The sequence below is a fragment of the Oncorhynchus mykiss genome, chromosome 22 (assembly GCF_057628025.1).
Source record: "Oncorhynchus mykiss isolate SJ-2025 chromosome 22, ASM5762802v1, whole genome shotgun sequence".
Classification (NCBI taxonomy): Eukaryota; Metazoa; Chordata; class Actinopteri; order Salmoniformes; family Salmonidae; genus Oncorhynchus; species Oncorhynchus mykiss.
In genome coordinates, this window is record NC_143043.1 from 11,125,051 (window position 1) to 11,197,139 (window position 72,089).

At 43.0% G+C, this 72,089-nt stretch overlaps 3 protein-coding genes across 18 annotated transcripts in view; 2 read left to right on the top strand and 1 right to left on the bottom strand.

Moving 5' to 3' along the window:
- The first annotated feature begins 6,405 nt into the window (after positions 1-6,405).
- LOC110501337 (immunoglobulin-like domain-containing receptor 2) lies at positions 6,406-37,304 on the top strand. 12 transcript variants are annotated; one of them, XM_036958641.2, is made up of 10 exons: positions 6,527-6,961; positions 20,921-21,265; positions 22,817-22,936; positions 29,940-29,996; positions 32,585-32,731; positions 32,848-33,012; positions 33,427-33,540; positions 34,657-34,858; positions 35,079-35,805; positions 36,312-37,304. In XM_036958641.2, the coding sequence occupies exons 1-10, from the start codon at positions 6,919-6,921 to the stop codon at positions 36,345-36,347; spliced, it is 1,956 nt and encodes a 651-aa protein (XP_036814536.2). In that variant the 5' UTR covers positions 6,527-6,918; the 3' UTR covers positions 36,348-37,304. The 12 variants fall into 12 exon arrangements, with proteins under 12 accessions (XP_090071534.1, XP_036814536.2, XP_036814537.2 ...); XM_036958642.2 differs by having other exon boundaries at positions 20,921-21,250; XM_036958646.2 differs by lacking the exon at positions 33,427-33,540.
- Positions 37,305-42,816: 5,512 nt separating this feature from the next.
- Positions 42,817-59,956, top strand: me3 (malic enzyme 3, NADP(+)-dependent, mitochondrial). 2 transcript variants are annotated; one of them, XM_021578831.3, is made up of 15 exons: positions 42,817-43,184; positions 44,236-44,456; positions 49,681-49,811; positions 50,167-50,316; positions 50,446-50,521; positions 50,628-50,789; positions 52,467-52,570; positions 52,647-52,756; positions 53,038-53,135; positions 53,814-53,927; positions 54,226-54,331; positions 54,508-54,650; positions 54,852-55,025; positions 56,923-57,021; positions 57,176-59,956. In XM_021578831.3, exons 2-15 carry the CDS (start codon positions 44,241-44,243, stop codon positions 57,335-57,337), a joined length of 1,845 nt encoding a protein of 614 aa, XP_021434506.1. In that variant the 5' UTR covers positions 42,817-43,184; positions 44,236-44,240; the 3' UTR covers positions 57,338-59,956. The 2 variants fall into 2 exon arrangements, with proteins under 2 accessions (XP_021434506.1, XP_021434507.1); XM_021578832.3 differs by having other exon boundaries at positions 42,850-43,170.
- Positions 59,957-66,215: 6,259 nt separating this feature from the next.
- LOC110501339 (centrosomal protein of 97 kDa) overlaps positions 66,216-72,089 on the bottom strand; it is a 12,535-nt gene continuing 6,661 nt past the window's right edge. For all 4 annotated transcript variants that reach the window (XR_016490517.1, XR_016490518.1, XM_021578833.3 and 1 more), the window contains exons 10-11: positions 68,541-68,616; positions 66,216-68,457 (exon numbers count right to left, since the gene is read on the bottom strand). Coding sequence is in view for 2 of the 4 variants with exons in the window: in XM_021578833.3 (XP_021434508.3) it covers positions 67,939-68,457; positions 68,541-68,616 (595 nt within the window). In the remaining 2 variants the exon portion in view is untranslated. The remainder of the gene's footprint in view (positions 68,458-68,540; positions 68,617-72,089) is intronic.

Genomic DNA, 72,089 nt, shown 5'->3' on the forward strand with positions numbered 1-72,089 from the left:
GAGACCTGACCGTGTGTTGCAAGGACAACAATCTCTTCCTCAACGTGATCAAGACGAAGATGATTGTAGACTACAGGAAAAGGAGGACCCAGCACACCCCCATTCTCATCGACAGGACTGTAGTGGAGCAGAGCTTCAAGTTGCTTGGCGTCCACATCACCAACAAACTAACATGGTCCAAGCACACCAAGACAGTCATGAAGTGGGCACCACCAAACCTATTCCCCCTCAGGAGACTGAAAAGATTTGACACGGTTCCTCAGATCCTCAAAAGGTTTTACTGTTGCACCATCGAGAACATCCTGACAGGTTGCATCACTGCCTGGTTGCATCACTAATCATTTGTTTTTCTTATCTCATACTTTTTGGGGGGGTATTTTCTTATAACTGCATTGTTGGTTAAGGGCTTGTAAGTGGGCATTTCTGTAAGGCGTATGTGACAAATAACATTTGATTTGATTTGAATGATTGCAAAAAGACTGCTATTGTGAACCACTAATCTACATTTGGGTTGGGGAAGTCCTGTAGGTGGGGCATGGGACAGGAACTGTTTGTCTTCTCTCGGTCTTATCACTTCTTTCTGTCCATGTGTACCTGTTTTGTGTACCTTATTAAAAATAATACAAACATTTGATTTTTAAAAAAAGAAGAAAAAAAAGAGTATACTGAATACTCATGGGGCATGACAGTAAAGTTTGAGCTGGCAGAGTGGATCTGATTGGTTGCCATGCAGATGTAGAAACCAGAAGTCGCCATAGAGATATTGCAAAGAGAACTGCATGGAAACCTCTGAAAGAACAACAAGGAAATTAGGAAGTAAAAATTCAGAGAGGATAGCTGCACGTCAGTGGAGACTGCTGAGGGGAGGACAACTCATAATGGCTGGAATGGAGTAAATGGAATGGTGTCAAACATGTTTGATTTCATTCACTCCATTCCAGCCATTACACTCCATTCCAGCCATTACACTCCATTCCAGCCATTACACTCCATTCCAGCCATTATTATGAGCCATTCTCCTCTCAGCAGCCTCCACTGCTGCAAGTACACACTGATAAACAAATGGATGTTTTACATACAAAACTCTGCCATTATTCTATTGCTTGTTAAAAGTAAATCTGAACACACACAGTACATACTCTCAGTGGTCCTAGGTGGGATTGCTCTGGGGGTGTTGTTGGTCCAGTACTCTGCTTCACCATGCACTGTCCTACATTTACAGAGGGAGCCACTGGGAAGGGAAGGAAACGTCACATCATATAATGTCATTTGATAAGTAGTCCAGTAGAGGGCAGTGGAGTCCTATTGAATATCCTATTAGAACCATTTTGCTGAAGTAAACTTTGAGAACAGCTAAACCAGCGTTTCCCAAATTCGGTCCTGGGGACCCCAAGGAGTGCACATTTAGGTTTTTACGCAAGCACTACACAGCTGATTCAAGTAATCAAAGCTTGATGATTGTTTCATAATTTGAATCAGCTGTGTAGTCCATGGCAAAAATCCAAATGTGCACCGCTTGTGGTCCCCAGGACCGAGTTTGGGAAACTCTGACCTAACCAGTGGCAGGTATTTTACTCCTCCCTTTACATGACAAGACCGAATTGAAGTATCTATTCCATCTTTAAACAGATTTAACCTTTTCACCCAGACTTCATCTATCATACTATTTCCCTACATGGCTACTGTTCTCACCCAGGACCACCAGTTGGATATGGCGGACAGCTTCCCTTTGTCGTCTCCAGGGATCTGGACCCTGCACTGCCACAGCTGGTTCTCATGTATGGTCACCTGGCGCAGGGTGCTCTGCCCTCCAGGGACGTCATGGTTCAACTCTGCTCAGCCCTCATAGGAGGGCTTGATGTCCAGTTGACCGTTGTTAAAGTACAACGAGGCAATAATGATCTGCACGAACCAGGGAGACAAAATAATACACATTCTGCCTATACACACACTACAGTGCACACACTCAGTGGTGAAATAAGTACACTGCATCTAGTGCTCTTAGTAATTAAGCCTTAGCATTTCTCCAACTGGGAGAAAAAAAATCTATCTACGTAATTAAGAGAAATTATCTTCACTTGATCCAACTGTACTCCTTCTATTGATCTTAATTTCCATTTTGACATTAAGCAAATGGTGCAATCCCTTCTCTCGTCTTCTGACTGACCTTTGGATCAACATCAGAGTAATCAGCCTCCGTGGACCATGAGGTGATGACCAATTGAGTTGTCTGGCAGGTATGAAACTATATGTCAGGGTGACATCATTGCCAGTGGTGTATAGTACTTAAGTAAAACTACTTTGAAGTACTACTTAAGTAGTCTTTTGGGGTATCTGTACTTTACAATTTATATTTCTGACAACTTTTACTCCACTACATTCCTCAAGAAAGTATGTACTTTTTACTCCATTACATTTTCCCATGATTCCCGAGTGTTGGAGTGTGCCCGTCTGTCCGTATATATTTTTTTAATAAGAAAATTGTGCCTTCTGGTTTGCTTAATGCAAGGATTTTGATGTACAACATATACTTTTACTCAAGTATGACAATTGATTATTTTTTCTACCAATGCACTTAAGTTCCTTTTAAACCAGATACTTTTAGACTTTTACTCAGTTTTACTTGAGTCATTTTCTATTAAGGTATCTTTACTTTTACTCAATTTTGACAATTAAGTACTTTCTCCACCACTGATCATCGCCTCACACAGCTTCGTATTTACACCCAACAAAAATATAAACACAACATGTAAAGTGTTGGTCCCATGTTTCATGAGCTGAAATAAAAGATCCCAGACATTTTTCATACACACAAAAAGCTTATTTCTCTATTTCTGTTTACATCCCTGTCCCATGGTGCCGGTGGGGATATGGCATGGGCAGGCATAAGCTGCGCACAACGAACACAATTGCATTTTATCAATGGCAATTTGATTGCACAGAGATACCGTGACGAGATCCTGAGGCCCATTGTCGTGCCATTCATCTGCCGCCATCACCTCATGTTTCATGATAATGCACAGCCCCATGTCGCAAGGATCTGTACACAATTCCTGGAAGCTGAAAATGTCCCAGTTCTTCCATGGCCTGCATACTTACCAGCCATGTCACCCATTGATCATGTTTGGAAATCTCTGGATTGACGTGTATGACAGTGTGTTCTAGTTCCTGCCAATATCCAGCCACTTCGCACAGCCATGGAAGAGTAGTGGGACAACATTCCACAGACGAAAATCAACAGCCGGATCAACTTTATGCGAAGGATAGAGGATGAGAATGTGTCGCGCTGCATGAGGCAAATGGTGGTCACACCAGGTACTGACAGGTTTTCTAAATCACCTACATTTTTTTTTTAGGTATCTGTGACCAATAGATGCATGTCTGTATTCCCAGTCATGTGAAATCCAGAGATTAGGGCCTAGTGAATTTCTCTCAGTTGACTGATATCCTTATATTAACTGTAACCACTTTGAAATTGTTGCGTTTATATTTTTGTTCAGGTTGTGGAATTGTCACCTGTAGGTCCCAAGCAGATGATAATGCTGTTTGTAGCGATGAGACAAAAACTACTAACAATTGTCTACTACGAAATTGTGGAGAAAAGGGAGTAAAATATATATATATTTTTTAAACTGACTATCCTACAGATCCTCGACTTCGGCAATGTCATTTACAAAATAGCCTCCAACACTCTACTCAACATATTGGATGCAGTCTATCACAGTGCCATCCGTTTTGTCACCAAAGCCCCATATACTACCCACCACTGCAACCTGTATTCTCTCGTTGGCTGGCCCTCGCTTCATACTCGTCGCCAAATCCACTGGCTCCAGGTCATCTACAAGTCTCTGCTAGGTGAAGCCACATCTTCTCAGCACCCACCCGTAGCACGTGCTCCAGCCGGTGTATCCCACTGGTCACCCCGGAAGCCAATTCTTCCTTTGGCCGCCTCTCCTTCCAGTTCTCTGGAACAAACTGCAAAAATCTCTGAAGCTGGAGACTCTTACCTCCCTCACTAGCTTTAAGCACCAGCTCTCAGAGCAGCTCACAGATCACTGCACCTGTACATAGCCCACCTATAATTTAGCCCAAACAACTACCTCTTTCCCTACTGTATTTATTTTATTTTGCTCCTTTGCACCCCATTATTTTTATTTCTACTTTGCACATTCTTCCACTGCAAATCCACCATTCCAGTGTTTTACTTGCTATATTGTATTTACTGTACATAGCTCATCTGTAAATAGCCCATCCAATCTACCTCATCTCCATACGGTATTTATTGATTTATTTATCTTGCTCCTTTGCACCCCGGTATCGCAACTTGCACATTCAACCATTCCAGTGTTTAATCAAATCAAATCAAATCAAATTTTATTTGTCACATACACATGGTTAGCAGATGTTAATGCGAGTGTAGCGAAATGCTTGTGCTTCTAGTTCCGACAATGCAGTAATAACCAACAAGTAATCTAACTAACAATTCCAAAACTACTGTCTTGTACACAGTGTAAGGGGATAAAGAATATGTACATAAGGATATATGAATGAGTGATGGTACAGAGCAGCATAGGCAAGATACAGTAGATGGTATCGAGTACAGTATATACATATGAGATGAGTATGTAAACAAAGTGGCATAGTTAAAGTGGCTAGTGATACATGTATTACATAAGGATACAGTCGATGATATAGAGTACAGTATATACGTATGCATATGAGATGAATAATGTAGGGTAAGTAACATTATATAAGGTAGCATTGTTTAAAGTGGCTAGTGATATATTTACATCATTTCCCATCAATTCCCATTATTAAAGTGGCTGGAGTTGAGTCAGTGTCAGTGTGTTGGCAGCAGCCACTCAATGTTAGTGGTGGCTGTTTAACAGTCTGATGGCCTTGAGATAGAAGCTGTTTTTCAGTCTCTCGGTCCCAGCTTTGATGCACCTGTACTGACCTCGCCTTCTGGATGATAGCGGGGTGAACAGGCAGTGGCTCGGGTGGTTGATGTCCTTGATGATCTTTATGGCCTTCCTGTGACATCGGGTGGTGTAGGTGTCCTGGAGGGCAGGTAGTTTGCCCCTGGTGATGCGTTGTGCAGACCTCACCACCCTCTGGAGAGCCTTACGGTTGAGGGCGGAGCAGTTGCCGTACCAGGCGGTGATACAGCCCGCCAGGATGCTCTCGATTGTGCATCTGTAGAAGTTTGTGAGTGCTTTTGGTGACAAGCCGAATTTCTTCAGCCTCCTGAGGTTGAAGAGGCGCTGCTGCGCCTTCTTCACAATGCTGTCTGTGTGAGTGGACCAATTCAGTTTGTCTGTGATGTGTATGCCGAGGAACTTAAAACTTGCTACCCTCTCCACTACTGTTCCATCGATGTGGATAGGGGGGTGTTCCCTCTGCTGTTTCCTGAAGTCCACAATCATCTCCTTAGTTTTGTTGACGTTGAGTGTGAGGTTATTTTCCTGACACCACACTCCGAGGGCCCTCACCTCCTCCCTGTAGGCTGTCTCGTCGTTGTTGGTAATCAAGCCTACCACTGTTGTGTCGTCCGCAAACTTGATGATTGAGTTGGAGGCGTGCGTGGCCACGCAGTCGTGGGTGAACAGGGAGTACAGGAGAAGGCTAAGAACGCACCCTTGTGGGGCCCCAGTGTTGAGGATCAGCGGGGAGGAGATGTTGTTGCCTACCCTCACCACCTGGGGGCGGCCCGTCAGGAAGTCCAGTACCCAGTTGCACAGGGCGGGGTCGAGACCCAGGGTCTCGAGCTTGATGACGAGCTTGGAGGGTACTATGGTGTTGAATGCCGAGCTGTAGTCAATGAACAGCATTCTCACATAGGTATTCCTCTTGTCCAGATGGGTTAGGGCGGTGTGCACTGTGGTTGAGATGGCATCATCTGTGGACCTATTTGGGCGGTAAGCAAATTGGAGTGGGTCTAGGGTGTCAGGTAGGGTGGAGGTGATATGGTCCTTGACTAGTCTCTCAAAGCACTTCATGATGACGGAAGTGAGTGCTACGGGGCGGTAGTCGTTTAGCTCAGTTACCTTAGCTTTCTTGGGAACAGGAACAATGGTGGCCCTCTTGAAGCATGTGGTAACAGCAGACTGGTATAGGGATTGATTGAGTATGTCCGTAAACACACCGGCCAGCTGGTCTGCGCATGCTCTGAGGGCGCGGCTGGGGATGCCGTCTGGGCCTGCAGCCTTGCGAGGGTTAACACGTTTAAATGTCTTACTCACCTCGGCTGCAGTGAAGGAGAGACCGCATGTTTTCGTTGCAGGCCGTGTCAGTGGCACTGTATTGTCCTCAAAGCGGGCAAAAAAGTTATTTGCTATATTTGCTATATTGTAAATAATTTGCCACCATAGCCTATTTATTGCCTTACCTCTCTTATCCTACCTCATTTGCACATGCTGTATATAGATTTTGCTACAAACTGCTTTGCTTTATCTTGGCCAGGTGGCAGTTGCAAATGAGAACTTGTTCTCAACTAGCTTACCTGGTTAAATAAAGGTGAAATGAGGCATTTATACTTTATATTCTTTAAGAATCAAATATCAGGATCACACCGGAGTTAGTATGACCTGATTTTATATAAAAATAAAATATTTTCAATGGTCGTTTTTGGAGACCAGTTTAGATGTAATGTTTTTAATCACAAATCTATTTAAACACGTGCTTGTACGATTTTTCTAGGTAAAAGGTTGGTAAAACATTTAAAAACATTTATTTGTTGGAGTGCAGTTGGAACTCACCCGCTGGTGAAGTGGTACACTCCCCCTGGTCTCGGATTGACACTTCGGCTCTCCCGGTTTATTCTTGTGCGCACTCAACGGACCAAAGAATGAGGCGAACAATGGGCAGGACGAACATTTGGATTAATTATATCTGAATGCGAAACTTTTTTTTCGAAAAATGAGCTGGCTGTTAGGTCGATGGATTATTTTTTGCATAACAGGTAAATGTTTTTTTCTTTATTCACTCAGCATGTTGTTTTGTCATCTGATTGCGAAAGCCGTGGATGCAGCCAGCAACAGTTTGACCCCTTCACTTTATTCCAGCAGCTAACGGGTCTACTTTTACAGTAAGCTACGACGTCAAAAGTCAACATGACTTTTGGATTCCCTTCATTTTTATAAACATACTTTTGTTTGCCCTCTTGTTGTGTTGGGGGATTAGTCTGATTTGCTTTATTTTTGAACCTGTGCAGTGATAGGCTTTAGGTAGTCTACTCTTGTTTTTCCTCTATTGTTTTTTGTCCTAAATTACAGGAGGAATGTGTGGAATGAGGACGCTAGTGAAAACACGTTTATTCTTAATATATTTTGTAATTGTGGGTTGGTTTGTATGCTAGGGCTTATCTGTAAACAATACTCTAGTCTCAGTAAGAGTTCCCCGTCAAAATAAAGGTGAAATAGAAAATAGAAGGTCCCGTTATGCCTGCACGCCAATGACTCACATACACATTTAATAGGCAGAGATATGCTGGTCCTCTATTATAACGTGTCAGTTGTTTGCAAGGAAAGGACCTGATGTGGTCAGGAAGTATGGTGGGACTCAGAACTTTGACCAAGAAGAGCCTAGTAGACTGGTTAAACTATAACCAGTTTGTGGTGTCTACTCTTCAAGAAAAGAGAACATTATTTGATTGTGTAAAAAAAAAACACTATTTGATGGTGTATGGTACAGTGGCTTACGAAAGTATTCACCCCCTTGGCATTTTTCCTATTTTGTTGCCTTACCACCTGGAATAAAAAAATATTTTGGGGGGGGTTTGTATCATTTGATTTACACAACATGCCTACCACTGAAGATACAAAATATTTTTTTGTGAAACAAACAAGAAATAAGACCAAAAAACAGAACTTGAGCGTGCATAACTATTCCCCCCCCCCCCAAAGTCAATACTTTGTAGAGCCACCGTTTGCAGCAATTACAGCTTGTACAGCTTAAACTGGTCCTATGAACATATACTCCAATCTCCACTGTGGAGCTTTGCAGCTCCTTCAGGGTTATCTTTGGTCTCTTTGTTGCCTCTGATTAATTTCCTCCTTGGTGGGCAGCCCTCTCTTGGCAGGTTTGTTGTGGTGCCATATTATTAAAATATTTTAATAATGGATTTAATGGTGCTCCGTGGGATGTTCAAAGTTTCAGATATTTTTTTATAACCCAACCCTGATCTGTACTTCTCCACAACTTTGTCCGTGACCTGTTTGGATAGCTCCTTGGTCTTCATGGTGCCGCTTGCTTGTTAGTGCCCCTTGCTTAGTGGTGTTGCATACTCTGGGAACTTTCAGAACAGGTGTATATATATACACACTGAGATCATGTGACACTTAAATAAAGTCCACCTGTGTGCAATCTAACTAATTATGTGACTTCGGAAGGTAATTGGTTGCACCAGATCTTATTTAGGGACTTCATAGCAAAGCGGGTGAATACATATGCATGCACCACTTTTCAGTTAATTTTTTTGAATTAGTCCAAAATAGTCAAGTGAAAAAAAAAAAAACTTATTTTTTTCATTTCACTTCACCAATATGGACTATTTTGTGTATGTCCATTACATGAAATCCAAATAAAAATCAATTAAAAAATTACAGGTTATAATGCAAAAAAATTGGAAAAACGCCAAGGGAGATGAATACCTTTGCAAGACACTAAATACACTGAACAAAAATGCAACATGAAACAAATTCAAAGATTTTACTAAATTACCATTCATAAGGAAATTAGTTCATTTATATACATTCACTAGGCCCTAATCTATGGATAACAGATATGCATCTGTTGGTCACAGATACCTTCCAAAAAAAAGTAGGAAGTGGATCAAAATAGTAGTCAGTATCTGGTGTGACCACCATTTACCTCATGCAGTGCGGCATCTCCTTCACATAGAGTTGATCAGGCTGTTGGTTGTGGCCTGTGGAAGGTTGTCCCACTCCTCTTCAATAGCTGTGTGAAGTTGCTGGATATTGGCGGAAACTGAAACACGCTGTCGTACACGTCGATCCAGAGCATCCCAAACATGCTCAATGGGTTACATGTCTGATGAGTATGCAGGTCATGGATGAACTGGGATTGTTTCAGCTTCCAGGAATTGTGAACAGATCTTTGCGAAATGGAGCTGTGCATTATCATGCTGAAACATGGCGTGATGGCGGCGGATGAATGGCACAACAATGGGCCTCACTATCTTGTCAAGGTATTGCTGCATTCAAAATGCCATTGATAAAATGCAATTGTGTTTGTTGTCCGTAGCTTATGCCTGCCCAAACTATAACCCCACCGTCACCTCTGTTCTCAACATTGACATCAGCAAAGCGTTTGCCCACGTGACGCCATACACACTGTCTGCCATCTGCCCGGTACAGTTGAAACCGGGATTCATCCGTTTAGATCACACTTCTCCAGCGTGCCAGTGGCCATCGAAGGTGAGCATTTGCCCACTGAAGTTGGTTACGACGGCAAACTGCAGTCAGGTCAAGACCCTGGTGAGGATGACGAGCACGCAGATGAGCTTCCATGAGACAATTTATGCATAAACTGTCAGAAACAATCTGGTTGTGCAAACCCACAGTTTCAACAGCTGTCCGGGTGGCTGGTCACAGACAGTCACACAGGTGAAGAAGCCAGATGTGGAGGTCCTGGGCTGGTGTGGTCTGCGTATTGTGAGGCCGGTAGGACAAACTGGCCAAGTTGTCGAAAACAACATTGGAGGTAGCTTATGGTAGGGAAATGAACATTAAATTCTCTGGCAATAGCTCTGGTGGACAATCCCTCAAGTCAGCATGGCAAATGCACAAGCTCTCAACTTGAGACATCTGTGTCATTGTGTTGTGTGACAAAACTGCATATTTTAGAGTTGACTTTTATTGTCCCAAGCACAAGGTCCACCTGTGTAATGATCATGCTGTTTAATTAGCTTTCTGATATGCTACACCTGTCAGGTGAATGGATTATCTTGGCAAAGGTGAAAAGATCACTAACGGGGATATAAACAAAATTGTGCACAACAGTTTAGATAAATACGTTTTTTTTGCTTATGGAACATTTTATTTCTGCTCGTGAAACATGGGACCAACACTTTGCATGTTGCATTTATATTTTTGTTCAGTATAGTTAAGTGTTTCTGGTCATTTGTTGTGAATATGGATTAGGAAATGTATGTTTTGAGTTGAATCAGGATCATACAGTACGTTCAGTAAGTATTCAGACTCCTTGACTTTCTCCACATTGTTAAGTTACAGCCTTGTTCTAAAATTGATTCAAATGTTGTTTTTTTCGGTAATCAATCTACACACAATACCTCATAATGAAAAAGCAAAAACAGGTTGGTATTTTTTTGCAAATAAAAAAAAAAAAATGAAATAACACATAGGTATTCAGTACCTTTATTCACATACTTTGTTGAGTAAAGTTAAAAGTGGTTAGAGCGTTGGGCCAGTAACTGAAAGGTTGCTAGATCGAATCCCCAAGCTTACAAGATAAATATCTGTCGTTCTGCCCCTGAACAAGGAAGTTAACCGACTGTTCCTAGGCCATCATTGTAAATAGAAGTTAACTTACTTGCCTAGTTTAAAAAAACATACATACATATATATATATATATATATATATATACATACAGTGGGGAGAACAAGTATTTGATACACTGCCTATTTTGCAGGTTTCCCTACTTACAAAGCATGTAGAGGTCTGTACTTTTTTTCATAGGTACACTTCAACTGTGAGAGACAGAATCTAAAACAAAAATCCAGAAAATCACATTGTATGATTTTTACGTAATTAATTTGCATTTTATTGCGTAACATAAGTATTTGATACATCAGAAAAGCAGAGCTTAATATTTGGTACAGAAACCTTTGTTTGCAATTACAGAGATCATACGTTTCCTGTAGTTCTTGACCAGGTTTGCACACACTGCAGCAGGGATTTTGGCCCACTCCTCCTTCTCCAGATCCTTCAGGTTTCGGGGCTGTCGCTGGGCAATACAGACTTTCAGATCCTTCCAAAGATTTTCTATTGGGTTCAGGTCTGGAGACTGGCTAGGCCACTCCAGGACCTTGAGATGCTTCTTACGGAGCCACTCCTTAGTTGCCCTAGCTGTGTGTTTCGGGTCGTTGTCATGCTGGAAGACCCAGCCACGACCCATCTCCAATGCTCTTACTGAGGGAAGGAGGTTGTTGGCCAAGATCTCGCAATACATGGCCCCATCCATCCTCCCCTCAATACGGTGCAGTTGTCCTGTCCCCTTTGCAGAAAAGCTTCCCCAAATAATGATGTTTCCACCTCCATGCTTCACAGTTGGGATTGTGTTTTTGGGGTTGTACTATCCGTCTTCTTCCTCCAAACACGGCGAGTGGAGTTTAGACCAAAAAGCTCTATTTTTGTCTCATCAGACCACATTACCTTCTCCCATTCCTTCCTCTGGATCATCCAGATGGTCATTGGCAAACTTCAGACGGGCCTGGACATGCGCTGGCTTGAGCAGGGGGACCTTGCGTGCGCTGCAGGATTTTAATCCATGACGGCGTAGTGTGTTACTAATGGTTTTCTTTGAGACTGTGGTCCCAGCTCTCTTCAGGTCATTGACCAGGTCCTGCCGTGTAGTTCTGGGCTGATCCCTCACCTTCCTCATGATCATTGATGCCCCACGAGGTGAGATCTTGCATGGAGCCCCAGACCGAGGGTGATTGACCGTCATCTTGAACTTCTTCCATTTTCTAATAATTGCTCCAACAGTTGTTGCCTTCTCACCAAGCTGCTTGCCTGTTGTCCTGTAGCCCATCCCAGCCTTGTGCAGGTCTACAATTTTATCGCTGATGTCCTTACACAGCTCTCTGGTCTTGGCCATTGTGGAGAGGTTGGAGTCTGTTTGATTGAGTGTGTGGACAGGTGTCTTATACAGGTAACAAGTTCAAACAGGTGCAGTTAATACAGGTAATGAGTGGAGAACAGGAGGGCTTCTTAAAGATAAACTAACAGGTCTGTGAGCGCCGGAATTCTTACTGGTTGGTAGGTGATCAAATACATATGTCATGCAATAAAATGCAAATTAATTACTTAAAAACCATACAATGTGATTTTCTCTCACAGTTGAAGTGTACCTATGTTAGAAAATACAGACCTCTACATGCTTTGTAAGTAGGAAACACTGCCGATTTTGCAGGTTATCAAATACTTGTTCTCCCCACTGTATATATAAAAAAAATACCTTTGGCAGCAATTACAGCCTCGAGATTCTTCACCGTAGGGATGGTGCCAGGTTTTCTCCAGACGTGATGCTTGGCATTCAGGCCAAAGAGCTCAAACTTGGTTTCATCAGACCAGATCATCTTGTTTCTCATGGTCTGAGAGTCCTTTAGGTGCCTTTTGTCAAACTCAAAGTGGGCTGTCATGTGCCTTTTACTGAAGAGAGGCTTCTGTCTGGCCACTCTACCATAAAGGCCTGATTGGTGGAGTGCTGTAGGGATGGTTGTCCTTCTGGAAGGTTCTCCCATCTCCACAGAGGTACTCTGAAGCTCTTTCAGAGTGACCATTGTGTTCTTGGTCACCTCCCTGACCAAGGTCCTTCTCCCCCAATTGCTCAGTTTGGCCAGGCGGCCAACACTAGGAAGAGTCTTGGTGGTTCCAAACTTCTAACATTTAAGAGTGATGGAGTGCGTTCTTGGTCACTTCAAAGCTGCAGAAATTTGTTGATACCCTTCCCCAGATCTATGCCTTGACACAATCCTGTCTCAGCGCTCTACAGACAATTCCTTCTACCTCATGGCTTGATTTTTGCTCTGACATGCACTGTCAAATGTGGGACCTTATATAGACAGGTGTGTGCCCTTCCAAATCATATCCAATCAAATGAATTTACCACAGGTGGACTCCAATCAAGTTGTAGGAACATCAAGGGTGATCAATGGAAACCGGATGCACCTGAGCTCAATTTCAAATCTCATAGCAAAGGGTCTGATTACTTATGTAAACAAGGTGTTTCTGTTTTTAATCTTTAATACATCTGCACAAATTTCTGTAAACCTGTTTTAGCGTTTGTCATTATGGGGTATTGTGATGTCATTATGGGGTATTGTGATGTCATTATGGGGTATTGTGATGTCATTATGGGGTAATGTGATGTCATTATGGGGTATTGTGTGTAGATTGAGGGACATTTTTTATTTAATCCATTTTTGAATAAGGCTGTAAGGTCACAAAATGTGGGGCCTGAATACTTTCTGAATGCCCTGTAGGTATAAATGTCTTTTTTTTTTATGTCACACTTGTGGGTATTTTTAGAGGTTTATAAATATGTGTTTTGGAGTGCCTGGTTACATGCACTGACAGTTTTGTGTTGTTCTCTGTTAGAGAGATGCTGAGACAGGCTGACACCTTGGATCAAAGGTCCCAGAATATTTTTTGATGTGTGAATCATGAGGTTACCAAGGTGTCCCACCCTGTCTGTTCTTTCTGTCCCTCTTTCTTTCTCCTCCTCGCTAGAATATAATAAACTCTTCTTCAAATCTCTAACCGCTAATTGGCTGTTCACTGGGCCTGATGAGATAATCTCATTGGTTGGAGTCCTCACATCCCCCTCCTCCATGCTGTTGTCCACATACAGGGCCTTCTTAAATTAATAATACCCCTTGACTTATTCCACATTATGTTGTATTACAGCCTGAATTTTTGCAAATGTATTGAAAATTAAAAACTGAAATATCTCATTTACATTCAGTACCAGTCAAAATTTTGGACACAGCTACTCATTCAAGTTTTTAAAAACTATTTTCTACATTGTAGAATAATAGTGAAAACATCACAACTATGAACTAACACATATGGAATCATGTAGTAAAAAAGTGTTAAACAAAAATATATTTTAGATTTAAGATTCTTCACCCTTTGCCGTGATAACAGCTTTGCACACTCTAGTTATTCTCTCAACCAGCTTCATGGGGTAGTCACTTGGAATGCTTTTCCAACAGTCTTGGAGTTCCCAAATATGCTGAGCACTTGTTGGCTGCTTATTCTTCACTCTGCGGTCTAACTCACCCTAAACCATCTCAATTGGGTTGAGGTCAGGTGATTGTGGAGGCCAGGTCATTTGATGCAGCACTCCATCACTCTCCTTCTTGGTCAAATTACACAGCCTTACACAGCCTGGAGGTGTGTTGGGTCATTGTGCTGTTGAAAAACAAATGATAGTCCCAATAAGCGCAAACCACATTGTTACGTTCCCCAGTTTCTGTGTTGTAGTTTGTGTAATTGAGTGTGTTTCAGGAGATGGCTTCCTGAAATCCCCCAGCAGCTGATTGGTCGACTCCACGATTAATTGGAGAGCTGACCCTGCCCCCTCATCAAGAGGGCTATTGGCTATTGGCCGTTCTTTTGCACCAGGCGTGTGTAACAACATGCTGGTTAAGTGTGCCTTGAATTGTAAATAAATTACAGACTGTCACCAGCAAAGCACCCCCACACCATCACACCTCCATGCTTCACGATGGGAACCACACATTTGGAGATCATCCGTTCACCTACTCTGCATCTCACAAAGACACGGCGGTTGGAACCAAAAATCTCAAATTTGGACTCATCAGACCAAAGGACAGATTTCCACCAGTCTAATGTCCATTGCTCGTGTTTCTTGGCCCAAGCAAGTCTCTTCTTCTTATTGGTGTCCTTTAATAGTGGTTTCTTTGCAGCAATTCGACCATGAAGGCCTGATTCACACAGTCTTCTCTGAACAATTGATGTTGAGATATGTCTGTTACTTGAACTCTGTGAAGCATTTATTTGGGCTGTAATTTCTGAGGCTGATAACTCTAATGAACTTATCCTCTGCAGCAGAGGTAACTCTGGGTCTTCCATTCATATGGCGGTCCTCATGAGAGCCATTTTCATCATAGCGCTTGAGGGTTTTTGCGACTGCACTTGAAGAAACTTTCAAAGTTCTTAAAATGTTCCACATTGACTGACCTTCATGTCTTAAAGTATTGATGGACTGTCATTTCCCTTTGCTTATTTTAGCTGTTCTTGCCATAATATAGACTTGGTCTTTTATCAAATAGTGCTATCTTCTGTATACCACCCCTACCTTGACACAATGCAACTTATTGGCTCAAATGCATTAAGAAGGAAAGACATTCCACAAATTAAGTTTTAACAAGGCCCACCTGTTAATTGAAATGCTTTCTACATTATTCCATATGTGTTATTTCATAGTTTTGATAGTTATTGTACAATGTAGAAAATAGTAAAAAAACTAAGAAAAAACCTTGAATGAGTAGGTTTGTCCAATCTTTTGACAGGTACTGTAAGTATTCACACCCCTTTGCTTTGACACTCCATATTGAGCTCAGGTGCATCCAATTTCTACAACTTGATTGGAGTCCTGTTCCAAGGAACCGTCCATAGATCTCCAAGATAGAATTGTGATGAGGCATATATCTGTGGAAGGGTATAAAACTACTTCTAGTGTGTTGAAAGTTTCCAAGAGCACAGTTTCTATCATTGGGAAATGGAAAAAATATGGAACTACCCAGACTCTGCCTAGAGCTGAACGTTCGACCAAACTGAGCAACCGGGCAAGAAGAACCTTGGTCAGGTCGGTGACCAGAACCCAATGACCACTCTGACAGAACTACAGAGTTCCTTGGCTGAGATAGGAGAACATGCCAGAAGGACAACAGTCTCTACAGCACTTCACCAATCTGGGCTTTATGGGAGAGTGGCAAGACTGAAGCCCTTCCTGAGAAAAAGGCACATGATAGCACTCCTAGAGTTTGCAAAAAGGCACATGAAAGACAGATTATTAGGCAAAAGAATCTGTGGTCTGATGAGACAAAAATGTAACTCTTTGGCCTGAATGCAAAGCGCTATGTCTGGAGAAACCAGACACAGCTCCTCATCCGCCTAACAACATCCCTACTGTGAAGCATGGTGACGTCAGCTTCCTGCTATGGGGGTGCTTTTCAGCAGCAGGGACGGGGAAACTGGTAAGGATAGAAGGAAACAATAAATGGAGCCAAATACAGGCAAATCCTTGATGAGAACCTGTTTAGAGTACAAATGAGCTTTGAGGGGGGTGAAGATGTACATTCCAACAGGACAATGACCCCAAGCATACAGCCAGGCTTCAGAAAAAGAGTGTGAAAGTCCTTGAGTGGCACAGCCAAAGCCTAGACTTGAATCCCATTGAAAATCTGTGGAAAGACTTGAAGATTGCTGTTCACCGTCGCTCCCAATCTAACTTAACAAGGAAGAATGGGAGAGAATCCCCAAATCCAGATGTGCAAAGCTGATACAGTAATACCCAAGATGACTCAAAGCTGTAATCACAGCCAAAGGTGCTTCTACAATGTATTGACTCATTTGTGAATACTTATGTAAATGAGATATTTCTGTCTTTCATTTTCAATACATTTGCAAAAAATTCTAGTAACATCCTTTCACTTTGTTATTATAGGGTATTGTGTGTAGATTAGACAGGTGAGAAAAAAATATTGAATTCATTTTGAATTCCGGCTGTAACACAACAACATTTGAAATAAGTCAAGGGGTATGAATACTCACTGAAGGCACTGTAGGATTATACTAATTCCAAACAATGCGCTGGGCCATGAACAAAAGGACTAAGGGTGGGACACATTTACCCCACGGGAGGAATTTAGGAAAACGGCCCCTCTCTCTCCTCCATCTTTCTTTTTCTCCCAACCCTCTCATATTTAAAATGTAAAAAAAATATACAGTGCCTTGCGAAAGTATTCGGCCCCCTTGAACTTTGCTACCTTTTGCCACATTTCAGGCTTCAAACATAAAGATATAAAACTGTATTTTTTTGTGAATAATCAACAACAAGTGGGACACAATCATGAAGTGGAACGACATTTATTGGATATTTCAAACTTTTTTAACAAATCAAAAACTGAAAAATTGGGCGTGCAAAATGATTCAGCCCCTTTACTTTCAGTGCAGCAAACTCTCTCCAGAAGTTCAGTGAGGATCTCTGAATGATCCAATGTTGACCTAAATGACTAATGATGATAAATACAATCCACCTGTGTGTAATCAAGTCTCCGTATAAATGCACCTGCACTGTGATAGTCTCAGAGGTCCGTTAAAAGCGCAGAGAGCATCATGAAGAACAAGGAACACACCAGGCAGGTCCGAGATACTGTTGTGAAGAAGTTTAAAGCCGGATTTGGATACAAAAAGATTTCCCAAGCTTTAAACATCCCAAGGAGCACTGTGCAAGCGATAATATTGAAATGGAAGGAGTATCAGACCCCTGCAAATCTACCAAGACCTGGCCGTCCCTCTAAACTTTCAGCTCATACAAGGAGAAGACTGATCAGAGATGCAGCCAAGAGGCCCATGATCACTCTGGATGAACTGCAGAGATCTACAGCTGAGGTGGGAGACTCTGTCCATAGGACAACAATCAGTCGTATATTGCACAAATCTGGCCTTTATGGAAGAGTGGCAAGAAGAAAGCCATTTCTTAAAGATATCCATAAAAAGTGTCGTTTAAAGTTTGCCACAAGCCACCTGGGAGACACACCAAACATGTGGAAGAAGGTGCTCTGGTCAGATGAGACCAAAATTGAACTTTTTGGCAACAATGCAAAACGTTATGTTTGGCGTGAAAGCAACACAGCTCATCCCTCTGAACACACCATCCCCACTGTCAAACATGGTGGTGGCAGCATCATGGTTTGGGCCTGCTTTTCTTCAGATGGTTAAAATTGATGGGAAGATGGATGGAGCCAAATACAGGACCATTCTGGAAGAAAACCTGATGGAGTCTGCAAAAGACCTGAGACTGGGACGGAGATTTGTCTTCCAACAAGACAATGATCCAAAACATAAAGCAAAATCTACAATGGAATGGTTCAAAAATAAACATATCCAGGTGTTAGAATGGCCAAGTCAAAGTCCAGACCTGAATCCAATCGAGAATCTGTGGAAAGAACTGAAAACTGCTGTTCACAAATGCTCTCCATCCAACCTCACGGAGCTCGAGCTGTTTTGCAAGGAGGAATGGGAAAAAATGTCAGTCTCTCGATGTGCAAAACTGAAAGAGACATACCATAAAGCGACTTACAGCCGTAATCGCAGCAAAAGGTGGCGCTACAAAGTATTAACTTAAGGGGGCTGAATCATTTTGCACGCCCAATTTTTCCGTTTTTGATTTGTTAAAAAAGTTTTAAATATCCAATAAATGTCGTTCCACTTCATGATTGTGTCCCACTTGTTGTTGATTCTTCACAAAAAAATACAGTTTTATATCTTTATGTTTGAAGCCTGAAATGTGGCAAAAGGTCGCAAAGTTCACGGGGGCCGAATACTTTCGCAAGGCACTGTATATAAAGAACAGAACTGCCACTTTTCTCTCTCTCTCTCATTTGTTTTGCACTGACCAGAGGTAACTGACATCTACCTCTGACTCTGTAGGAGGAGTTGGTGAACCATTGGTGCAGGGTCAGATATTTATTTAGCTTGAGCCTAGATCTGTTGTTAGCCGCAACTTCTAATTGGAGCTCTGTAGGAAATTTGAATGCAATAATCATGAATCGCCCTGGCTCCTCTTTAGTACAAAGTGTGAATCTCAATCTGTGTAAAACTGCATCCCCTCCTTGTCTCATTCCCTTCATCTGCACTAAACTGAAAACTTGGGAAAGTGCTGCTAAGGAGAGGGCCACTGTGTAGAACTGTTTGCAGTGATTTCCTCTTTTCTTGGAAATGTTTGGAGTGAGTTCCTGCTGCATGCCCCACCTAGACCTAACAAGACTGGCTGCAGAGTATACTGCTCTGGCCACAACCCCCTCACTGTTCCCGTTTATCATGACAACCCCCTACCTTCCTACTACAGTCCTTCCCCTGCCCCCCACACACAGCGGAATGTAACCTCTGTGACCTCCCGTGTACTGGAGAGAGGAGCCCCCCATCTAGATACTGTGCAAGTCACCACTTGGCAATCTCCCAGTTGGGGATTGAGTTTTTTTTTTTTTTTTTGTTAACTAGGGAAGTCAGTTAAGAACAAATTCTTATTTACAATGACGGCCTACCCCGGCAAACCCAGACGAAACTGGGCCAATTGTGCGCCGCCCTATGGAATTCCCAATCACAGCCAGATGTGATTTAACCTGGATTTGAACCAGGGACTGTAGTGTCACCCCTTGCATTGAGATGCAGTGCCTTAGACACCTGCGCCACTCAAGAGCCCAGTTGGAGTCATCATTACGCATACACACACACCCACAAACGGTTCTCAGTGGAGTCAGACCAGATGTTTTTAGGCGTTGGTGAAATCAGGTCATCCCTTCCACAACAGATACAGACCCGCTCCTGAGTTTTGTGGTTGAGTTAACTGAGAGGATCCTTCTGGAATCCCCCTTAACCTGTTGGATGTGCGGGGGGTATGAAAGGGAGAGTTGGACTGCTGTGGGCTCTACTATGGGTAGAGGCTAAGTGGTGTTGGACTGGGTGCTTCTCAAAGCTGGTGTTGGAGAGCGTTCAACTGTAAAATCTAATCTCCTTACCATTTGCATGTTTCTCTGGCTATTCAAAAGATACAATACATGGCCAAAAGTATGTGGACACCTCTTCAAATGAGAGGATTAAGCAACTTCAGCCACACCCATTGCTGACAGGTGTATAAACTCGAGCACACAGCCATGCGATCTCCATAGACAAACATTGGCAGTAGAATGGCCTTACTGAAAAGTTCAGTGACATTCAGTGTGGCACCATCATAGGATGCCACCTTTCCAACAAGTCAGTTTGTCAAATTTCTGCCCTGCTAGAGCTGCCCGGTCAACTGTAAGTACGATTATTGTGAAGTTGAAACATCTCAGAGCAACAACGGCTCAGCCGCGAAGTGGTAGGCCACAGAAGCTCACAGAACTGTGCTGAAGCGTGTAAAAATTGTATTCGGTTGCAACACTCACTACTGAGTTCCAAACTGCCTCTGGAAGCAAAGTCAGCACGAGAACTGTTCGTCGGGAGCTCCATGAAATGGGTTTCCATGGTCGAGCAGCCGCACACAATAAAATCACCATGCGCAATGCCAAGCGTCGGCTGGAGTAGTGTAAAGCTCGCCGCCATTGAACTCTGGAGCAGTGGAAACGTGTTCTCTGGAGTGATGATTCACGCTTCACCATCTGGCAGTCTGGCAGGACGAATCTGGGTTTGGCGGATGGCAGGAGAACACTACCTGCACCAATGCATAGTGCCAACTGTAAAGTTTGGTGGAGGAACAATGGTCTGGGGTTGTTTGTCATGGTTCTTGCAAGGCCCCTTAGTTCCTGTGAAGAACTGGAACGCTACAGCATACAATGACATTCTAGACAATTCTGGGCTTCCAACTTTGTGGCAACCGTTTGGGGAAGGCCCTTTCCTGTTTCAGCATGACAATGTCCCCAGGCACAAAGAGAGGTCAATACAGAAGAAATGGTTTGTCGGGATCGGTGTGGAAGAACTTGACTGGCCTGCACAGAGCCCTGACCTCAACCCCATCGAACACCTTTGGGGTGAATTGGAATGCCGACTGAGAGCCAGGCCTAATCACCCAACATCAGTGCCCGACCTCACTAATGCTCTTGTGGCTGAATGGAAGCAAGCATCGAAGAAATGTTCCAACATCTAGTGGCAAGCCTTCCCAGAAGAGTGGAGGCTGCTACAGCAGCAAAGTGGGGACCAACTCCATATTAATGGCCATGATTTTGGGATAAGATGTTTGATGAGGTGTCCATATACTTTTGGTCATGTAGTGTATGTTAAAGGCCTTTAAAATGTGACACCTACTTCTCTATTCATAGGACTGTGTTAACTTTATATCGTCATAATATAACATTAAATATTGTTTTGATTATTGTATTATTAAATAACCGCTCATTTTCTCACACCTTGTCTGTGTGTGTATCAGTCTGTGTGTGTGCGGGGGTGCAGGTGACGGTTCGGGAGAAGAGGCGTTTCGCCATGCTCTTCCAGTCGGTGGTGCTCGAGTGCCAGTACCATACGCCTTCCTCCCAGACCCCTGTGGTGCAATGGTGGTACAAATCCTACTGCCGCGACCGCACACGAGACTCCTTCACTTTTCCCGAAAGCTTTGGGGTCCAGGGACCCGATTTGGGTGCCGCAGGCCACCTGGAGTGCTCCGACAGCAGCCGCACCGTCCGCATCGTAGCGTCCGGCCAGGGAACCTCCATGACGCTGGCTGAGCACTACAAGGGCCGAGACATCGCCATCGTCAACAGTACTGTGGAGATTGGTTAAGGAGTAGATTTGTATTGTGATTGGAAGTTGTGTGTGGAGGTGTTTTGTAGTTTTAGGAGCTTCAATGACTAGAAAGGTTGTGCTTGTGGAAATGTTGTCAGGGAAGACATACGACATGTGCAGACACGTTTAAATGCTGTTTACTGTATGTCAGTGCTTCAGTGTTATAGGCGGTGGTCTTGTCCGTCATAGCCTGTCTATTATCCCAGTCTACTATTTATGATCCATCTCCCAACAGGAAACATGGCTGCTTGTGCTCTGCTTTTCCTGCTCCTGAAATAGTCGTTCACTGTCTCTGCTTCACAATAGGCCAGGCTACACACACACACACACACACACACACTGTTAACGACACTGACCCCTGTTCACAATGGATTGGTCTTCTTCACACACTGCACTCTCTTATCCTAGTCACAATAAACCACCCCCATTGAGTTTCTTATCCACATGAAATACCCACCTTTTTCTGCCTTTCAATAGAGAGCACCCACCTACTTTTGTGTCTCTTTTTTAACAAAACACCCTCCTGTTGTCATAATTCTTATATAGAAAGCTGTTGGATGTATGAATGAGTCAAATGTCAATGGAATGTATTTTTGAGGTTTGTTCAGTGTATTGTTTGACCAATGCCGGGTGTACACTACATGACTTTCAAAATCTTAACATCACTGAGCCTCTCACATTAAACAACCAACTTTCCTGTAGATTTGTAGGTTTGGCACAGACGGGGTGTCACACACAACAAGATTCTTCACTTGGTCTTGAGGATTCTCAATACCACCAATTTGTCTCTCGAAAACAATGACGCAATGATGTGATTAGATTGTTAACGTAGCTACTGTAGAACGAGCTGTGGTTCAAAAGAACCTCAAACGTTTTCAGTCAGACATTCACGCTTGCCATACAGAGTTGAAATATCTAGCCAACATTTTGAATTAAGTAACATTGCCTGTGAGCTTTAGAGGTGTAACGATTTGACACTTTGGCTGTGGTTAAAGGCAAGTACCAACACACATTCTGTGTGATGCGAAACAACGTCATCTGGATTCTTTTCTGCCGAGCTCTCATTGGCTATTGCTGTTCACTTAAAAGTTGTCGTTGCACATCTCACACTACAAGAGCATTTCAGATTTTGTGCTGATGAAATCAAACATGTTTGAAAATATCTGGACGTCTGGGACTGCTCAAAGATGGGATCGGTAGCCCTGAGATTGCGTCTCTGACCCGCTCACATTAAACGAGTGCCAGTGATTGCCTCACGCCCTGAGTAGGCAACGACATGGGGATTTTGTCTCCGACTTCAAAAACTTGGGACAGCTAAATCGGGGCCAAAATCATGAAGTGTACACCTGGCTTAGCACCATATCATTTTGTTACTGTATGCAGTTGTTGATTATTTGTTGTGTGTTTCATATGTATCATTTTTTTGAGGTTTTATAGGTTCCTAGTTTTTTCATAGGATATACTGACCATGCTCTCATATCATTTGACCTCTCACCTATGACCCTTGTCCTGACCTCTGACCCTGTGTCCTGTCCCTGTCCAGAGGCGGACCTGCGGATCGGGAAGCTGCAGTGGGGCGACAGCGGAGTGTACTTCTGTAAGATCGTCATCGCCGACGACCTGGAGGGGAAGAACGAGGGCCAGGTGGAGGTACTGGTGCTGGGTGAGTGACCACAGGAAGGGAACCCTCCGTACACAGGAAGTAAACATTAAACACAGGATTTCAACAACCTCAACATCAAAGAGGAAGGGATAGAGCAGAAATTAACAGGAATCTGAACATTCTGTTGGGGCTTTCTTATTTCGAGGTCCTCTCTGGTTTAAAAGGATGTGGGAGTTAACGAAGTAGGAAACAAGTATACTCTTATGTATTGTCTTGTGTCTCACCTTCTGAACCTTACCACAGCAGTAAAACCAATGCACTCCCTAAAACCAATGGATTTGTGCCGTTGCACCAGTCTCATATGCTGACTGTGGTGTGTGCGTTCACTTTTGTGTGTGTGTCAGTGTGTAGGGTAAGTGTATTTGTTTGTTTGGTATGGTTCATAATGGAGTGCTTAATATAAACATCCTTGCTCTAGAGGGCGTCTGCATTCCAAAGTGTACTTACAAGTGCTGCCATGACGACGGGCAGAATGGCGTGCGCCTGCCCTACACACGGTTCTGATCCTCTCTGAGAGGACCCATTGTTTGGCTGAGCTTACCCTTGTAGACCAGCTGACATAACCCTGACATAGCCATACATAAACCCTTATAACCGCAGATATAGGCCAGGTAGACTTTTGTGCCACAGCATTGAACATAGACTACATAATAGAGAGTTTACAACATATATTACAGAGAGTAGTTCTAGGTTATTATTGTGAGCTATGTAATCCAATTCTTAAGCTGTTGCCATGGCAACATTTCCTTTATTTGGGAAGGATGAGACTAAAGCGATTTAAGGGTCAGTGATGTAGATGTAAAAGGAGAGAGAGAAAGAGAGCGTTATGTTGTGACACAGGAGAGGAGCTGACTTTGGCCTTGTAATTCCTTCAGAGTTAGTCGTCTCCCTGTGTTTTCATAATTTTCCATACGTTCGCAAGTGGCTTAATCTCATCAAAAGGAAACGATGCCCCTCCGTCTCAGTACACAGTTGAAGTCGGAAGTTTACATACACCTTAGCCAAATACATTTAAACTCAGTTTTTCACATTTCCTGACATTTAATCCTAGTAAAAATTCCCTGTTTTAGGTCAGTTAGGATCACTACTTTATTTTAAGAATGTGAAATGTCAGAATAATAGTAGAGAGAATGATTTATTTCAGCTTTTATTTATTTCATCTCATTCCCAGTGGGTCAGAAGTTTACATACACTCAATTAGTATTTGGTAGCATTGCCTATAAATTTTTTAACTTGGGTCAAACATTTGGTGTAGCCTTCCACAAGCTTCCCACAATAAATTGGGTGAATTTTGGCACATTCCTCCTGACAGAGCTGGTGTAACTGAGTCAGGTTTGTAGGCCTCCTTGCTCGCACACGCTTTTTCAGTTCTGCCCACAAATTTTCTTTGAGGTCAGGGCTTTGTGAAGGCCACTTCAATACCTTGACTTTGTTGTCCTTAAGCCATTTTTCCACAACTTTGGAAGTATGCTTGGGGTCGTTGTCCATTTAGAAGACCCATTTGCGACCAAGCTTTAACTTTCTGACTGATATCTTGAGATGTTGCTTCAATATATCCACATAATTTTCCAGCCTCATGATGCCATCTATTTTGTGAAGTGCACCAATCCCTCCTGCAGCAAAGCACCCCCACAACATGATGCTGCCACCCCCATGCTTCACGGTTGAGATGGTGTTCTTCGGCTTGCAAGCCTCCCCTTGTTCCTCCAAACATAACGATGGTCATTAAGAACATACAGTTCTATTTTTGTTTCATCAGACTAGAGGACATTTCTCAAAAAAGTACGAAATTTGTCCCCATGTGCAGTTGCAAACTGTAGTCTGGCATTTTTATGGTGGTTTTGGAGCAGTGGCTTCTTCCTTGCTGAGCGGCCTTTCAGGTTATGTCGATATAGGACTCGTTTTACTGTGGATATAGATACTTTTGTACCTGTTTCCTCCAGCATCTTCAAGGTCCTTTGCTGTTGTTCTGGAATTGATTTGCACTTTTCGCACCAAAGTACGTTCATCTCTAGGAGACAGAACGCCTCTCCGTCCTGAGCGGTATGACGGCTGCGTGCTCCCATGGTGTTTATACTTGCGTACTATTGTTTGTACAGGTGAACGTGGTACCTTCAGGCATTTGGAAATTGCTCCCCAGGATGAACCAGACTTATGGAGGTCTACACATTTTTTTTCTGATGTCTTAGCTGATTTCTTTTGATTTTCCCATGATGTCAAGCAAAGAGGCACTGATTTTGAAGGTAGGCCTTGAAATACATCCACAGGTACACCTCCAATTGACTCAAATGATGTCAATTACCCAATTAGAAGCTTCTAAAGCCATGACATAATTTTCTGGAATGTTCTAAGCTGTTTAAAGGCACAGTCAACTTAATGTATGTAAACTTCTGACCCATTGGAATTGTGATACAGTGAATTATAAGTGAAATAATCTGTCTGTAAACAATAGTTGGAAAAATTACTTGTGTCATGCACAAAGTAGATGTCCTATCCAACTTGCCAAAACTATAGTTTGTCAACAAGAAATGTGTGGAGTGGTTGAAAAACTAGTTTTAATGACTCCAACCTAAGTGTTTGTAAACTTCCGACTTCAACTGTATGTAGCCCATATATCTGATGCTGTCAGGAACAAAAGAATGACATGTTTCCGCCGTATCATTTGATTGATTGATGCCAGCAAGCATTTGGCTTCCCTTGATAAAGAAATACAATAATTATTAGCCAATCAGCGTTGAGCTGAGCTCAACTGTGGGTTGTCCTGGCGCAGCAAAACAAGGGAGGCTAGTTTGGATTTGCCTTCCCACCAATCAAATCTCATCTTCGGCAAAACGTCATCATTGTTGGTAAACACTTGTCTGTTCCTGGTCTGCTTGTGTTGATGTCCTGCAGTAGCGAGCTTGCTAAACCGGCCCTTTCCTCAGCCATGGATGGAGAGGAGGATCTGGACTTGTGGTTTTAACTTAATATTATGTACAGGCTAAATGATTATGATGGCGATTCTGATGTAAACATAAATTAATATATTGTGCCACTGGCCTTTGAGGCTGCTGCCTACATACAGACTTGAAATCATTGGCCACTTTAATAAATGGATCACCTGTCACTTTAATAATGCCACTTTAATAACATTTACATATCTTGCATTACTCATCTCATATGTATATACTGTATTTTATACCATCTATTGCATCTTGCCAATGCCGCTCTATCATTGCTCATCCATATATTTATATGTATATATTCTTAATCCATTCCTTTACTTAGATTTGTGTGTATTAGGTAGTTGTTGTGGAATTGTTAGATTATATGTTAGATATGAATGATATTGCTACTCGGTTGGAACGAGAAGCACAAGCATTTCGCTACACTCGCAATAACATCTGCTAACCATGTGTATGTGACCAATAAAATAATACGATATGATTTGATTGAAGTTCAATATGTAGGCTTGTATAGGCTCACATTAACTAGCTAGCTAACTTAGCTGGTTCATTGTTGCCCATGCGAGGAAGTTAGGTTAGCATGCATTTTAGCTAGGTAGCCTATGAAAACAGAAACTAAAAGTGTACTGTATGACAGAGCCATGGACCATTTTGCCAACATGAACGAGAGGAGGATGGCATTGGCGTTCAACTAGTCTACAAGTAGGATGAGTCAACTTTTTAAAAATTATTACACACACACACACACACACAAATAAGTACCATGGACAGCCACATGACATTTAGCAACATTACGTTTGTTTATAGCCTTGTTGATTTGATTATGTTTAAATGTTTAAGTTAAATGGTGCTGGAATAGCTGTGGCAGTGCTCCTGTTGTCTCTGTGCTGACTTGCGGTAACTCTGTGGTTCTAAATGAGTAGTTGTTTAGTAAACTGTCAAACGTGAACTTGTTTGACCACGCTGCAGGCCATATACTGTAGCTGTTTGTAACATGCAATATTTGCTTTGTGGGATTGGCCGGACAGATGTTGCTCTCTGGTTTCGTGATGAAACAAACGTATGTCTAGTTGAATTAATTCCACCACTGTGTGATTGTTTTATTTTTGTTGTCACGGCCTTATTGTGTGTCACAGTGGCGTTTAAAGGAATGTGTTATAGAGAAAACAAGGCAAATATCACAACATAGGTTGTAATATGGCTCTTTTACTGGCTTGGCTTCCTCAGTGATTTAACCTACACACCACTACTGCTCTCACTGCTGTTTATTTTCCTCCCCTGGAGGGCCTCATCTTCCTTTACCCCTTATTACCCCTGTCTTCTTATCATTGTTCCCTCCCCTCTGAGGCACATCGTTTCTCCCCTCTTTCAGGTTACTGAGCTCAGCTGGGTTTATACGACTCAGTGCCAGAGCAGGTTGGTAGGATCTGTGTGTGTGTGTGTTCGTGTTTTTTTTATCAGAGGAGAGGAGTGTGCTTATCTCCATGACTACTGCCAACTGGAGCCTGTCTGGCTGTGGGAGTTCAGTCTACCCTGACAGCTACAGTGCCTTGCGAAAGTATTCGGCCCCCTTGAACTTTGCGACCTTTTGCCACATTTCACGCTTCAAACATAAAGATATAAAACTGTATTTTTTTGTGAAGAATCAACAACAAGTCAAAAACTGAAAAATTGGGCGTGCAAAATTATTCAGCCCCCTTAAGTTAATACTTTGTAGCGCCACCTTTTGCTGCGATTACAGCTGTAAGTCGCTTGGGGTATGTCTCTATCAGTTTTGCACATCGAGAGACTGACATTTTTTCCCATTCCTCCTTGCAAAACAGCTCGAGCTCAGTGAGGTTGGATGGAGAGCATTTGTGAACAGCAGTTTTCAGTTCTTTCCACAGATTGTCTATTGGATTCAGGTCTGGACTTTGACTTGGCCATTCTAACACCTGGATATGTTTATTTTTGAACCATTCCATTGTAGATTTTGCTTTATGTTTTGGATCATTGTCTTGTTGGAAGACAAATCTCCGTCCCAGTCTGACTCCATCAGGTTTTCTTCCAGAATGGTCCTGTATTTGGCTCCATCCATCTTCCCATCAATTTTAACCATCTTCCCTGTCCCTGCTGAAGAAAAGCAGGCCCAAACCATGATGCTGCCACCACCATGTTTGACAGTGGGCATGGTGTGTTCAGGGTGATGAGCTGTATTACTTTTACGCCAAACATAACGTTTTGCATTGTTGCCAAAAAGTTCAATTTTGGTTTCATCTGACCAGAGCACCTTCTTCCACATGTTTGGTGTGTCTCCCAGGTGGCTTGTGGCAAACTTTAAACTACACTTTTTATGGATATCTTTAAGAAATGGCTTTCTTCTTGCCACTCTTCCATAAAGGCCAGATTTGTGCAATATATCTCGGACCTGCCTGGTGTGTTCCTTGTTCTTCATGATGCTCTCTGCGCTTTTAACGGACCTCTGAGTCTATCACAGTGCAGGTGCATTTATACGGAGACTTGATTACACACAGGTGGATTGTATTTATCATCATTAGTCATTTAGGTCAACATTGGATCATTCAGAGATCCTCACTGAACTTCTGGAGAGAGTTTGCTGCACTGAAAGTAAAGGGGCTGAATAATTTTGCACGCCCAATTTTTCAGTTTTTGATTTGTTAAAAAAGTTTGAAATATCCAATAAATGTCGTTCCACTTCATGATTGTGTCCCATTTGTTGTTGATTCTTCACAAAAAAATACAGTTTTATATCTTTATGTTTGAAGCCTGAAATGTGGCAAAAGGTCGCAAAGTTCAAGGGGGCCGAATACTTTCGCAAGGCACTGTAGCAGGCCTGTTGAATCAAATAACCCTTAGACACTATTTTAGGGATTGGTATGTAGAGACACAGGCACATACACGCACACTTAATGAGTGTAAACCAGGTATTTTAGCAACCCTGTTGAACCGATCTAGAGGGTTAAACACAGAGATTAGAATTAGCTTATTTTGCCTTTTGGGTGAGGCCACGGACTGGTCCCACTATTACTATTATTATCTCCATTGCCCTTTATCCTTCTCTCACTCTGTCTCTATCTCCATTAACTTTTCCCTCCCTTCCTCTGTCTCTCTCACGTTTAGCAAAGACAAAGCCACCATTGTTACCATGGCGATAGTGTTCGTCTGACCCTCTTTCCCTGATGAGCTCTAATAGTTAATTGGTGACCCAGAATGCTTCAGAAGTGTCTGTCCCCTAACACCCCCTCCCCCACACACACCCCTCCTACCCCCTCCACTCTGGCCTTACCTCAATATCCCGTAGAGCATTTTATTGGGTACAGGACCTGTTGACAGGGCTGAATATACCTTTGAGTTCAGTTATGGGTTATGTTGTCAATCTCTCACACTGATTACAGATCTTTTAGCTTGCCTTGTAGTATCATGTGACGTGTGGAGCATGTTGGATGTGTATTTGTGTGTGTTGCGGGTTTGTACAGTAACATCACAGAAATATCGCACCCTGCTAAAATTAGGTTCAGTGTGAGATGAGAGTTTGATCCTTGATCTCAGAACTCGTGGCCTTTAAGACTGGGTTAGTGTGTGTGGAGATCAATAACCCTAAAGAAGACGCTGCGTGCCGAAATGTTGGTTAGGTGCACCCATTGAATTGTTTGGAGCATATTTAGAGTGTGCCACTTTCTTTCTTTTTCTACAGTTTACCCTCTGTTAGCCAGCACCTCAACAAAAAATGTTGGGTTTGCGTCAGCTCATGGTTTTTACTACATAAAGTTCATTAAGCGACACACTTTGAACTTTGTTTTCACCCCCATTAACATGTTCTCTCAAAACCATTTTTAATAATGGGAAATTATTTGATGATTATCACTTTGGCTTCAGCATCAGGTGTTAACGAATTGTACTGTTTTCCCCTGGTGTCTGTCGATTCATCTCTGCCAGTCTCAATGCATGATCCTCAGTCAATAACTCCATCTGATTGGCTGATTTGCCTCACCTTTGACCTCTGCCCTCTGCTACTTCCTGTCTGCTGCGCCTCACCTCTGGTCTCCCTCTCTCTGCAGGTAGGACAGGTGTGCTGGACGATCTCCTGCCAGAGTTTGATGTGGAGATTATACCAGGTATGGCTGCTTGCCTCCTCATTCGCTGGCCACGGTCTGTCACTGTCTGTCTGTCTTTCTGTTAGTCTGTGTGTGATTATGCCAAAAATGGCTGCCTTTTCACCTCACCTGTCCCTTCCTTACCTGTTCCCCTCGGTGACATCCCCTGCTCTGGCTCTGCTTACCTGTCATTGCAACCCCCCCATGCTGCTCTCTCACTGTCCAATCATCTTCTGGGAATCTTGATTGCTTTAACAACTGCAGAGGAAAGAACCAATGTGGCCTCATCTTATATTCTGCATCTGCGCAGTCATGCATTAACTCACTCTCACTAGCTAGGTTTCTGTCCAATTTGCGACATATTTTCATGCGAATCTTCAAAAATCTGCATAAAATAATATTTATTTATTTATAAAGCCCTTTTTACATCAGCAGATGTCACCAAAACCCAAACAGCAAGCAATGCAGGTGTAAAAGCACAGTGGCTAGGCTCTGAGGGGTGGCCAGTCCCCTTCTGGCTGTGCCGGGTGGAGATTATAAGAGTACATGGCCATTAAGGTCAGATCGTTCTTCAAGACGTTCAAACATTCATAGATGACCAGCAGAACCAAATAATAATCACAGTGGTTGTAGAGGGTGCAACAGGTCAATGCAATACCTATGGAGTAAATGTCAGTTGGCTTTTCATAGTCGAGCATTCAGAGGTTGAGTGGTCGATCGAGAGAGAGCAGGCAGGTCCAAACTGCAGGCAGGTTTGAGACAAGGTGGCACGTCAGGGTTCCATAGCCGCAGGCAGAACAGTTGAAACTGGAGCAGCAGCACGACCAGGTGGACTGAGGCATGGTCCTAGGGCTTAGGTCCTCCGGGAGGGGAGGGAGAGAGAGAGATGTGTTTCCATCAAACGTACTTAAATTCCCATGTCACAAAACCTGTAGCATCTGGTCATGGCACGTGCGCTAGAGCCAACATCCCGCAGTCATAGTAGCTACCTACATTATGTGATTATTATTGCTAAGAACAACATGATTTTATTTGTCAAACTACAGCCAAGCATCGATCATCATGTCACCAGAATAAGACCCTCGATATTTATTGGAAAGGAGCATCAAGCTCATCACGTGCACTATCACCAGCCTGTGAAGTTAATCGTAACTTATTTCATCTGTAGCCTAATAAACTGCATGGTTTCCCGAGTTGTAGTGGCGGACCACACAACATATCTTGTGACTCCATGTTACTTCAATACAGTTGAAGTCGGAAGTTTACATACACTTAGGTTGGAGTCATTAAAACTTGTTTTTCAACCACTCCACAAATTTCTTGTTAACAAACTATAGTTTTGGCAAGTCGGTTAGGACATCTACTTTGTGCATGACAAGTCATTTTTCCAACAATTGTTTACAGACAGCTTATTTCACTTATAATTCACTGTATCACAATTCCAGTGGGTCAGAAGTTTACATACACTAAGTTGACTGTGCCTTTAAACAGTTTGGAAAATTCCCAAAAAGTCATAGCTTTAGAAGCTTAGGCTAATTGACATCATTTGAGTCAATTGGAGGTGTACCTGTGGATGTATTTCAAGGCCTACCTTCAAACTCAGTGTCAAGGTATAGCTAGCCATTACAAAGCCCTTACCTCAATCCTAAAGAACATTTGTGGGCAGAACTGAAAAAGTGTGTGCGAGCAAGGAGGCCTACAAACCTGACTCAGTTACACCAGCTCTGAAAGGAGGAATGGCCCAAAATGTATTGTGGGAAGCTTGTGGAAGACTATCCGAAACATTTGACCCAAGTTAAACAATTTAAAGGCAATGCTACCAAATACTAATTGAGTGTATATAAACTTCTGACCCACTGGGAATGTGATGAAAGAAATAAAAGCTGAAATAAATCATTCTCTCTACTATTATTCTGACATTTTACATTCTTAAAATAAAGTGGTGATCCTAACTGGCCTAAGACATGAAATGTTTACTAGGATTAAATGTCAGGAAGTGTGAAAAACGGACTTTAAATGTATATGATTATTATATCAATATTTGCACATAAAGGAGTTTCCACTGCCATTGCTCGCAATAATTAATTTTACCGACACAAAAAGATCCCACCATGTCGAGCAAACAAATTATCTGTCGGCTTTTATAAAATGGATGCCTTACTGTCCCAATCATATTCTTACTACAGTACTAAATGCATGGTGTGTATTTAATACCTCTCCTCAATGGAGCAGAATTATTCACAAGAAACCGTACCCCCCCCCCCCCCCCATCTCTTTTGAAAATGAGATGTCTCTCTGAAGAGGTCCACTTGGGATGTGTTTCTTCACAAGGGGCTCACTGAAGTATTGACATTTTCATTTCTGCTTACGCCCTGACGAATTCATCATTAGTGTTGAGAGCCTTGTCGTGCAGCCAGCAACCTCTGCCTCTCTACACCCAGAGTGTTGGGGGGTTAATATGACCTTTTATGTCAATGGTTATTATAGACAGAGATGCAGAAGATGTAACTTGAGTGAGTCACATGTAGTTACTAACTCAAGTAACAAGATGTGTATCTCTACTGTTTGTGGGATCTGTAGTCTTATTCATCTATGTGTTTGTGTTCCAGAGTGGACGTTTGTGGGATCTGTAGTCCTGGGCAGTATCTTGTTCCTTTTGTTGATGGGGATCTGCTGGTGTCAGTGCTGCCCTCACTCCTGCTGCTGCTACCTCCGCTGCTGCTGCTGCCCCGACACCTGCTGCTGCCCACGTCACCGTGAGTAACACAAACACGCCCACAAACACATAACTACAAACACACACAGTCTTACATTCACTTGCTTACCTTTTAAAAAGTTTAGGATTTTAATATTGTTTGTCATTGTTTTCCAGTCTATGAGGCAGGGAAGATGGCAAAGAGTGGCCAGCCCCCCCAGATTGCTGTGTACCCCCCCTACTATATCCCTGGGGTCCCCACCATGGTCCCCTTTGCCCCTCCGTCCCTCGCGGACCCTAAGATGCTCTCCTTCCCCTCAGTGGAGAATAACTTAGCTGGGGGTGAGTGATCCGACCCACACCTGCGCTCGTCCTTTCAGTCTGCAGGACCTGGATAAGCCATTCTGCATTGTGGGAAATGTAGTTTAACACAAACACGCCCACAAACACATAACTACATGATACAGCATGATATATCACAGTAACATTAACTACCATTTGTAGAGGGTCACATGAGTTAACTAACCCTCTTCTTATGTCACTCTTCATTTTCTGTCTCTAAACTGGGTGGAGTTGTCTATGACCAGACGTGTGTGTGGGTGGGTGACTGGGTGTGTGTGCATGGGTGCATTCATACGCTCATGTGGGGGTGTGTGTTTTTATGTGTTTTTTTTGTGTAATTGGGTTTTTACTGTGCCCATAGTGGCTTTTATCCTTGATATAAGTGTGTGCGGGTGTGTGCGTCTGTGTCTACAGTACGCAGTGGCTATCGCCTCCAGCCCAGTCACAGTCAGAACTCTATGAAGGTTCTGTACTACGTGGAGAAGGAGCTGGGACAGTTTCCCTCTGCCAAGATGGCTCCTCCACAATGTAAGCCTGTATGGAGTCAGTAGTTTCTCTATAATCGCCACACGTACATGTCTGTGTATTTGTCTCGGTCTGTGTTTAATGTGTGTGTTTGTATGTAAGTGTCTTGGTTAGTGCTTGTGTAAAGGTTTGTGTCCTCTTCATCAGAAACCCTCCGTTACATTCTCCATTAACTATTGATTTCGCCATTAATAACAAACTAACCCTAAATACACTGAATGTCATTAATTCCATCTACTGAGAGAATCCATTTGTGTTGAATCAGTCAAATGTTGTTTGGTAACCATTTTAAGGACTACTTATAAACCATTATTAAATGATTTATCATCCATTTGTAAACTTATCAACATTAGTAAGTACAGCACATCTTTTGGACGATGTTATCTGTATTATCATAATGTTTATAAGAAGGTTTTTAAGTAGATAATCAAATAGTAATACCATCAGTATGCACAGACCATTGGGGTGGGATGATGTCACTCAAACACATTTGACCATGGATGGCGATTTGACTCTAGATGAAAGACATCAGTGCTCTGTATTGATTGGACTGTTGCATTTTAATCTGATACTATTAGATGGCATGGTTCTCTATTTCACATGAAAGTTCATTTCCATACCAGTAGTGTAAGAAGGTTTAGTAATTGTTTGTGAACACACATGTATTTATGAATTGCCGTGGAAAGCATCTTGTCATTGGGATTTCCAATAAGGCGGAGGAAGACAGCCCTTTTTGGCTGGTGTGTTCCATGGAACGCATACCCATTCTATGTATTCTGTTTCTATGGGTGGCATGTTGTAATTTCATAATTGGCTCAGATTCCTTCTATAATGTCTCTCCCAAGATGTAAACTAAGAGCAACATACCATGAGAGCCATCAGCAAAAGCATTTGCTTTGACAATTGGCAGTCTGTATTTACACTATGTCTATCAGATGTTATTTGCATTAGTTTTGGTGAAATTTGATGATGTGTCTGTGACTCGATTAGAAGTCTTGATGCATAGTGATGATGGTGGTGTACTGTCGATGCCGTAGATTAGTTCAGATTCAAAATACTATTGTAAAAACTTTTCTTGAAATCAGTAAAAGTCTCTATAGTGATGTGTTGTCCCAGCAGCCAGTAGCCTGTCAGAGCTCAGCTCTCTGCATGAGGGAGGGGACACGGATTTCCGGCAAACCTATCGGACAGTCCAGATGAATGCTCTCCCGCCCATCGCCGACCTAGATGACCAATCAGAACTCATGGCAGCTCCCGTGCACAACAGTCGTCGACCCAGGCATTACCGTGGCAACGACACGGATGATGAACAAAACAGCAGGTACCACTGAGTGTGACTGTAACTCTATGACTGTGTGAGGACTGTCTCTACAGTACTCAAGATACGTTGTGTGTGTGTGTGTGAGAGAAAGAGAAGAGGATGTTGTATATGTATTGTATATTGTATTCCTGATTATCTTGTATTTAGTGTAGGACTAAAATTTTAGTTAGCACTGTGCATCTGTTATGTACTCTGATCCCCTGTCTTCCCTGTGTTTCAGGTGGAACCCTCGCTCTGTGCACCTGGAGAGGAAGACATTGGGCACCAGGGGGCGTACCGGCTCTCTGGATGAGTTGGAGGAGTTTTCTATGTCCTACGGCCCCCGTGTCTGGAGGGGCGAGCCCCGAGACCAGGACACGGACCACGACCTGGCACTACGGGTGCGAGAGCACTACCCTCCCTACTGGGACCACAGACCCCCTCGCCGTTTTCATGGAGACCGGGACAACAACAGGCACCACCGCAGCCCCCCTCCCTCGCCGCAGAAGAAGAGGAGGGACACGTGGGATGGCGATCGCGATCGCCCCCACCAGCACACCCATGGGGAGAGGGGTTACGATTACACTTTTCTCAATGACCTATTGGAGCATAAGGCGAGGGGGAGGGCAGGGGAGAGGGGCGAGAGAGGAAAGGGGCGGGCTGACGAGGATAGTGACACTCCTTCCAAGGCCAGTTCGAAGGGCAAGGGCAGTGATGGTTTCTACAGACAGTTGTCTAGCAACCGGCCCGAGGATGAGGACTCTTTACCTCCGTACTCAGAGCAGAAGGTGGAAAGGTATCAGACGATCAACCCAACCGCTGAACGTAACCGCACGGTCGAACCGCCCTCAGAGCGGTACCGGTCCACTGACCCGTCCATGCAACCGTTCTCCTACACCCGTCCCCCTAAAGTACTAGCACACACCGTACAGGGGTACCGAGAGGATAGGGACAAGAACCGAAATATGGTGAGTTACCTGTAGAAGGATCAAGTTGAAGAACCCCCCCTCTCAGGTTGTCACAGATAGAAGAGCTCAGACGTAGCAAGCCTAGCAACTCTAACAGTCTGTATACCCATCCCAGTGTCTTAGTATTACACCAACTGGCCATGGTTAGCGTCTTTATTTTATATCAGTGGGTGTTGTACATAATTTTCTTAAAAGTATTTCATGTTGATTGATTGTTATGTGAAAAAAAGAGTCAAAGCACTATTTTGATGTCATTTTGATCTATTTTGTAAATAATGTAATGTTTAATGCTTTATTTTAGAGAAAAAAGGTCAAATCTTAATGCCAACAAGAATGTATGTTACTGTGTGTGATTGTATCGTTCTTGTGGAACTCAGACATTACTAACAAACCATGACCTGCATGATTGGTGTGGATCCCCTCACTGACCAGGCCTGACTAATCGAGCATGAGCAACATGATTGCAGGGTATCTAACGTGTGGCTCTTGGTGTATTTCTTTAACAGACCCCTGCTCTGAGCAGAGACTCTCTCGTAGTTTGATACACCAGAGAGAACCCAAGCCCGTGCCTGCAGAGCACTGCACTGCCAATATTGAGAATCACACGTCACTCACTTAAAACATCATGCATCACTTAAAATATCATGCATCATCTTGGTTAGAGACTAACTGCACATCAGGCATCAACCACATGGAGAGAGGCGTACCCAATAGAAGGCTTCTTTCCACAGAAGGAGTGGAAGGCACCTTGCAGGGATCATGAAAAGACAATGGAATGTGCATTGTTTATGCATGAATTGAGGAACATTTGGAAAATATTATTGTATGTGTGTTTAGCGTGCACGCATATATACCGTTTAAATGGGTATGTATGGGTGCAGCGTGTGTGTATGTGCACCGTTTGCCCATATTCAGGTTAATCTGTCATCACAAACCAAGCATTCTACAGAGCAGTCCCCCTCTCTCACCTACACAACATGGTTACAGTTCCCATAAAGTTACCCTGACAACAATGATGCAATTAGGGGTATTTGTATGTATCGATGGGTATTATTAGGTGTGGGGGAGAGTTGGGACGAGGGGTTAGAAAAAAGGTAGGTAAAGAAGTAATCAAAAAAACTTAATAGGATCATTATGTGTGTAAAAGTGCTGGATTGTTTCAGAAATGATCTATATTCACCAATTGGTCATTATAATTATACCTCCAATACCCCATGCCAACAATGTTATCATGCTATAGGAAACACAAAATAGATGTCAATTGGGCCTATGAAATGGCAACTCAGGTTCACCTGTCTTCATTGTGTGTATGTGTGTGTCATATACTGTACCTACTGAGCTTGAATTTGTATTACAGATTTGCAACTGAACTGTAATGCTATTCTGTATTAGCCCACAGTATTGAACTGTGGTTTGAAACTGCCATTCAGCCAGAGCAGACGTTTGTATTTCACTTGTTTGATATTGATGATTTTGATAAACACCTGTTGCCTATCTTAGATTGTGCCAATGTGTGTGATTATTACATCATGTTCTGTGTGTGTACATTGGATATGGAGTGTGTGTATCTTATCGCTTATCTATGTTAACTGCTTAATACACACACAGCGCTTGCTAACAACTTTCTTCACACACACACAAGCACAACAGATTCACAACTCTTAACACCCTTCTCTGACAATGACCATTCATTTTCACACATACACAGGTGAAACAACGAACAATTTATACCATATCTCTTATTCCCCAAGACACATACTGTATCTGTGGTTGAAATACAGTGAGCTCCAAAAGTATTGGGACAGTGACATTTTTCTTTGTTTTTTGCTCTGTACTTCAGCAATTTGGATTTGAAAAGAGACTGTGACTGAGGTTAAAATGCAGACTGGCAGTTTTAATTTGAGGGCATTTTGATTCATATGGTGTGAACTGTTTAGAAATTATAGCACTTTTTGTACATGGTCCTCCCCCCCCCCCCCCCCCCCATTTTAGGGGACAAGAAGTATTGGGACAAATTCACTTGTGTGTTTAAAGTAGTTAAGTTTAGTATTTGGTCCCATATTCAAAGCACGCAATGACTACATCAAGCTTGTGACTCTACACATTTGTTGGATGCATTTGCTTGTTTATTTGGGTTTTTTCTCAAATTATTTTGTGCCCAATAGAAATTAATGGTAAATGTTGGAGTCACTTTCATTTGAAATAAGAATAGAATATGTTCCTAAACACTTCTACATTAATGTGGACACTACCATTATTTATTGTCCTGAATGAATTGTGAATAATGATGAAAGTTAGATGCACAAATACCACCAAGACATGCTAACTCCCCACCATTACAATAACAGGTGAGATTAACATTTTTGGGCGGCTATGATATCTGTGGGTCTGTACTTTTCTCACTCATCATTATTCACAATATATTCAGGATAATAATAATAATAATAATAATCTGATAATAATAGATAGGAATATGGGACCAAATACTAAACTTTTGACTACTTTAATTAATAGACATAAGTACATTTGTTCCATTACTTTTGGTCCCCTAAAATATGGGGATCATGTACAAAAAGCTCAGTAATTTCTAAACAGTTTACCTGAAAATACCCTCAAATTAAAGCTGCCAGTCTGCACTTTAACCTAATAGTCATTGTATCATTTCAAATCCAAAATGCTGGAGTACAGAGCCAAATCAACAACCAAAAATGTAACTGTCTCAATACTTTGGAGCTCACTGTATCTGTCCCTTCTGAATGTGGGACAACACTGAACATTGATCAATATGCTGACCATGACAAGGGGAAATGGAGTGTAGCAGGAAATATGACAGGATTCTAGATTCCACAAGTCAGACCAAGATGCATCCTTTCCAGGATGACATCACAATACCAGGAAGGAAGCTTTCGCTTCACTATCTGGTCTTCACAGATTCAGAATCCCTCTTCAATGTAAAATTGAGTGCTCTGCATTTATAAAACATTTTTCACAAGGTCTCAAAGTGCTTTACTTTGAGTCCAGAAGAGCTCTTGAGAGTGGAACTAAAGTTGGCATGTTGTTGTGTTGAGTGAATTGCTTACATGTTGGAAAACTATTAACACAAAAGCACTCCCATCCTTGTTTAACGTTACCATCCTTCAATGCTGTGGCTTGGCCAAACTTCATAGAGTGACTGTCTACCCGTATGAATAGAGCCTTACAAATAATACCACCCACCAACAACCTTCCTTCCTTCCTTTCAGAGCAACATAACCGTGACCTCTCCACAGTCCTGGGCCCTTTTCTCCCTGCCTGTTTTGTGTGTCGATGGACTGTTGACATGGAATTCCCACCCTGCCGAGAGTACAAACAAGCTTGGCATTAAGACACAAACCCAGGGCAGGACAGACACTGAAGAGGAGATAGCTGGGGCCCCTTTATAGTACATCATATTGCTGAGTTGAATAGGCTAGCTGACAGTCCACGACTACTGCACACTATGCTGATACATCCATCTAATGTAAATTAAGTTATGGTCACGTCAGGGGTTGCATTGTACTGGAGCCTACCCAACATATCTTTCTATATAAATTGATATATAGAAAGATCACTTTTACTATAGGCCTATAGAAAAATATATCTGATTTTCTCAAGGCACTATGTAAAAGGAATTTCCAGAGGGGTTATCTTGTTAAGATAATCAATTTTAAAGTCCTAGATCTATTTCCTCAAACTATTTGATACATTTAGTCCTCCATGTATTTCAAAACTATTGTCCATGTGCACGAGTCTTCCATGCGCACCTGCATTGTGTTGCATCTGTTACGGCTCGAGGCGGGTTCAACGATGTCACCTGACGCTGGGGTTGGGATTGGGCACGCGCCGACGGATTTTGCCTGGTAAAGTTGCATTGGCACCTGGTGTATTCATTACGTCTTGCAACATAAATCGTTTACCGTTTAAGAACCAAACAGAGCCAAAGGAACGAAACGGAGAGGGACCGACTAGAATTTATCCAATACAAACTCTGGTTTTCGTTTCAAAAACGTGTTCCATTTCGCGTAAATGGTTTGATTCGTTTAGCAACAGAATCGGCGTAATGAATACACCCCCTGTGTTTTGGGTAATCGTTTCACCACAAAATACATTTATTTGAAGGACTATTTGCATAAAATGAAGTGCGCTTATGAAGCCTTGCGTCGACTAATGTTATGGTTTTATCAAATTGTTAGTTTATTTCTGTATCGATTGACTTAAAGTTAGTCGTCTTTTATAGGGTTCGGTTCTGGAATTATAGAAGAGCTCAGACGTAGTAAGCAAGCCTTATAATGGGGCTGTGGAGATTGATGTCATATTGTAATAGAGCAGTGAAGATTATTAAGTAATAATGAAACTGTAGCTTGTGATGTAATAAGGGGCTGTGGCAATTGTAATATCATGATGTGGAAATTGTGCTGTCATAATGGGAATATGACAATTGTGACCATAATGGAACAGCAGAGGTGGAATGTGATGTCATAATTGTATAGGGATGCCATAATAAGGCTTTGAGGATTGTATGATGTCATAGTGGTTCTGTGGAGATTGTGATGTCATAGTGTTGCTGTGGAGGTTGTGATGTCATAATGGTGCTGTGGCGATTGTGATGTCATTGAGGTGCTGTGGAGATTGGGACAACAATATTATAAGGGAGCTATGTGTGTCTAGTGATAATAATGCTCCCATTATCCTCCTGCTGTGGCCTATCAGGCTGCTCTGCAGCTGGGCCAGGACCCAGCCAATGACTGTCCAGACCGCCAACGCACTGTTCGCACCGTCATCCAGAAGAGGGTACCTGTACCCCCTCTATATAGCCTCGTTATTGTTATGTTATTGTGTTACTTTTTATTATATTATATTTTACTTTAGTTTATTTGGTAAATATTTTCTTAACTCTTCTTGAACTGCACTGTTGGTTAAGGGCTTGTAAGTAAGCATTTCACGGTAAGGTCTACACTTGTATTTGACGCATGTGAAAAAGTTTGATTTGATTTTGTATGTCTCTACAAACTGTCTGTCTGTCTTTGGAAGAGAAGTGAAGATAATGGGTTCGTAAACCAAAATTATTAAAAGGATATGCTGTAATTAGGTGACTCATCTAATTGACTGTGTGATATTAGATTGCTTCTTGTGTAAATATTTTCTGTCTGGATTTTAATGATTTGTATGCATACCTGTACAGACTTAAAATGATGGTAGCATCCAACTTTATGTGGAAGTTCATATTTGTTCTTTACTGCACCGGACGATGCTGGGCCAATTGTGCACCGCCCTATGGGACTCCCGATCACGGCCTGGTTGTGATACAGCCTGGATTCCAACCAGGGTGTCTGTAGTGACGCCTCTAGCACTGAGATACACTGCCTTAGACCGCTGCTCCACTCGGGAGCCCCCAAGGGCAAGGTAGAGGGCAAGGTAGAGAAGACAGAGGGAGGGTGGCTAGAGGAAGTTAGGGAAAGGGGGGTACCTAGTCAACTGAATGTATTCAACTGAAATGTGTCACGCATTTAACCTAAATCCGCTTTGATTCATGATTTAGAATACCAAAACTGGAAGGCACATATTTTACCTGTTGAAATCATGTACATTTCTTTTTATAAAAAAACAAAACAATTTACCCACATTTACCTGTAGGACAATGAAGAACTTATAGCACGTTTATCATCAGTTGAAGGAATATATTTTTTTTATTGTACATTTTGTCAAGTGTGTTTCTCTCTTTTCTTACTTTATAGTTTTGTATAGAGTATTTTGTTTCTTGTTCAGGTTTGCCCAAGTAGGCCTATCTCTCTCTGTCTGTTGTTTATACAGTTGTCTGTTGTATGGTGAAAGTGAAGTGAAATCATCATTGGCCATGCTTTGTGTGGCATGTTCCAGTGTACAGTGACAATTGTTATACGTCCATTACATTTTTACATGTCAAACCTGTCTGAAGTTTTTATCAAATATATTAGATGGAGATGCTTTAGTTAAACAAAGTGCTGTGTGTACGTGCGTGTCTGTTTACTTCTGCCTATGTACAGTATATGTAGGTTTTGCAATCAATTAAGTTAGAAAAATATTTTGTATTGGGAATATACTATAAATGTAACACTTTTTAAATAAATAGGTAAAGAGAACTGATGTGTGCCTTTTAATTCTTAATACCAACGTTTTCATCTACACTGGTTCCCAGATGTTATTAACTAACAATAGCTTGAGACATGCATTAGATTAAAATGCTGGTAGTGTTGTTATATTCGTCCAGCAGAGGGAGACATTGACTTAACGCTGCAGTACAGTACAGAACAGAATGTAGTACAGAGTCCCATAGGGCAGCGCACGATTGGCCCAGCGTCGTCCAGGTTAGGGGAGGGTTTGGCCAGGGTAGGCCGTCATTGTAAAATAAGAATGTGTTCTTAACTGACTTGCCTAGTTAAATAAAGGTTAAAATAAATAGTTATCTGCATGGTGGCGCACACGTCTGAACATCTGCACCTTTTCTCAATGTCTCTGTGGGTACACAGTGCATCTGAATCTGGAGGTTGACTCAGCACTGCAGACCGGACAGAGCATCTGTTTAATTCAGTTACGTGGATATGATCAAAGACTCCAACACGAGTACCACAAATAGTTAAATCTATGGCGTTTACAGTGGGAGCAAATTAAGCATAGCGGGTTGAACAAGCAAAGCCAAGCACAAGCTAGCGAGATCCTATTGTATCATATATTTATTTTAGGGAAAGCCTCTCTAGAGTGCACAAACAACGCAATTTTTTTCTACTTAGGCAAAGCGTCAAGTCTATAAAACTTACTGCACTGTGTTCGTAACAGATTTGACTTTTGCGAACAGAAAATGTATTGAGATCAGATGTTTCATCAATAAGAAAATTAGCAGACACGGACCAGTTTCTCCTCGTTCCATTTCCCACTACCCGCGACTAGACTTCCTCTCACTACCATTTTTGGTGGTGAGAAACCGTTGTAAACGGATGCTTCAGCTTTATAGCCCCTGTGATGTGTCTGGGTTATCCCTTCTGCCTGTGCGAGTACTCTCTTTGATATCATACAGGAAGAGCTATAAATTCTAACAATGGAAAATACAGTACACAGAAACAGGAAGGAGGAGCGTAGGGACATGAACCACATTTCGCTTTATCTGATTGGACGGTCTTGACGAAAAGGGCGGTTCTTCTGCAGATTCATTGGGAAGTGAAAGCCTCAATGTCAAAGAAGCTTGTATCAGCTGTTTCAGACTATTCATCTCAACATCAGCGACGGAGAAAAACAGTCGTCTGCCACCAAACCCTATGAAGATTGAAGGCTTTTACGGATAGGAACTCAAGGGCAGCGTCAAACGGTTTTCAGGTAGCGAGCTAAAGGTACTTAGTTTGTTTTGTAAATAACCCAATGTGTGTGCTGCTGCCTATATTTGGAGACCATATATAGCTCACATTTGCACAACAAGATGCTAAATTAACTTGTCGATTAGGATGGATACTGAAAAACACCGTATTTACAATGCCATCATCATCATCATGGCACCTGTTGTTTACCTACTGCGAGTGTTGAATTAACTTCCTTATTGAATTAAATGCTTAGCCATACGTGATAGATTCAGGGCCTAGCGTTGTTTAGGCTACTGTATGTGTATGTGGAGGCCAACTGTATGCTGACATTGGATGGTATGCAGGTTGCGTGCATGAAATTCTAGGTCTTCTGTATTTTTTATTAAAAATAAAATAGTATGTAACTGCAGGCCGCAATTCGGGGCATTCCTGCATGTGCCCTCGGGCATCCCATTGGTTACTGCATGAACGCCCCCGCCCCCCTGTCGTGTACAGGAGTCCCTCCTGGACTAGCTAGCTAAACTAGCACACAGTGTCATCGTTCCCGCTTACCAAACAAACCCCAGCCGTCATTGTATGAACTGCATGATAACAGTGCCCATATGGATAGCTATATAGCTATGCTTTCTCTCTTGTTGTGATGTGTGTTTTGTCCTGTATTTATTAAAAATAAAAAAAATCCCAAGCCCGTCACCGCAGGAGGTATTTTGCCTTTTGGTGGGCCATCATTGTAAATCATATTTTGTTCTTAACTGACTTGCCTAGTTAAATAAAGGTTCAATAAATAAAAGCTAGCAACTGTTGTTGCCCCCGCGTTTTCTTCTGTGGGATTTATAAGCAGTTGGCATCCAACTTTATGGTGCATTACCGCCACCTACTGTACTGAAATGCCCCTGCCTCCCGCCTATATACCAGAGTCATAGCTTAAAAATGGACCAATAGAAGTATTTAGAGGGTTCCTGCAAATGCAGGAATGCCCACATGCAGGAACTCCCCGAATTTCAGGCTGCAGTTCCACCCTTCTCTTTTTAAACAGAGGTGATTTAGGAAAAGTCAACACCTCTCCCGCCCTCTCTCTTCACAGGAAATATGAACTCCCTACCAGGCAGGAGTGTGTCGCTGTGCAGACGCATGACAGCGGGCTCTATGAGGGTCCTCGCGGGCACAACAGGCCATCCTGATACCGTGGCCCGTGCGACCTGCCTCGAGGCTGTCAGAGTGTGCCACTCGGGTTCGAGCCGCAAGGGCAGCGTCAGCACCAAGAAGCGTGGCTATGACATCACCAGAAACCCCCACCTGAACAAGGTAAATCCCTAGACCACCACAGACAGTGCAGTGCCATCAGATGAAAAGCCACTGCACTCATTTAGACAATTGAGATTATATGTTGCGATGTTAAACAGTGTGTGTGGCTAGATACTTTAGGATTTTGTAAATTAGGCCCTTTCTGTACTCCCCCAGTGTCAGATGAACTCGTGGATACAATTTTTATGTCTCTGTCTCCAGTATGAAGGAAGTTGGAGGTATTCTTGCGAACCAATGCTAACAAGCGTTCGTGCAATGACTGGATGTCTATGGGTACAGTCATTGCGCAAACGCTAGTTAGCATTGGCTCGCAAAACTACCTGTAAGTATCAGGTCAGTCAAAGTTCCCATTGATAAGAGAGCTTTAGGTAAAGGGGGTGTGACTGTCTGGTTTGGAACATTATAGTAACATAGATATAAAGGGTGAAGAGTGAAATGCAAGTATGGTTCTGTTTCTGATACTGATATTGTTTGCCCCTGCAGATGTAGGTTAAATTGGGCCTTGGGATCTCTATAGCCTCTCTATAGCCCGATCCAAAACGAGCCATGTTACACCCCTCTTCAGGTTATTCTAGGTCATCGTGTTGATGCCAATGAGACTGGACTGGACAGGAATTGTCCATTGTTATAACTGCTGTTCTGCACTTTCTATGTGAGGAAACATGATTCAAAAACACACAAAAAAACACTGATGGCCTTTTTTGTACACCAGACATTTTCATATTATAGGGTATAGGTGTTTTTAGTCTGCTCTTTGCATTACCCAACTCTCTCTATCTATCTATGAAAGTGTAATTGCCGTGGCTAGTCAGCTGTGCTTCCTTGATGGCTTTACTTTCGGGCTTCTAACTGCTGCTCTATCTCACAGGTGTGTGTGTGTGTGTGTGTGTCAGATTATGTATGTGTGCGAATAATGTATTTCCATCTTGTGGTTGAATTACTTATGTATTTGTTGCACTTAATTTAAATGTTTGTGAATGTTTTTTTAATTTTATTTAACCTTTATTTAACAAGTTCTCATTTACAACTGCGACCTGGCCAAGATAAAGCAAAGCAGTGTGACACAAACAACAACACAGAGTTACACATGGAATAAACAAGCATAGTCAATAATACAATAGAAAAAGTCTATATACAGTGTGCAAATGAGGTAAGGCAATAAATAGACCATAGTGGTGAAATAATTACAATTTAGCAATTAAACACTGGAGTAATAGATGTGCAGAAGATGAATGTGCAAGTAGAGATACTGGGGTGCAAAGGAGCAAAATAAATAACAGTATGGGGATGAGGTAGTTAGATGGGCTGTTTACAGATGGGCTATGTGCAGTGATCTGTGAGTTGCTCTGACAGCTGGTGCTTAAAGCTAGTGAGGGAGATGTGAGTCTCCAGCTTCAGTGATTTTTGCAGTTCATTCCAGTCATTGGCAGCAGAGAACTGGAAGGAAAGGCGGCCAAAGGAGCAATTGGCTTTGGGGGTGACCAGTGAAAAATACCTGCTGGAGAGCGTGCTACGGGTGGGTGCTGCTATGGTGACCAGTGAGCTGAGATAAGGCGGGGCTTTACCTAGCAAAGACTTGTAAGTTGTAGAAAGGGACCAATACATGACCTTTCATCCTCCAGACTACTGTTCCAAAGTCTGCTCTCAATTATGACCATTAATCTCTAACACAGTCCCATTCACCCCTCATCATATTGAAGGACATTTTATATCACCAGTTATTAAAGCGTTTTAACAATCACACCATCAAACAGTTCTTAGGTTCTCACGAGTTCATCTGACTCAGGGGAAAAATCCCCATTAACATCACATACAGTGCCTTGCGAAAGTATTCGGCCCCCTTGAACTTTGCGACCTTCTGCCACATTTCAGGCTTCAAACATAAAGATATAAAACTGTATTTTTTTGTGAAGAATCAACAACAAGTGGGACACAATCATGAAGTGGAACGACATTTATTGGATATTTCAAACTTTTTTAACAAATCAAAAACTGAAAAATTGGGCGTGCAAAATTATTCAGCCCCTTTACTTTCAGTGCAGCAAACTCTCTCCAGAAGTTCAGTGAGGATCTCTGAATGATCCAATGTTGACCTAAATGACTAATGATGATAAATACAATCCACCTGTGTGTAATCAAGTCTCCGTATAAATGCACCTGCACTGTGATAGTCTCAGAGGTCCGCGACAGGGCTGGTTTTCTTTTTGGAATCCGTGATTGACTGTAGACCCTGCCACATACCTCTTGTGTCTGAGCTGTTGAATTGAGACTACTTTGTCTCTATACTGACGCTTAGCTTGTTTGATTGCCTTGTGGAGGGAATAGCTACACTGTTTGTATTCGGTCATGTTTCCGGTCACCTTGCCCTGGTTAAAAGCAGTGGTTCGCGCTTTCAGTTTCGCGCGAAGGCTGCCATCAATCCACGGTTTCTGGTTTGGGAATGTTTTAATCGTTGCTGTGGGTATAACATCGTCAATGCACTTTCTAATGAACTCGCTCACCGAATCAACGTATTCGTCAATATTGTTGTTGGATGCAATGCGGAACATATCACGTGATCGAAGCAGTCTTGAAGCGTGGAATCAGATTGGTCAGACCAGCGTTGAACAGACCTGAGCGCGGGAGCTTCTTGTTTTAGTCTCTGTCTGTAGGCTGGAAGCAACAAAATGGAGTCGTGGTCAGCTTTTCCGAAAGGAGGGCGTGGGAGGGCCTTATATGCATCGCGGAAGTTAGAATAACAATGATCCAGGGTTTTACCAGCCCTGGTTGCGCAATCGATATGCTGATAGAATTTAGGGAGTCTTGTTTTCAGATTAGCCTTGTTAAAATCCCCAGCTACAATGAATGCAGCCTCAGGATATGTGGTTACATAGAGTCAAAAAGTTCGTTCAGGGCCATCGTCGTGTCTGCTTGGGGGGGAATATATACGGCTGTGATTATAATCGAAGAGAATTTCCTTGGTAGATAATGCGGTCGACATTTGATTGTGAGGAATTCTAAGTCAGGTGAACAGAAGGACTTGAGATCCTGTATGTTGTTATGATCACACCACGTCTCGTTAATCATAAGGCATACCCCCCCCCCCGCCCCTCTTCTTACCAGAAAGATGCTTGTTTCTGTCGGCGTGATGCGTGAAGAAACCAGCTGACTGCACCGACTCCGATAGAGTCTCTCGAGTGAGCCATGTTTCGGTGAAGCAAAGAACGTTAGTCTCTGATGTCTCTCTGAAATGCTACCCTTGCTCGGATTTCATCAACCTTGTTGTCAAGAGACTGGACATTGGCGAGTAGTATGCTAGGGAGTGGTGCGCGATGTGCCCATCTCCGGAGCCTGACCAGAAGACCGCTTCGTTTGCCCCTTTTACGGCGTCGTTGTTTTGTGTCGCCGGCTGGGATCCGATCCATTGTCCTGGGTGGAAGGCAGAACACAGGATCCGCTTCGGGAAAGTCATATTCTTGGTCGTACTGATGGTGAGTTGACTTTGCTCTTATATCCAGTAGTTCCTCCCGACTGTATGTAAGAAAACCTAAGATTACCTGGGGTACCAATGTAAGAAATAACACGTAAAAAAACTAAATACTGCATAGTTTCCTAGGAACGCGAAGCGAGGCGGCCATCTTTGTCGGCGCCGGGGTTGTGCTTTCACCAGACACTGGGAGATGAATTCACCTTTCAGCAGGACATTAACCAAAAACACATGGCCAAATCTACACTGGAGTTGCTTACCAAGAAGACAGTGAATGTTCCTGAGTGGTAGACTTAAATCTATTTGAAAATCTATAGTAAGACCTGACAATGGTTGTCTTGCAATGATCGACAACCAATTTGACAGAGCTTGAAGAATTTTGACAAGAATAATGTGCCAATGTTACACAATCCAGGTGTGGAAAGCAGTTAGAGACTTACCCAGAAAGACTCAGCTGTAATCGCTGCCGGAGGGGTTTCTACAAAGTATTGACTTGGGGGTGTGAATACTTATGCAAATGAAATATTTCACAATTTTCAATAAATTAACAAAAATGTCTAAAAACATCTTTTCACTTTGTCATTATGGGGTATTGTGTGTAGATGGGTGAGAAAATATATTTAATACATTTTGAATTAATGCTGTAACATAACAAAATGACATAAGTCAAGGGGTATGAATACTTTCTTAAGGCACAGTATATATTTTTTCATAATATAATCTTTGAGTACTAACAATCACCAAAATAAAAGCTAGACAGTCAGGGTGATTTGAAAATTCCAAAAAGAACACGGCATTAGCCATGGCAAAATGCATGGAATTGCAGGAAATTAACCTTAGAACTACAACATTTTATCTCCGCTCCATGGCAGAATATGTAGACTAGCAGGACATTTGTTTTAAAATTGCAACATTTTCTTTCAGCTCCATGTCAAAATGTACAGAATTGCAGCAAATCTGCTTTAAAACTGCAAAAAATTATCTGAACTTTATGGATAAATTAGTACAATGCACAAAATTGGCTTAAAAAGTCAAAGATTTCTCTACACCGCCAAGATGGGGGGCCTCTAAAATGTTCTCTTAAATTCAGCTGCACCGATGGGCTGACGACGCAGATTGCAACGCCCCCTGCCACGCCCACCAACTAAGCCCCTTTTTGATCCAGAAACCCGTGTGTCACTGTGATTGACATATTAACAGCTGTTTATTATTAATGGACCAAACCCCAGGTGCGAGTGTTACATTAGGCTATCATAACTTTACATATTGACACTACAATAGTAGCACATTTACAGTAGCAAGTTCCTGAACATTTGATTTATTTCCATGACGAGCCTCTTGCTTTCTGAAGAATTCTTTCCATTTGAAGAAAGAAAGAAGAGCTAGAGCGAACGAGTGTGTGAGAAAGAGGGAACGCCAGAATACTGACATGACAGAGTAGTGGCACTAAGCACAACCAGACCACAAAGTTGGGGTCCGGTCAGCCCCCTGAGCAACTATATGAATTTCCCTACATGCAATAGGCCTAAAAAAAAAAGGAATGCTCAAGACATGATCAGAACCACAACACAGCTAAAGCTCTAAAGCTTCTCTATTGAAGACAATACTTGTAAAGGCCTGATAACTGGGTGTTTATGTGAACAAGAGCTAGCTAGATCAATGCTAGCTATACCAATGCTACAACATTGGATGGTGTCTGTTACACAGCGCTATCGTTGACCCTTTATGTTGGATGTGTGCGTCTCCACCCCCCTGCAGGGCATGGCCTTCACCCTACAGGAGCGCCTGCAGCTGGGCATCCACGGCCTGCTGCCCCCCGTCTACCTTTCCCAGGATGTCCAGGTGCTCCGTATCATGAAGAGCTATGAGGGCCGCAACCCCCTCGACAAGTGAGCGCGTACACACACTCACTCAGATGCAAATAAAACACACACAACACACATACTGTATGATGGCTAAAAATACACAAATACAGTAGCTTTAATCTCCCTCATCACTTACTGGTCTTTGTTTCACCTTGTTCTGCTTTCTTTCTCTCTCCCCACTTCTCTCTCTATTTCTCCCCCCATTTTCTTTCTCTTTCTCTCTGTCTGTCTGCCTCTCTCTTTCTGTCTCTCTCTTTCTCTCTGTCCCCTTCTCTCTCTCTTTCTTTCTCTCTCTCTCTCTCTCCCTGAATCTCTCTTTCCCTCTCTCTCTGTCTCTCTCTCTCTCTCCCCCCATTTTCTCTCCATTTCTCTCTCTTAGGTACATCTTGCTGATGACTCTGCAGGACAGGAATGAGAAGTTGTTTTACCGCCTGCTGACGTCTGATGTAGAGGAGTTCATGCCCATTGTCTATACCCCCACTGTAGGGCTGGCCTGCCAACAGTATGGACTGGCCTTCAGGAGACCACGGTAGACATGAAACACACACACACATACATGCACGCACGCACGCACACACACCCACGCACGCACGCACACACACCCAGTGAATTGTTGTGTGATGATAGTGGTTCTGAAGTGTTAGCATGTATCCCACAGAGGTCTCTTCATCACCATCCATGATAAAGGCCACATCGCCACCATGCTCAACTCCTGGCCTGAGGAGAACATCAAGGTAAGGAGTGCCTAACACACACACTTTACTCCATGGTACAGGATATGGACATAAGGGTGTAAACAATTTTCACCATGTGAACCAAACCGTGTGTGTGTATCCCCAGGCCATTGTGGTGACAGACGGAGAGCGTATCCTGGGTCTGGGCGACCTGGGCAGTTACGGCATGGGCATCCCAGTGGGTAAACTGGCCCTGTACACTGCCTGCGGAGGAGTGCCACCCCAGCAGTGTCTACCAGTCCTGCTGGACGTAGGCACCGACAACCAGGTACTTCTACCGGGAGTTTTTCAGGACCCTGTCTTTCAAAGATAATTTGTAAAAATCCAAATTACTTCACAGATCTTCATTGTAAAGGGTTTAAACACGGTTTCCCATGCTTGTTCAATGAACCATAAACAATTAATGAATATGCACCTGTGGAACGGTCGTTAAGACACTAATAGCTTACAGACGGTAGGCAATTAAGGTTACAGCTATGAAAACCCAGGACACTAAAGAGGCCTTTCTACTGACTCTGAAAAACACCAAAAGAAAAATGCCCAGGGTCCCTGCTCATCTGTGGGAACGTGCCTTAGGCATGCTGCAAGGAGGCATGAGGACTGCAGATGTGGCCAGGGCAATAAATTGCAATGTCCGTATTGTGAGATGCCTAAGACAGCGCTGCAGGGAGACAGGACGGACAGCTGATCGTCCTCACAGTGGCAGACCACGTGTAACAACACCTGCACAGGATCGGTACATCCAAACATCACACCAGTGGGACAGGTACAGGATGACAACAACTGTCCGAGTTACACCAGGAAAGCACAATCACTCCATCAGTGCTCAGGCTGTCCTGAGGCCAGTTGTAAGGCAGTCCTCACCAGACATCACCGGCAACAATGTCGCCTATGGGCACAAACCCACCATCACTGGACCAGACAGAACAGGCAAAAAGTGCTCTTCACTGACAAGTTGCAGTTTTGCCTCACCAGGGGTGATGGTCAGATCGAAGGAATGAACTTTACACTGAGGCCTGTACTCTGGAGCGGGATTGATTTGGAGGTGGGGAGGGTCCGTCATGGTCTGGGGCGGTGTGTCACAGCATCATCGGACTGAGCTTGTTGTCATTGCAAGCAATCTCAACGCTGTGCATTACAGGGAAGCCATCCTCCTCACTCATGTGGTACCCTTCCTGCAGGCTCATCCTGACATGACCCTCCAGCATGACAATGCCACCAGCCATACTGCTCGTTCTGTGTGTGAGTTCCTGCAAGACAGGAATGTCAGTGTTCTGCCATGGCCAGCAAAGAGCCCGGATCTCAATCCAATTGAGCATGTCTGGGACCTGTTGGATCGGCGGGTGAGGGCTAGGGCCATTCCCCCCCAGAAATGTCCAGGAACTTACAGGTGCCTTGGTGGAAGAGTGGGGTAACATCTCACAGCAAGAACGGGCAAATCTGGTGCAGTCCGTGAGGAGGAGATGCACTGCAGTACTTAATGCAGCTGGTGGCCACACCAGATACTGAAAGTAACTTTTCACTCCCCCCCCCCTCCCCTTTGTTCAGGGACACATTATTCAATTTCTGTTAGTCACATGTCTGTGGAACTTGTTCAGTTTATGTCTCAGTTATTGAATCTTATGTTCTTAGCAAACTTAACATGTGTTAATATTTGTGAGTTTATATCTTACCTAGTGAACTAAATATGCTGCTGGTAGTTGTATGGCAGTGAGATCTAAGTAGGGCTAAGGTAAGAATACAATAATTTTAGGACTCACCAAGATTGCATAACAGTGTTGTTCAATTCCAAATGGACCCCTAGCCCCTCCTGTAGATCTGAAGGAGTTGGACAGGTGCTAGATGATGATTTGGAATTCAGGGCTCCACTATCACTTAGTTACTTCCCTTATTTCCCGGAGGCTCTCGTCATAGAGCTTGAGGGTGAAATGTTATTTTTGATCAGGCACTCCTGGAAGACCCCCTGTACATCGGCCTGAAGCACAAGAGGATCAGAGGAAAGGAGTACGATGACCTCATCGATGAGTTCATGCAGGCAGTTACTGACAAGTAGGTGTGTGTGTGTGTGTGTGTGTGTGTGTGTGTGTGTAATTTGACTGACTGTTCACTGCTCCACGGAATGCAGGTATGGAATGAACTGCCTGATCCAGTTTGAGGACTTTGCCAACTCCAACGCCTTCCGCCTCCTCAACAAATACCGCAACCGTTACTGCACCTTCAACGACGACATCCAAGGTAACTTGTTCTCTTTTTCCCTGTCAAATCTACTCGCACTCCATACGCCTTATTTGCTGTATGGATGACTGATGCCCTCCTGTTTGTATGGATGACTGAAGCCCTCCTGTGGTCTTAGTCAGAGACGCATAATAGAGTTTTGTGTACTGTTGAAAGATGGATGTGCAAAACCATTCTGACTTCTGAGAACAACCGTATAACCCATCCCTTGTTTCTCACCCTCTCTCTTATTTCTCCTGTGCTTGTCTCTTTCTCTCCCTGTCTCACTCACTCTCTCCCAGGCACAGCCTCAGTAGCAGTAGCTGGGGTCTTGGCTGCTCTGAAGATCACCAAGAACAAACTGTCAGACCACACCTTTGTGTTCCAGGGGGCTGGGGAGGTAAGAGGACAAACGCGCTGATCTGTGTTCATTATAAACACCAAAATATGTAGATTTTTTGGGGGGAAACCTCACTCTCTTGAATCAAGCCTTGAAAGATAACACAAGCATGCAGATGAAATGGCTTGAAAATCATCATGTTGCATGGCAGTGATTGGGTAGATTGCTTAGTAGCAGGATTCATCATGGAACTGTCTTTTTTACAATGATGTCATACTTGAGTAATAGTAAAGATACCTTAATAGAAAATGACTCAAATGTAAATGTAATTGCAAAAATATTTTTGGAAGTATCAAAAGTATGTTATTTCAAATTCCTTATGTTAAGCAGACCAGATGGCATCGTTTTTACAAAAACATTATTTTTTACTGATAGCCAGGGGCACTAACACATAATTTACAAACGAAGCATGTGAGTCCGCAAGATCAGAGGCTGACCAGGGATTTCTCTTGAAAAGTCTCTGAATTTGACCATTTTCATGTCCTGCTAAGTAATAAAAACGTAATAAGTACTTTTGGGTATCAGGGAAATGTATGGAGTTAAAAGAACATTATTTTCTTTCGGAATGTAGTAAGTGAAGTAAGTCGTCAAAAATATAAATACCCCCAAAACGACATAAGGAGAACTTTTAAGTATTTTCATTTAAGGACTTTACCACTGCTTTTTTTTATTACCCAGGCTGCACTGGGCATTGCCCACTTGCTAATCATGGCCATGGCGAAGGAGGGGGTGTCGGCCACGGAAGCCGCAAAGAAGATCTGGATGGTCGACTCCAGGGGCCTCATCGTCAAGGTAACAGAAATGCCATATTATCATAGCTAACCTCCTAATACACTTGAATAGCATCAAAACGTTGATCTAATCAGCCTTCTCCTGAGCTGTCCACCAAGACATTGGTCGTGTTCAGTAGGATGCAATGTTACAGAATTTTCAGATAGAAAGATCACGTAGATCAGTTATGCTGCACTGTCATGTAGAATAGGGAATAATGTCAGTCAGTTCTATGGGTAACGTTCAGAACGTTACAGCCTCCTGAACGGGATCCAGTTGTATGTCAGACTGACTGATGTTACCATGGTGTGACCCACAGGGCAGAGGAAACCTGAACCATGAGAAGGAGGAGTTTGCCCACGACCACGCCCACATCAAGACCCTGGAGGAGGTGGTGCACACCGTCAAGCCCACCGCCCTCATCGGTCAGTTGCCATGATCACATATTGTCTCACCAGTGTAACTAAGGCTCATCTGTCATGTTTCTTTAGAAACAGACCAATAATGGACACTGGACAGAAACTCAACATTGCAGAGCATCTCAGGAAGATATGCATGTTTTGTTCTCACACTCAGTACTCTTTTCTTCTCCTGTGTGCAGGAGTGGCGGCCATTGGAGGGGCGTTTACTGAGAAGATCATCAAGGACATGGCGTCCTTCAACGAGAGGCCCATCATCTTCGCCCTGAGTAACCCCACCAGCAAGGCAGAGTGCACCGCCGAGCAGTGCTACCAACTCACCGAGGTACTGAAACTCTGATCCTAACCTAGAGAATAGACATTCACTCACTGTTCCCTTGTTTGAGTGCCAATCAATGTACGCTTACTAAATATCCTTGCTGTCATAGAAATAGAATGATCTGAAATAGAATTAAGGCTCTCTTTTTTTTACTCTCTCTCTCACTTTGTCGCTCGCTCTCGTTCTCATTTTCTTCCTCTGTCCCAGGGGCGGGGCATCTTTGCCAGTGGCAGCCCCTTTAATAAGGTGACCCTGGCTGACGGGCGCTCCTTCATCCCCGGTCAGGGGAACAACGCCTACGTGTTCCCTGGCGTGGCATTGGGGGTCATCGCCTGTGGGGTGCGCCAAATCTCGGACGACATCTTCCTCACCACAGCCGAGGTAACTGTTTTGCCTTAATTTTACATTTTCATTTTCAAAGAAAGACGTACACTCTTTACCTCTGCTGTTGGGGAATGTTTGTATGTAATGCTTATCAATCCAATGATCTAATACTATTGTTCAAGTTGAATAATATAATATTAGTTTCAATTTCAACATTTTTCTGTCCACTCGTAAAATATCATTTTAACTGTTTCAATTTCTAATTTTTCTACCATGTATTTTACTATTATTTTTCCAATTTACCTTGTATTGTTTGAAAAATGAAAGTAGAAATATTGGTGTGGTTAGGAAAACTGGGCGATTTCTAAATATGTGGTTAAAGTGCACTATTACAGTGTGCAGGGAGACACATCCAAAATGCAAAATATCTTACACACACCACTGCAGTGGGTAAAGGCGAGTGCTGTGAGTCACAAACTGTGGCCCTTTGGAGGCAAGGTTTGGCGCACATGTAACCAGTGTCACTGTGCGCGCACACACACACACACACACCAAGTTTCCCCCTGGCTACTTCAGACTTATAGGCATATACTTTATTAAAATGGTCATGATGCGTTATGAGCACAACTAAATTAAGAAACTTTTGTCACTGACTGCGAAGAGACCTAGGACTCCATGTCAGTCTGCCCTCCGAATTCACTGCAACGTTCTGCTGCGTAGCCTAGGCGAACACCTCGTAAAGCCTACAGTAGCTTAGAAAATCTTAACAGTGAGGCCTAAATGATGAAAGAGACATTGGTCCCAAAAAATTGGTGCGTAATTTCAACTAATGACCGTATCCATGGTGCTTAACTAACAGTAGTTCCCCCTTATGGCAACTATCCTTCTAACGACTGCATGCTAATTATCTTGGGATCCTGGAGACCAGGAGCTATGAGTGTGTATGTGTCACATGTCGAGCTGCCCTCCACATTTGTACAACACCACTATTTTGCAGCCCATACTAAACTTTCAGCAGCCCACTAGATTGAGTAACCCATAACCTGTAGGTTATAGTGGGTTACAGTGGGCAAGTGAAAGTAAATTAGACCATAGCATATTGGCATTATATGCCTATCCAATGGCTGCGGGAGGAGTGAAGCAGGGATTTTATGGAAACGTGTCTGTGGGAGGAAAGGCAACTCAAGGAGCATATAGAAGCTCTTTGAATATACAGTGCATTTGGAAAGTATTCAGACCCTTTCCCTTTTCCATATTTTGATACAGTACAGCCTTATTCATCAATCTACACAATGCCATGACTCTCCTGACAGTGGATCAAAGGACCCATCAGCTAGGCAAATGAACGGTTTTGAAATTACAGGACTTTTTGTACATAGTCCCCCCCATTTTAGAGGACCAATAGTATTGGTACAAATGCACTTCTTTACATCAAGCTTGTGACTCTACAAACTTGTTGGATGCATTTTCTGTTTGTTTTGGTTGCGTTTCAGATTATTTTGTGCCCAATAGAAATGACTGGTAAATACGGTATTGTCATTTTGGAGTCACTTTTATTGTAAATAAGAATGTAATATGTTTCTAAACACTTCTACATTCATGTGGATGCTACCATGATTACGAATAATTCTGAATGAATCGTGAATAATGATGAATGAGAAAGTTGGAGGTATAAATATCATACCCCCCCCCCAAAAAAAATGCTAACCTCCCCTGTTATTGTAATGGAAAGAAGTTAGCATCTTGGGGGCATGATATGCGTGTCAAACTTTCTCACTCATGATTATTCAGGATTATCCATAATCATGGTAGCAGCCACATGAATGTAGAAGTGTTTAGAAGCAGTCTGCACTTTAACCTCAGTCATTGTATAATTTCAAGTCCAAAGTGGTAGAGCATAGAGCCCTCCATTTCTTTACTTCTCTTTTTCATTTCCTGTTTCTCTCTCTCTCAGGCAATAGCTGACATGGTAACGGAGGAGCACCTGGCCGAGGGAAGACTCTACCCTCCACTCAACGGCATCAGAGAAGTGTCCTTTAAGATCGCTGTCAAGGTTAGAGACCGACTCCACCCCACAAAACCATCAATACCAGCATTACATTCCCACATCAACACAGATTTGTTACTGCAGAGAAAGACACTTTCTCCATTTCAATACATTAGTGTTCTGTGTAACTAATTTATATTTTTCTCTACCCATCTCTCAGGTGGTTGACTATGCGTATAGACACAAAATTGCCTCCCTGTACCCGGAGCCCAAGGACAAGGAGGCGTTTGTGCTCTCCCATGTCTACAGCCCCGACTATGACTCCTTCGTCCAGGACACCTACGACTGGCCCCAGGACGCCATGAAAGTCCAGGACGTGTGAACTCCATCAGCCACCTCTCTTTCTATCCCCAACGTTCGATCCCTCAGTACAGCACAAGGGAGCTACACATATCAGACATGCGCTACCGCCTCTCCAGATTTCGCATAATTTCACCAATCACTCAACAGTCGCGTTCCCCTGCTCAGACGTTGCATGCATCAACCAATGGTTGCATTCCACGGCATCGACAGTGCCTTCCGGCACCAGATTGCTATAACATATGTGGTTTACTCATACATAAAATACCTATCCAGGCGTTGTAAGATCTGGCATGTGTCCTCAACGCCTGGGCAGAGGAACGCGCCCAAAGCCTTCTGCAGCTAGGTCATCAAGACGAGACACTCCATTGCCTCTAGACACTCCCCAGTGCCCATAGAATGTAATACATAGGATGTACATCTGTAGGAGATTACAAATGGTTAACCAGCAGAAATATAATTTAAGGGGTATTTTTCTGAAGTTTCAGTCATTTCATTTGATGTCCCCCTTGACTTTTGTAATTGCTTTGTTTACCATATATATATATATATATATATATATATATATATATATATATATATATATATATATATATATATATATATATATATATATATATATATATATATATATATATATATATATATATATATATATATATATATATATATATATATATATATATATATATATATATATATGTATGTATGTATATGTGTCCATATCATCAAATTGCCAGGTTAGTGCCACGACATTTCATGTGTAACTTGAGGGAACCCTATCAGTTCTATATATTCTATTTTGAGATTATTTATTTGTGATTGATACAGAATCTGGAGACAGACTGTTCTGTGTCACCAAACCCCTAATAACACACTCCGTTGAGCATGTTTGGACTAGCTTTAATAACTAATAGGCAGAAATGGCATATTCCTGAAAAGGTCTCTGTCATCTATTGTAGGTTGCATCTCAATAGTTTTACCTTGCTTCCTTTGCTTGGAAAAGTGGATGGGTGAATCCCTTATCGCCTTTACCTGTCCATTGTTTTCAAATTAGTCTCGATAAAAGAGAGGAGACAAGCAGAGGAGGAGACCGCCAGTTTTAGACTGTTAAGATGGACCTCTTGTCCAGACATAAACGCAAACCCTCATAGTGCCGGCCTCCGTTTGACCTCCTGACCTCACATGTAATATCCTGCAGATTCTCGTCTTTAGTTGGAGGATTCTATCAGCTATTAGCAAAGAATATGTACACGCTGGTTCACACTGCAGTATCATTGATTTTAAAGCACAACTCCAATATATTATTAACTGACAATTTCTTGCTCCCTGTTGTCACTTCATACTTTAGGCTACACTCCTGCCAAAGCCTGGGTTACAAGAGGACCAGTTAGATAACCTATAGAATTTAAAATAGGACACCCTGTTCATCTTGTATTTTTATTCTAGACTTCCCTGTTGATGCGTGTCAGAGTTTTAACGAGATGATTAGCTACGTTTTTATCCCCGACATCATTACCATTAGGAACTGACTTTTACATTTGAGTAATTTAGCAGACACTCTTATCTCACTTACAGTAGTGAGTGCAATTTTATATTTTCTTCGTACTCGTCGGGATTGAACCCACGAACCTGGCGTTGCAAGCGCCGGGCTCTACCAACTGAGCCACAAGGGACTTCAGGTTTGTGCGGTGCCCGACGTTTGTGTACATGATAGAGGAAGCTTTAATAAACACTAGTGTACCACTAGCCCATGCATAGACGCTAACTACCTTTAGCATCTATTAATGACGGTAACTTCTGGCCGGGGGAGTTTTGTTAAGAGCACCGACGCTTGTTCTGAACGTTAACACAAATCGCTTGCGGTATGATTTTGGAAACATGGAAAGTAGCTTTCATATTGGCAATTTTTTTTTCTTCTAAAAACAAAAAGGTTAAATTACTACACACCTTTTATAGCGTTGGTGTTCCCACACGGCCATTTCTTCATGTTGCAGCGCTTGTTTACAGAAGACCACCTGTGCTTATTAGCTATCTATCGTGCACGAGCACCTGTGTAAGCATAACTGGAGAGGAAGTGTAGTTCGTCAACGGTAGGCATACAATTGTATGGATGTCTGCAAACCTGCTTCAGTAAGTTCATCTTTTTTATTTGGTAAGATTCTTACTCGCATTCTTACTCGCTAATATGAAAGATAGGTTCCATATGTTTCCAAAACCGTATCGCAACGATGATGATTGACGTTTCTAAACATTAAAACAGAGCGTCGAGCTATAGTTCACATGTTCCCACCAATAAGCAGTGCTTATAGCTGAGAATGCCTTGGGTTCTCGAGAGCAAGAGTAGCGCCTATAATAATTACATATGTGATTGCCTCTTTGGGTATGCTTTTTTAATAATGGAGGGGTTGTATCTTTTTGTGTGTGTAGTTTTGTATAAAGCGTTGCCTGTTTCGGTTTAGGTGTTTTTGCCAAAGGTAATGACAGACATGGTAAATGTTATATTTTCTTTTCCCCCAGATAATATTATGCTCTGCTTAGGCGTGATGCACCACAGAAGGAATTCTATTTGGGGTTCAAGGAAAAATGTATGTTTTGAAGGGAATAAAAAAAAGGCACTAAGTGAATATTGTTAGCAAAACTACTGAGTGTTTTGTTGATTAACACATTTTGTGTCATGCTGCTGATGTAGCATGTGTCCTTCCACACGTTGGTTTCTCCACTGTAGCTGGAGAGTCTCTTAAACTGCAGACATCGCTGCAGCCCTGAGCACTGGTCTATCAGCAGGCAACAGCCATCCCTGAAACAAGAGGAACAACACTTTTTATAGGCCTTATTCATTGAAAGACAGGAAGAGTAACTAGAAGGGCAACTCTTTACATTTTATATAGGCCTTATTATTCCAGGATCACTTGAATAACCGTGACTAAGGGATGTTCTTAAGCGCAACACAGAGTGCCTGGATACAGCCCTCAGCCATGGAATATTGGCCATATAGCACAAAACCCAGAGGTGCTTTATTGCTATTATAAACTGGTTACCAACGTAATTAGAACAGTAAAAATAAACGTTTTGTCATACCTGTGGTATACCACTGCTGTCAGCAAATCAGCATTCAGGGCTTGAACCACCCAGTTTATAATACACATTATATCCGGTTCTCTGAGTCTCTTCGCTTCAATGCTCCACCCCCACGTCTCCCCTTTGCCTATCGTGGCGAAGGATCCGGTGAGTTATCATCCTAGGGGAGGGAAACGATCATTGGTGCTGCTCTCCATCAATCATAACCATTCTTTAGTATATTGCGATGTCATTCATCTCCAAACCCAGAACCAGATCTTGCATGTGCTTGCCATCTACTCGATTTGGTTCTGGGTTCTGATATTTTCAAAACTGTTGAATGGAAGTAGCAGACGAGTACCACTCCCTCTCAAAGCCTCTACCAAAGTCTGTTCCCTCCCCTCCCTCTTTCACGTTCTGTTGATCATGTCCGTCTCTCTCCTGTGCTCGGTGGCCCGGTGGAGCTGTGCCCCCCTCATCCTCTTGTTGGTGCTGTGGAGCTGGTGCAGATACAGCTCCCTGGCCCTCTGCTCCGCTATCGCCTGGGGGGCACAGTCGTACAGGACAAACGGGGTACCCTCCGAGGCCGGCTGCCTGTCAGGCTGAGCTCCTCCAGCTGCAAAGCAAAAATGATATATAGACCCTTGCTGAATTCTCTTTCTTTACACCTCTCTCTGAAATTGTGCACTTGCTCCCCCTCACCCACTGCAACTTACACACACACACACACACACACACACACACACACACACACACACTCACTCGGCTGCTAGCTGAACCTGTCGCAGGCGGTGTATGAGGTCCTGTGCTTGGTGGGCCTGTATCTGTCTGCTCTGTCTGCTGTCAGCCTGCTCCAGAAGCTCCTGCAGGTACTGCCTCTGCTTGGGCAGCCGCGGGGTCATCAGCGGGCGACCCCGGAAGTTGAACGAGCCCTGGGGAGGAGGCCGTGAAGTTACTATAGATCTCAGTGGAGAAACACATCAAATTAAATAGAAGTATTCACAGGGACTCACATAGAACCAGCTGGGTCTTGAGACAGAACTTTCCCTCGCGGCCTCAGCCACACCCAGGTTAAATGCTGCCACCCTCTGTTCTCCCGGATCAGCTGCTGCTCAGCCGTTCATCACTTGTTCCTGTCCCTCTGTGACTTCCTCAGCTTCCTCACTACTTGACTCAGTAGGTAAAAATAGGGTGAAAAACATCTGTCTATTTTGAACTCTGGAGGTGGTCCCTTCGGGTAATTATTCTACCAGTAATCATGGTTTTGTATTGTTGTATTTCTATAATTGCTGAGGATGTGTGTGTGTGTGTATGTGAGCTTGCCTGTTCCCTCTGCAGGTTTAGCTGATCTCTCTCCTGCTCGTTGTGCAGTAGGATGTTTTCCTCCTGCTCCTCTCGCAGTATCTCCACCCATGTACACCGGTACATTCTGCTGAGCATGGTGCTTGCACAGGAAACACGACTCCTACAGAACACACAACAGCAGTAATGTAACAAGCTTCCCCAAGGATTAGTAACATATTTCAAAGGTAACAGCTGGGCCAGATGACTCTCTCACTCTTCTAGCTCATCTGTTGGACACTGATCCTCTCAGAGTTGATGTCCCTCTACCTGTTCCTCTCTCCTCCACAAAGTTATTGTGCAAAAAATATATTGCCTCAGCAACTGTTTGAAGCCATTCAATGGTCCTGATGAATGCAGCCCGTCCCCCTGTTACCTCTCCCATCTCCTCTGCCACCCTCCCGTGCCACCCCCCCCCCCCCCCCGTTTTCCGGTGGGGTTGCTAGGCAACAGAAGGGCCTGTTCTGCCTTGTCTCTCTGCTGGCTGGCAGACACCAGACATTTACTGATGTCCAGCCCCTGGAACCACAAACACACACATTGACACAGATCAGAACATAGACACACCCACCCCCACACATACAGACGCTGAAGGTGCACCAGAAGTTTGCACACAGCGTTCATCTCATAGAATCTTTTACAAGATAAAAAACACACAAATCTCCAATGTTCTCTCTTATGATATCCAAACCTCTCTAGGATCGTCTACTGATGTCGCATGACCAATTGTGTAGTAGTGTTACAACCAACCAGTTACAAAAGGGCTTTATAAGGAGTCAGTAAAGTTGCACACATTGGAGAGAGTCCAGAGCACCCTGGCAGTGACAAAGTTCCTTTAGAACTTCATCCTGACCCTGGTGATAAGACAAAGTAAAGACGTTACATTTTCAGATGATCTCTGGACCTCAAACAAATTAAATATCTCTCTTCACTTTCAAACTTAACCCATTGCTATAGTCTTGTTGACAGCTATACTGCGTCAGTAACTTAGTCTGTGCAGTATAGTAGACACAAACACTTCTACAACGAGATCCCAATGGGGATCAAAACGTGCCACGCCTTGTGCGTCTCACTAACTAATCACGGTTTTGGGAGCATATCAAAATTGTGGACATCTACTTTTTCCATATGACTTTTGTTTTGTTATCCAGCACCTGAAACAATGATCCCAAATGTCTATACTGTATAATTTCTAGACTATACCATTAGCCCACCCGGGGTGTTGGAAGGAGAGGAGGCCAATGTTGTGGAAGGAAGAGGATGGACCACTGGGTGGAGATGGCCCGGCGCAAGAGGAGCAGTGTCTCCCTCACATACCCCTCCACCTGGTAGCGGTCAAATGGGCTCTCCAACGATAGGGACGTGTAGTTCAGTTAGACCACCGGAACCTCACCTGTGCAAATAGGACACCGACTCTTACTTTTAGGTTTACACACACACACCTGTACACTGTATGTTCCGTAAAACACACCCACACAGGAGAGCAGGGAGTTAAAGAAATATGTGATGTGGGGCCAAACAGCATTGTGATCAACAGTGTGATCAAAAGACAGACCTGCTGGAAGGGCTTTGGCCTGCTTAAGGCTGTGGGAGTAGGCCAGTCTCTCTGACAGCTGGAGGATGGGTCTCTGGATCAGGATGTGTTTGACCATTTTCTGCTGGGAGAACGTGAAGGTGCCCAGCACAGACTCATGGGCCCACTAAATAACACTCACACACCTCTTATTTTCTGATGTGTGTGCAGTACTTTGAAAACATCACTTAAAATAGTCTAGTTTTCACTCTTTATCATACATTTATATTATTGCAAAAAGTGTCAGAACCTATTGACAAATGTTGTAAACTTTTACTGAAACTATTGTAATTTGTTCATCTAGCCCTAATATCATGACACAATCATTAGATTATTACAGGATGTGACCTACTGGAATCAAACAAGGTTCAGAATGTCCACTGACTACCCTTCTATATTGCACACCCTTTGGTTTGTCCATTTTCATCTGTCGCTCCGTCACCCTCCTCTCGCCACCGTTGGAAGTTCGTTGTGCGGCCCATCTCGGGGGCTCTCGTGTGTGGTCTCGCAAGGGGTTGCGTGCGGGGGTCCGCCGGGAGGCCGAAGGTGGACCGGTGAGTGGTTGGGCCCTTCTCACGGATCTCCCCAGCTACGGCGCTTGCCGGCCACGTTTGCGCGGGGTCTCCGGCGGGTCGCCTCGGCTGGCGCCTAGCAGCTGAGAGAACTGGTGTGGATCAGGACTAATCCCACAGATGATAGCCTCGCACCATTGGCTCCTCAGCCAAGCACATACACCAAATGTGCTTGGGTGATTTGAGTGCGACCGCAACAGGTGGGTATGCTCCTTTAAATTTCATCAAATTGACATTCGGTGATCCGTGCCCAGTGGGAACTGTCCGATTTATGGGTCTGAAGCAAATCAATGGGTGTCGATGGTACTACTCACATCAGATGTAGGCCTCCCTCCCCAGACAAGCTGGAGATACTAGAGGTCAGGAAGGCCCCAGGGAGAAGGCCCAAGTGAATAGGTGTGTGAGTTACACTGTCCTTCAGGGGAACAGAGCAGGCAATTAATGTAAAATCGTGTGAGATGAAAAAGGACAAACTAAAGGGTGTGCCATGTATAAGGCTAGTCAGTGGATATTCTGAAAGTAGTTTGAGGCTTGTAGGTCACATGACCAGGGAACTATTGAAATGTAAAACGTTAAAAAATTAATGTAAAACCGCATGAGATGAAAATGGACAAACTAAAGTGTGTGCAATTTAGAAGGGTAGTTAGTGGACATTCTGAACCTTGTTTGAGTCCAGTAGGTCACATGACCAAGGAGCTATTGAAATTAGAAAGTTGACCAAATTAATATAAAATCGTGTGAGATGAAAATGGACAAACAAAAGGTTGTGCTACATATAAGTAAGGCTGTCCAATGTGTAGGCCCACTGAGTTTACATTATGAACCTTGTTTGAGGTGTGTGGGTCACATGACCAAGGCACTATTGAATTTCAAAAATTAAAATAAATAATTTTAAATAGTGTGTAGCGTAAACCGACAAAAAAAAGTGTGCAATGTGTGTCTATGCCATCGGATTAGCTAGAACCAGTTTTGAAAGTTTTAGGAGTAATGGTTAAAGAGCTATTGAAATTTGATTTGTCACTATGTTGACGGTCCCTAACTACTGTTGGTGGACTTAAGGAAAACTAAAGGCAAATATCTGACCTCGGTCACGTGACCAAATGTTTTCAACATCTGAAGAGGACATCAATGACCTATTAATTGTATTCACTTATGTTACATCGCGCCACTGTTTACATACACACTCTTATTCCAACAGCATTTTATTTATAAGTTGGTCCTGACCATTTGTTTTAGAGCAAGGACGGCGTTGGGAAAGCGTTCCTCTCTGCTTCAAACACCACTGAGGAGGACATCAGTTATGTTGATATTTAGCTAATTATTTCCCCAACAGATCAGTAGCACACATGCCCATATACCTTACTTTATTCCATGATGAATGAATGACAGGCGCACGCTTGAACTCACTATATGTACCTGTACATTATGTGTTGTTGTCGTGGACGACATTGTAATGACTAGCCGGCAATGATTGGTTTGAATTGTTAATTTCTAAGCAATAATTGGAACAGCTACACAAGCAGCAGCAAGAGGTGCACACCTGCTTGAACTTGGACTGCAGTTATCCAAAAACTAAAAGCAGAGTTAAAGGCCCAGTGCAGTCAAGTCATTTTTTTCTTTGTTTGGTGTCATATTGTACAATAGCTGATGAAACTAACACTGTAAAAGTGTGGAAAAAATGTAGCAATATTACTTTTGATAGTTGCAGGTTTAAAATATAATCTATACAGGACATTCTAATCAGCAGGTTTGCAAGGACAGGAGTTGTGGGAAATTGGTTAATAGACCAAAAATAGAGTTGCAAACCTCTGCCAACAACAGCTGGTTTTCAGGTCCCCCCTCCCACTGGCCTGGGAGAGCATAGACCCACCCACTGGGGAGCCAGGCCCAGCCAATCAGAATGAGTTTTCCCCACAAAATGGTTTTATTATAGACGGAAATACTCCTCAGGTTCATCAGCTGTCCGGATGGCTGGTCTCAGACGATCTTGCAAGTGAAGAAACCGGATGTGTAGGTTCTGGGCTGGCGTGGTTAGTTGTGTGGCCGGTTGGACTTACTGCCAAATTCTCTAAAATTATGTTTTGAGGCGGCAAATGGTAGAGAAATGAACATTCAATTCTCTGGCAACAGCTCTGGTAGACATTCCTCTAGTCGGCATGCCAATTGCACACTTCTTCAAAACTTAAGACATCTGTGGCAGCACAAGGTGCACCTGTGTAATGATCATGCTGTTTAATCAGCTTCTAGATAATCCATCCACCTGACAGGTGTGGCATATTTTGGCAAAGGACAAATGCTTAATAACTCGGATGTAAACAAATTTGTGCACAAAATTTGAGAGAAATACACTGGGGGAATGGAACTTTTCATGTTGCGTTTATATTTTTGTTCAGTATACATTGAGATCATTATGGACGCATGCAATATTATTTGTATTTGTTAAATGGCAGCCAAGCATCGATCATCATGTCACCAGAATAAGACTCAATATTTATTGGAAAGGAGCATCAGGCTCATCACCTCGGACATTCACCACCCTGTGAAGTTCATAATTTATTTAATTTGTAGCCTAATAAACTGCAAGCTTTCCCGAGTTGTAGTGGGAGGACCACAAAACATATCACGTGACTCCAAGTTTCGTGATGCCATTTCTCGCATAATTCATTTTACAGACACAAAATGTCAAGCAAACAAGTTGTCTGTAGGCATTTATACAATTTTAAGAGCAATTCATGTTTCCATCAGCCCAGTCATGACTTTCTTTCATGCGTCAGGTCATCAATGCACATTTTTTTTTTTAAAGTGCACTTAAATTACTAAAAGTTAACTGATAAAACACTGACAGCCCTATAAATTATGTATAGCGTTACTGACTGCTGGGTTATATTGCCACTGTGGGTTATCGGTGAGAATGCATAATGAACGCCAGAAAGCGAGGGTCCCGTTTTGATATTTATTCATACAGAAAAGGCAGCGAGGATGGTTTGATGGAGTTTGGGTAATGAAGGTTTAGGGTTTGGTGGTTAAGGGGCTTGGAATGGGCTTTAGGAGGGTTGTGGTCTGTGAAACAGAGAACAAGAGGGAAAAGGACATAACAAATACCATGATGTGATGGATAAATAAATAGGGATAAATACAGATTACACCCTGTGCTAACGTTATGTTAAGTACTTAAGTAAAAAAACAAAAAATACTTGAAAGTACTACTTAGTTTTTTTGGTTATCTATACTTTACTATTTATATTTTTTACAACTTTACTTCACTACACTACATTCCCGAAAGAAAGGTCATCCCTACTACTGGTCATCCCTACTGCCTCTGATCTGGCAGACTTCCAAAACACATGCTTCGTTTGTAAAGGATATCTAAGTGTTGGAGCATGCCCCTGGCTATCCGTAAAGAGAAAATAAAATTGTGATCTGGATTTCTTAATATAAGGAATTTGAAATTATTTATACTTGTACTTTTGATACTTAAGTATATTTAAAACCAAATACTTCTAGACTTTTACTCGGCGACTTTCACTCCAGTCATTTTCTATAAAAAAACTTTACTTTTACTCAAGTATGACAACTGGGTACTTTTTCAACCACTGCATGAGCATGACAGACAGGGAAGTTGCAGATGACCAAAGTTGGAGGGTAGATGGACTTAATACTTACACTTAAAGGAAGTGTAGATTCAACCAGCAGAACAAAGACTTAGGCACAGGGGTCGAAATGAATTAAGGTTTGCTGGGACTACCGTTCCCACGTCGCCCGAATGTAAATCAAGCATTAGCCTAATTGTCCTTGGACTGACAAATCATGGCAACCAACAAAGCATTATTGAATGCAGGAACAGTCAGGTCTCCAGGCTAGCAGCAGTCCAAAAGATTTAAAGTCAAAATGAGAAAAGTCATCCAGGCTATATGAATGTATACACATTCGTGAGTCCATATGCCACTCGCTATATGGATGTTAGTAAGGTCTATGAGGCGCTGTTAGAGCCATCAATAACATTCATCAGCACAGATGGACTGAGTTTATGGGCAGTCTCTTAGCCAATCCCAGAAGACTAGGAGCAGGACAGGCACTTCAAATTGGACTTTCCAGTGTGTGTGTTGCTGCTCTGTGTCTGTCTCCTGTGTTCTGAGTGGGGGAGTCAGGCTGTGCTGTTTCGGCAGATGAGGGCGGCTGTGGTGTGCCTGTTCTGTCGCTGGCACCCCCCTCCTCTGCCTCCTCTTCTCTCTGTTGCACGGAGGACAGGTACTGCTCCAGCAGACTGCAGTCCTGACTGTTCCCCCCACCACAAGGAGCCAGGAACCCCCCCTCGACCAGCGGCCGCACAGTCTCCAGAGAGTCGCCCGTCCCACAGCTCAGGAAAGTGTCTTCCTGCCCCACCTGCAGTTCATCTGTTGACTGGAACCCCGAGTCTGGGAAGGAGAGGACTGTACAGGCCGGGTTTGCAGTGCTGGAGGCCAGAGGTAGGGGGAGTCGAAGAGCTGGGAGGTCACAGAGCCCGGAGGTCAGGGCTGGAGCAAGAGATGACCCGGCCTGAGTCACGCTGGCCAGCTGCCCCTCTACAGAACACTGCCACTGCTGCATGGACTGAAGCTGCAGAGAGATGGGGAGAAGGAGTGAGAAAGGGTGTGTGTATGTGCATTTACATTTGATGCATGAGCTTGTTTATCACTGACCTGCCGCCATAGAAACCTTACAGCCTCCTCCTGTACCAGTCTCTGCAACCTCTCCTCTTCATGCTGCTGCCTCACTCTGAACACAAACAGAATTTTGACATATTTGTCTGATATGTGATCTTCAACAGAAAGAGCTAGATACCTTCATCCTTCAGACTTATCTGGGTGTGCCATCAGAAGTGTTGAAAGAGCTAGCTAGTTACAGTTGAAGTCAAAAGTTTACATACACTTAGGTTGGAGTCATTAAAACTTGTTTTTCAACCACTCCACAAATTTCTTGTTAACAAACTATAGTTTTGGCAAGTCGGTTAGGACATCTACTTTGTGCATGACAAGTCATTTTTCCAACAATTGTTTACAGACAGCTTATTTCACTTATAATTCACTGTATCACAATTCCAGTGGGTCAGAAGTTTACATACACTAAGTTGTGCCTTTAAACAGTTTGGAAAATTCCCAAAAAGGATGTCATAGCTTTAGAAGTTTCTGATAGGCTAATTGAGATCATTTGAGTCAATTGGAGGTGTACCTGTGGATGTATTGCAAGGCCTACCTTCAAAATCAGTGCCTCTTTGCTTGACATCATGGGAAAATCAAAAGAAATCAGACAAGACCTCAAAAACAATTGTAGACCTCCACAAGTCTGGTTCATCCTTGGGAGCAATTTCCAAATACCTGAAGGTACCACGTTCATCTGTACAAACAATAGTACACAAGTATAAAAATTGTGGTCTGGTTCATCCTTGGGATCAATTTCCAAACGCCTGAAGGTATTGTACAAACAATAGTACGCAAGTATAAACACCATGGGACCACGCAGCTGTCATACCGCTCAGGAAGGAGACGCGTTCTGTCTCCTAGAGATGAACGTACTTTGGTGCGAAAAGTGCAAATCAATCCCAGATCAACAGCAAAGGACCTTGTGAAGATGCTGGACGAAATAGGTACAAAATATCCAGTATCTATATCCACAGTAAAACGAGTCCTATATCGACATAACCTGAAAGGCCGCTCAGCAAGGAAGAAGCCACTGCTCCAAAACCGCCATAAAAAAATCCAGACTACGGTTTGCAACTGCACATGGGGAGAAAGATTGTACTTTTTGGAGAAATGTCCTCTGGTCTGATGAAATAGAACTGTTTGGCCATAATCACCATTGTTATGTTTGGAGGAAAAGGGGGGGAAGCTTGCAAGCCGAAGAACACCATCCCAGCCGTGAAGCACGGGGGTGGCAGCATCATGTTGTGGGGGTGCTTTGCTGCAGGAGGGACTGGTGGCTTCACAAAATAGATGGCATCATGAGAATGGAAAATTATGTGGATTTATTGAAGAAACATCTCTAGACATCAGTCAGGAAGTTCAAGCTTGGTCGCAAAAAGGGTCTTCCAAATGGACGATGACACCAAGCATACCTCCAAAGTTGTGTCAAAATGGCTTAAGGACAACAAAGTCAAGGTATTGGAGTGGCCATCACAAAGCCCTGACCTCAACCCTATAGAACATTTGTGGGCAGAACTGAAAAAGCGTGTGCGAGCAAGGAGGCCTACCAACCTGACTCAGTCACACCAGCTCTGTCAGGAAAAATGGGACAAAATACACCCAACTTATTGTGGGAAGCTTGTGGAAGGCTACCCGAAACGTTTGACCCAAGCTAAACAATTTAAAGGCAATGCTACCAAATACTAATTGAATGTATGTAAACTTCTGACCCACTGGGAATGTGATTAAAGAAATAAAAGCTGATAAATCATTCTCTCTACTATTATTCTGACATTTCACATTCTTAAAATAAAGTGGTGATCTTACTGACCTAACAGGGAATTTTTACTAGAATTAATTGCCAGGAATTGTGGAAAAACTGAGTTTAAATGTATTTGGCAAAGGTGTATGTAAACTTCCGACCTCAACTGTATATACATACAGTGGGGCAAAAAAGTATTTAGTCAGCACCAATTGTGGAAGTTCTCCCACTTAAAGATGAGAGAGGCCTGTAATTTTCATCATAGGTACACTTAAACTATGACAGACAAAATGAGGGAAAAAAATCCAGAAAATCACATTGTAGGATTTTTAATTAATTTATTTGCAAATGGTGGAAAAATAGGCATTTGGTCAATAACAAAAGTTTCTCAATACTTTGTTATATACCCTTTGTTGGCAATGACAGAGGTCAAACGTTTTCTGTAAGTCAAAGGTTTTCACACACTGTTGCTGGTATTTTGGCCCATTCCTCCATGCAGATCTCCTCTAGAGCAATGATGTTTTGGGGCTGTTGCTGGGCAACACGGACTTTCAACTCCCTCCAAAGATTTTCTATGGGGTTGAGATCTGGAGACTGGCTAGGCCACTCCAGGACCTTGAAATGCTTCTTACGAAGCCACTCCTTCGTTGCCCGGGCGGTGTGTTTGGGATCATTGTCATGCTGAATGACCCAGCCACGTTTCATATTCAATGCCCTTGCTGATGGAAGGAGGTTTTCACTCAAAATCTCACGATACATGGTCCCATTCATTCTTTCCTTTACACGGATCAGTCGTCCTGGTCCCTTTGCAGAAAAACAGCCCCAAAGCATGATGTTTCCACCCCCATGCTTCACAGTAGGTATGGTGTTCTTTGGATGCAACTCCGCATTCTTTGTCCTCCAAACACAACGAGTTGAGTTTATACCAAAAAGTTATATTTTGGTTTCATCTAACCATATGACATTCTCCCAACCTTCTTCTGGATCATCCAAATGCTCCACATGTACTGGCTTAATCAGGGGGACACGTCTGGCACTGCATGATTTGAGTCCCTGGCGGCGTAGTGTGTTACTGATGGTAGGCTTTGTTACTTTGGTCCCAGCTCTCTGCAGGTCATTCACTAGGTCCCCCCGTGTGGTTCTGGGATTTTTGCTCACCGTTCTTGTGATCATTTTGACCCCACGGGGTGAGATCTTGCGTGGAGCCCCAGATCGAGGGAGATTATCAGTGGTCTTGTATGTCTTCCATTTCCTAATAATTGCTCCCACAGTTGATTTCTTCAAACCAAGCTGCTTACCTATTGCAGATTCAGTCTTACCAGCCTGGTGCAGGTCTACAATTTTGTTTCTGGTGTCCTTTGACAGCTCTTTGGTCTTGGCCATAGTGGAGTGTGACTGTTTGAGGTTGTGGACAGGTATCTTTTATACTGATAACAAGTTCAAACAGGTGCCATTAATACAGGTAACGAGTGGAGGACAGAGGAGCCTCTTAAAGAAGGTCTGTGAGAGCCAGAAATCTTGCTTGTTTGTAGGTGACCAAATACTTATTTTCCACCATAATTTGCAAATAAATTCATTACAAATCCTACAATGTGATTTTCTGGGTTTTTTTCTCTCATTTTGTCTGTCATAGTTGAAGTGTACCTATGATGAAAATTACAGGCCTCATCTTTTTAAGTGGGAGAACTTGCACAATTGGTGGCTGACTAAATACTTTTTTTGCCCCACTGTATATACAGTTGAAGTTGGAAGTTTCATTTAAACTTACATAAAATACATTTCTATGTAAACTTCTGACTTCAACTGTA

Excerpts from the sequence above, each read along its gene's own strand:
- LOC110501337 (XM_036958641.2), top strand. The coding sequence starts at position 6,919 with ATGAGCTGGCTGTTAGGTCGATGGATTATTTTTTGCATAACAG. Across the intron at positions 29,997-32,584 it reads TGATGTGGAGATTATACCAG|AGTGGACGTTTGTGGGATCT; the intron begins GTATGGCTGCTT and ends TTTGTGTTCCAG. Across the intron at positions 32,732-32,847 it reads CTGCTGCTGCCCACGTCACC|TCTATGAGGCAGGGAAGATG; the intron begins GTGAGTAACACA and ends ATTGTTTTCCAG.
- me3 (XM_021578831.3), top strand. The coding sequence starts at position 44,241 with ATGAACTCCCTACCAGGCAGGAGTGTGTCGCTGTGCAGACGCATGACA. Across the intron at positions 54,332-54,507 it reads CAAGCCCACCGCCCTCATCG|GAGTGGCGGCCATTGGAGGG; the intron begins GTCAGTTGCCAT and ends TCCTGTGTGCAG. Across the intron at positions 57,022-57,175 it reads CCTTTAAGATCGCTGTCAAG|GTGGTTGACTATGCGTATAG; the intron begins GTTAGAGACCGA and ends CCCATCTCTCAG.